Source organism: Podarcis cretensis, assembly GCF_951804945.1.
Source record: "Podarcis cretensis genome assembly, chromosome: 14".
NCBI classification, from domain to species: Eukaryota; Metazoa; Chordata; class Lepidosauria; order Squamata; family Lacertidae; genus Podarcis; species Podarcis cretensis.
The window spans coordinates 11,821,066-11,889,253 of record NC_137183.1 but is presented as its reverse complement, the minus strand read 5'-3'; the positions used below and the strand labels follow the sequence as shown (position 1 = coordinate 11,889,253).

Below are 68,188 nucleotides of genomic sequence, written 5' to 3'. Positions count from 1 at the left end.
AGCCCTCGGATTTTTCCGGTAACAGTTTGGCGACCATGCTCAGGGACACTTGGTTCTCCTGCAAAGGTGAGAGGGGAGATAGAGGGGATCGGGCGCCACTGGGCAACCTTAGCCCAGGGATCCTTCTTCCTCTCCCTGCCTCCTCTTTGCGGGCGGTAATCAATCGTCACCAAAAGCCCAACCGGGGGGAGCAAAGGCAAGGTCAAGCCGGCTAAAAAGAAAAGGATCCCGGGATCCGCGGGGGACATCTTCAAACGTGAGTATGGTTTGAAGTAAATACATTGGGAGGGGGGTGGAGAAGCAGCGTCCCCACGACAGCCAGACTTTCCTTCTTTCATTTCTGACGTTCCCTCCCGGGGTCGTCCAGGAACGTCTTAAACTCTCCCCTTTTCTCCCCCGATCCTCCCCTTTCGGAAAGTGGCCAGGGAGGTCGCGGAACTTTACTGTCTGACGTTCCCTCTCGGGGTCGTCCAGGAACGCCAAAACCTTTCCCTTTCTCTCCCCCCAATTTCTTACGCGGAACGTGTCCGGGGAAATTGTGGTACTTTTACTGTTTTCCGATGTTCCCTCTCGGGGTCGTCCAGGAACGTCTTAATCTCTCTATCCCTTTTCTCCCCCGTTTTCCGTCTTGGAATTGAGTCCGGGAAAGCGTGGCTCTTTACTGTTTTTCTCTGATGTCCCTCTCTCGGAGTCGTCCAGAGGCATCCTTCAAAGCACTCTCTCTCTCTCTCTCTCTCTCTCTCTCTCTCTCTCTCTCTCCTCTAATTATGCAAACAAAGCTGGCGCAGCGTCCCCACGACAGCCAGACTTTCCTTCTTTCATTTCTGACGTTCCCTCCCGGGGTCGTCCAGGAACGTCTCTTAAACTCTCCCCTTTTCTCCCCCGATCCTCCCCTTTCGGAAAGTGGCCAGGGAGGTCGCGGAACTTTACTGTCTGACGTTCCCTCTCGGGGTCGTCCAGGAACGCCAAAACCTTTCCCTTTCTCTCCCCCCAATTTCTTACGCGGAACGTGTCCGGGGAAATTGTGGTACTTTTACTGTTTTCCGATGTTCCCTCTCGGGGTCGTCCAGGAACGTCTTAATCTCTCTATCCCTTTTCTCCCCCGTTTTCCGTCTTGGAATTGGGTCCGGGAAAGCGTGGCTCTTTACTGTTTTTCTCTGATGTCCCTCTCTCGGAGTCGTCCAGAGGCATCCTTCAAAGCACTCTCTCTCTCTCTCTCTCTCTCCTCTAATTATGCAAACAAAGCTGCCCCTCCTGCCTGGCGACCTTTGTTAGGGATGACCCGGGTACGTGAGAACGCAAGGTTGTTTGTTTCCTTTCCAAACCTTCATTTTCTCGGGCCTTAATCTGGCATTGCACTGCGCAAGCGTCCAGTAGGGGTTCCGAACTTAGTCTCAAAGGCTAGGCAGGAGGCTGTCGTGGAGGGTAGAGGGGGAAATTGTCTTGTAAACAGCGCTGAGGTAAGGAATTCCGGGCAGAGAGACCCGTGGTTTAGTTTCCGGGCAGAGACCCGTGGTTTGAGTTTCCGGGCAGAGAGAGACCCGTGGTTTGAGTTTCAGGTTCAGGTTTGAGATTTCCAGAAATTAATTCGTGGTTTATAGATAAGTAGGAATTGTGTTAGTCAAGGGTACTTTGAGTACTGAAAGGATCTTTTATCTGTCCCCCCTTTCTTTCCCATTGCCCCTCTTCCCTTGTGTGTGTGCGTCCACTCTTTCTGTCTTTAGCGTACTTCGTTAACGAAAAAAAAGAAGAAAAAAGCCTAATAATAACATATGAGAGAATGGGAGCTCACTAAACACCCTAACTGGACTCCTCCTGGCAACAAAGCTTCCTTGAAGCCTTTTTGCCCCAGAGAGGATTCTAATATGCCCCTCCAGCTTGTCATCTCCAATTGGGAAAAATAAAATAAAAAAAATAAAGGGGCAAAATGGTCTTTCCAAGTACAAAGTACGAGACCATTGTAACTTTTAGTGGGTGGCTTAGGCCCACCACCTGGAACCCAGGGCACAGCGGCCACCCCAGGGATCCTTTAACAAAATCAGGGTTTGAACCCTTAGGGAGAGCTGAACACATCAAATTTGGGTTGTTAAACTAGAACCTAAAGCTAGAACATGAAACCGTAAATTTAATGGTGCTCAGAAGGCAGTAGATATAATAGCCCAGCCTGGGAGCCCATGCATTTGAGATCTTAGTTTCTAAAAAAAAAAAAGAAAAAAAAAAAAGATAAGAGATGTACTCAAAGATTTAGAAATATTTAAAGGGTTTGTGTTTACATTGGCTCCGGCATCCACAGACTGTTCTTAAATGCACATAGTTTTTAAATTGCAAGCATGCTTCGAAATTTTAAATCTAAGGAAGCCATGTTGGGCCTCATCAGTCTTAAACAGGACCAATAAATAAATAAATAAATCATTAGAATGAAGTGTGCAAATGTTTGTTCTTTGAGAGAGGCTCCAAGGAGTCTTCCTCCGAGTAGCTTGAGTGAGGAGTATGATTTTAAGTTGATGGTAGATAATGTTATGTTGCAACGTTTGAGTTTATGAGTTTATATCCGTGTTCCAGTATTTCTTTCCAGTATTTTGAAATGTGCTGTGAAAAAACTAATGTTTCTGCTGCAAAAGCCTAGTAGAGCCAACTGCTCTCTCAAGCTAAAATGCAGTGTATGTATTTCATTAAGCATCTGCCTATGAAAATGTGTTCTTTCTAAGAAAAAATTGGTATTAAAAAATTGGTTTTAAATGTAGAGGCTTCCATAGCCAGCAAAATTGTCTATCTGAGTCCAGTCCTGATATCAGTCTCTATAAGACTTCCTGGCCTCTTTTCTTAGAAAATGCCCACCTTGTTTCATTCTGTCTCTTTCATGTTTTCCCCCCCACTTCTCCTTCTTACTTCTGTGCTAGGTAAATTTACTCCCAAGTAAGCTTCCTTTAAAGGAAACTGCAAGGGGGGGGCATAGATTAGGCTTACTATTCCTCTGCAAGTTCAGGAAAAACTGTCACTTTTGTATTCCTTTTAAATCAAATCTATGGCTGTTTTAACTATGTTTTATAAGAGATCCTCTCCCTCTTAGGAAAAATGTTCACTTCAATCTTCCTTTAAAGATAATTTCTCTAGGAACTTGAAGGAAGCAAACTCACTCAAACTATCTCAAGATCTGCTAAAACGGCTCTGTGTAAAGTTGGCTACTTTTCTTTTTCTCTTCCTTAGTACATGATACGAGCATAGATGTTTCCTTTCCCAGTTAAAAATCTGTACTTAAATGTATATGTCCTTTTGGTACTGCAAATCTTGCTTTGAAATCTTGCTATGAACACTGTATTTAGGGTTGGACTAGATGACCCAAGGCTCCCTTTCAGCTCTCCCAATTTGTGGCTGTGTGGAGGGCCATGTGTCTGCAAGCATGTGATGAGTTGAAATTCAGCCCAACTTTGCTCTTTGTTTTTTCTTTAAAAAAGGTGAGAGGTAAAAATCCGTGATGTTTTGAAGCAGAACTGGTAATTTCAAGCATTTGAGTGATTACAGTGTTTATCATTTTCTCTACTATTAAAAAATAAATAAATCAAACTTCTAAGTCAATTCAAAGTTTAAGCACATAAAATACATACGAGTCTTGACCATTTATCCTGTAAATAAAGGGCAGCAAAATTTGTCTGCAAATGGTAAGGCTGAAATGACTGAGAATGTTAAAAAAAAAAAAAAAAAAAATCTATAAATTCTGACTCTCTGGCCATTTTTTCCCATATATAAGGGCGTGGCATTGTTCCGCGAATTGCCAGAGGGATATTAGCCCTTTCCTGTACATAAAGGAAGCAATCCCTTTTGCTTGGGCTGCAATTGCTAGCTCTTGTGAATACTTAAATTGCTGAGTTTCTCTTTTTTGTTTTAAAATCTAACCCTATTTTTAAAATCTACTCCTTACCCTTCATTCCCTTTATTCAAATGGTAATTTAGCCAAAGGTTTCAACATTTTCAATAGTATAAAAGAGACATGAACTCTGCACATGCACAGAGGCTAGATCAGCAAAGAAGGGGGAACTGTAGGGAGTGAGAGGAGCTTGGGCTGAAGGGGGAAATTTATCCAAATTTCCTTATGTAAAACTTGGAGCCACTGAGGGAAATCACCCTTAATGTGTCCTTTCCTCCAGGGGCTTCGTAAGACAAAAGGATTAAAAAAAAAAAAAAAAAAAAAAAAACTAGCCCATCAAAAGTCAAGAGTCTTCCAGGTTCCAAATCTTAACATGACAAATTCTTTTCACAGGTAAATATCAAAGCGCTCCCACTGTGAGTTCCACTCTTGAATAGTCCTTCCCCCCAATGAGATTTAACTTTTATAACAGGCTTTGTGTGCATTTTAGGAACAGCATTTCCTGACAGGCCTCTCGCATGAAATAATTTTTCCCTTTTAACAGGATATGTGAACCCCGATAACAAAGTGTTTGTCCCTTTTTCCTCCCACAACAACTTTCTTTCTGTTCTGTGAAATCCCTGCTGTAGTAGTGACTTCCATCTCTTTGTGGCTTTGACACTTTTAAAGTTACAAATAATCTCCTTTCATTTATTTAATCAGTTTTTTCATGAAATTAATCGAAGCACAACCAAGCATTGTTTGTGGAATGGTATTTGTTTACCTTTTGCCTGAGCATTTCTTATTAATTCTGTCATTTTGGCTAGTTCAAGGTACTTGCACAACTTTAAATTGCCATTCATTTTTTTCTTGGTATTAAGTCATTTCCCAGTATTTTGCTATTAACATTCTAGCCAATGTTGTCACATCAAGAAACACTCTTTTATTTTCATTGTTACTTCAGATTTCTTGAAATTGTGTGTCTTAGCATTTATTTATTTTTTGTTCCTCATAGGTCATTGTGTGTGCGTGTGTGTGTTTTATTATTATTTTAACCTTGTATTTTTTACAGTTCTCTTTCTCTCCAAAGTGAAGGAAAGCAAACCAACTTAGCAGATAATAACAGTAATTATATGGAAATGTGATAATAATATTGGAATGAATGAAATGCTTAATCCGCTAAGATTTTTATTATTTGCAGCTTCCCACGTAAATTGAAGGACATCCTTTTTCCCTTTTGCCCCTTCCCCTTACTAACTCCTATCTTTTTAAGTCTCCAAAACCCTGCCCCTTACAGGATGTCACTTCTACAGATGTGTTACTACAGACCTATGATGAAAAAGCTTCGCCACCACCTGCAGCAACAGACACCAAAGTTTTCAAAGTGGCCACAGCTATCTCTTTCAAAGGATATAGACCGCCGGGGGAGTGGGGCTGACAAAGGGGGGAGGAGTTGAATTGCAAGGACATTTTCTCACTTTTGAACCTCAAGATACATGCGTAAAAATATCACAATTGTCTCAAGATATGCAACTGATACTATTAGTTTGTTTTGTATTATGTGTTATTATGTAGGAATGTTGAAATGTGTCTGACAGTGTGTTATTTCCACAAATGGGGGGAATTGGGGCTATTTTTGTGGCTATTTTTGTGTGTAATTGTTTTTATGTTTAATGTCTTATTCCTTACACCCCAGTGGAGGATTCTCATACATTTTATGCTTTTTTTACAGATCAGGCTATTATGTAGTCCAATGTTTAGAATTAGATAAATTTATAACCACATTTAGTTGTTTCACCTGGCACTCTGCCAACTTTACCAAGGAGAAGCTTCAGGAAGGTGTGTATGCTTTGGTTTAGCCGGAATAATCCCTTATAGAGTTAAATTGACTTATTTGGACAAGTGCCCTTTTTAGAATGGGTTTCTTTTAACAGATTGGTTTGAAAAGTTGAACCATGGGGCAAGATAAATTCAAATTGGACTCAGTTTGAATTGGGCAAGTGTATCCAGGCTGCAATTAGCTTTTTGGTCCTTAATGTGCAAGTGAGCAACTTCCCATGACTGCAAGACCAGAGCCTATAATAATAAAACCCCATAGAAAGGCCACGGTAAAGACATTTCTCTCAGGACGTGTCCAAACCTGTGCCAGCTGTGGTGAGTGCCAGGCAACATGGTTAATATGAAAGCCCTAAGTGGATTCACCAGGGATTGCTACTACTGTGACACGATGCCGATGTGAGACCACAGAAGAGCTACTTTGACACCTGAGAACACAAAAATGGCGGGGGACAAAGCAAACTGCATTTTTCAGTCATTGGTGGACCTTCCTGCTAAATGTAAAGCATACGCCACTATTGAGAAAATATTTATTCCAAGGTGCTAAAATACCACAAGTAACTGAGCAACAAAATATTAATTTTACGTGATATCCTATGTCTAACTATGAGCACTGTTACACTGTTACATTTCTATGCAAATATCCTTGAGAAATGTGACATCCAAGTCCTTTTCAGGTTCACATGGACACACGCATCTGGGAGGGAGAATAGCAGGTTAATATTTACCACTTTAAATTGTGCGGAGAAAAGGATTGCAAAGTAGCCACCTTTGCAATCTTATCTCCGAAGGGGGGAACTGTTGCAGGAACCCCCCCACCCCAATCATTCTGTTTGTATAAACTTCACACACACACACACACACACGCCACATTTCTGTTATAAATTCATAGAAAAATAGAAAATCAATCATACATTGGATTTGCACTGTTCCACTTTTATTTTACTCCATGAAGGAAGGACTACAAAATGGGGCAGGTTTGATACAGGGCAGCCATAATCCCTTCAGCATCCCAGCACATACACAGGTGCCCTGCCCAGTTGCTATGCCAACCCTGATGGTCCCAGACAGAAGACAATCAAGATCACAAAGAACCTGCATATGGGAGTGGATTCAACATGGACTGAAACAAAGGACACTGATCAGATCTTCCCTCAGGGGGCAGGAAACTGCAAACTCCCCTTTGTCTCCTGGAAATTCCTGGAAGTGACTCAGGGGGAGGGGGGAAAGGAGGAACCAGCCAGGTGACAAGACACTCAAGTTACCACCAACTCCTCCCTCAACCCCTCCTTTCTGTAATGTATGCATGATGTTTCTGGGGGTGGGCTAGACCTAGAGGAGGGGAATTTCAAAAGTTTTTATAAGACTTTGCACACTATTCTTCTGGGTCTTTCCTCTCTCCTGCACGTGAGGGGAATACCCTGTTGCAACAGTTTAATAAAGGCCAAGCCTACAGGCTGCTGTTTTGCTCCAAGTTATCCTGGTTGGTGTCTTTGTTTTGTCCAAGGGAGCCCTCGGATTTTTCCGGTAACATGACTAAGCCGCTTCTGGCGAACCAGAGCAGCGCACGGAAACGCCGTTTACCTTCCCGCCGGAGCGGTACTGAAATATACTCAGAGTTGAGAGTGGATTTCATGCTCTTTATTCAGCTCATAGTGGTGGGGAGGAATGGAAGTTCCCCCACAATATCTGCTTTATATACATTATTTACACAATGGGCTGCACTTGATTGGCTAATTCCGGGATTCTCCTGTAGGCCAATCAGGTTGTGGATTCACTTCCACCTGGAGCTGGATTGGGTGGCTCCTGCGGACCAAGCATACTGCTCCATTGTTCTAGGACCAATTAGACTGCTGTATTCTGAATCTATTGTTCTAGGACCAATCAGACTGCTGCATTTTGGATCCTATTGTTCTAGGACCAATCAGACTGCTGCATTTTGGATCCTATTCAACTCAGTACATAACAGGTACCTATTTATCTACTTGCACTTTGACGTTGGCAGGAGCAGGGACCGAGCAACGGGAGCTCACCCCGTTGCGGGGATTTGAACCGCCGACCTTCTGATCAGCAAGTCCTAGGCTCTGGTTTAACCCACAGCGCCGTAAATCCAGCACTGCCTAAGGGTCATATAGTCCAATCCCCTGCAATGCAGGAATCTTGCCCACAGCCATTCCTGGGTAGGCTCGAACCACCAGCCTTCTGGTTGACAGCCAGATGCCCTGACCCATTGCAGCACATAAGGATTTTTTATCTCTATATAGATGACTCTACTATTTTCTATCTCTATGCGAAGCACTACGGCCCGCCCATGCGGACACTTCCGGTTTAACGCAAGTGGATATAGGTTTTCCTCTTAAACCGGAAGTGCAGGCCCTGCACCGCTCTATATTCTATCTGTCATCTTCTATTGTAAATCTAGGCACGACTCCTCCCCCCTCAGTCGCAGCTGTTTTACGTCACGAGAAGGCGCCCTCTTCCGCTAGCCCTGCCGCCGGGTCCGCTGAGGTGGCCTGAGGAAATTGGGCTCCCCCTCGCCATGGCGGACATGGAGGAGCTGTTCGGCAGCGATGCTGACACCGAGCCGGAGCAAAAAGGTAACGGGGGGGGGGGGGGAGACACGGACGCCGGGGGGGGGGCATATCACATTGTGTCACGCATGCGCGGAAGGAGGCCTTGGCTCTTAACCTCCCCCCCACCCGGCCGCCTTTTGATTCCTTGGAAATTCTCTCCTCGCTTTCTTGTTCGCGGCCGGAGCTCAGCCCCAAGCCTCGTTTTGGTACCAGAGTGCACGAGAGGCGGCCATAGAGAAAAAGAGTGCCTCTGAGCATGAGCAAAGTGCCATGCAGAAAAAGAGTTCCTCTGAGCATGAGCCAAGTGCCATGCAGAAAAGAGTTCCTCTGAGCATGAACAAAGTGCCATGCAGAGAAAAGAGTTCCTCTGAGCACGAGCAAAGTGCCATGCAGAAAAAGAGTTCCTCTGAGCATGAGCAAAGTGCCATGCAGGAAAAGAGTTCCTCTGAGCATGAGCCAAGTGCCATGCAGGAAAAGAGTTCCTCTGAGCATGAGCAAAGTGCCATGCAGAAAAAGAGTTCCTCTGAGCATGAGCCAAGTGCCATGCAGAAAAAGAGTTCCTCTGAGCATGAACAAAGTGCCATGCAGAGAAAAGAGTTCCTCTGAGCATGAGCAAAGTGCCATATTCACAACGCAGCTGGGATGAGGCGGGAGAAGGGGACTGGATGCTTCCAAGTTGCTCAGGGCGGTGTGTTGCGGTTTGTTCCCCGCACCTGCCCCGTTTTTTATTCTTGCAACCCTGTGAGGGAGGCTAGGCTGACAGTGAGCGATGGGTTGATTCCCACCTGAGTGGCTCTCCCCAGATCCAACTCTGAGCACTGATTTACCTGCAATTAGATTTCAGTTGTTTCCCCCCCTTCCCAGTTTCATCTTTTCATCCTTCTGGAAGTTGGGGCTTGTGAGACTGCTTCCAGGCACCACTGGGTTTGAAACATCAAAACTCGTAATATGTGAATGGGGCAAGTGCAAAGGAAGGCACGGTTTTTGTACCTTTTAACAGTTGCGTGACAACAAGGGGGAACTTTTCTCATGCTTTTGCCACAAGCAATGGTTACTATAATCCAGTGTTTTTCAAACTTGGGTCCCCAACTGTTGAGCTACAACTCCCATCATGCCTAGCTAGCAGGACCAAGGGTCAGGCATGATGGTATTTGCAGTCCAACAGCTGGGGACTGAAGTTTGAGAAATACTGCAATCCTTATGTACCACTGTTAAAGGTACAATACAGTCGTACTTTGGAAGTTGAATCCATTCGACTTCCAAAACAGAAGCCAAAGCAAGGCTTCTGATTGGCTGCAGGAAGCTCCTGCAGCCAATCGGAAGCCATGGAAGCCACTTTGGACATTAGGGTTCCAAAGACCGTTTGCAAACCGGAACACTCACTTCTGGGTTTGCGGCATTCGGGAGCCAAAACATCTGAGTACCAAGGCCTTCAGGATCCAAGGTACGACTGTAATTTCCTTTTCATCTAGTCACAATGTTGTGGTCTCTGTCTGTTCATTCGTCTCCATGCCCCTTCTCACCCATGCACATCTGTTCTGAAATTCTTCCTCATTTTAGGTACCCTGCAAGAACATCTTAAACAATGCTTCTAGCGTGTATTGTTTTACATAGTGGTTTGCTGTGGGGTTTTTTTTCTCAGATCACAGGAGACTGGTGTACTCCATGACACACTTGTGGACCTTGAATCAGATTTCTCAGAAACAGATATGTGTGTTTTCCTACTCTTTGGGCAGACCCACCATTTATTAAACAAGAGGCCGCTATCAAACAAGGGATTTTTATTGTGGTGATCTTCAAGCTGTTCAGTACCTGGTTCTGTGCACTGGATCCAATGTCTTGGTGTCTTTTTAAAAAGAAAGAAAGAAAAAGAAAACAGGCAAGGGAGACCTTTTGTTAGACAGGCTGTTTAGGGTTTGATGTGTGATGGTTGTCATATTGGCAAGCAGAGTGGTGTAGTGCAAGATAAAAAATATAATCTCTGCCCAAATACAAATATCATTAAGTCACCTGTCCTCAGACTGATTCCCTACAGGTGTTTTGTACTACAACTATTGCCAGCCCTAGCCAGCACCAAAATGCTGTGACCGTGTTGGTTGTTGTCAAGTCAGTCAATAGAATCCTCATAAATAAACCCACAAAAGTTACTTTCCAATAACAGTAATTGCCAGTTTACCTATTCTTCACATTCTGATGGCAGCTATATGTGGCTTAAAAGCTGGGGGTAAGACAGCTTGGATAATATTTTTCTTATGTGGTCACCTGGTGGTGATTCTTCCTTTGCACAGATGACCAGGAGAGCTGCTATTTATGGGCCAGTTTATAGCAGTGTTTCTGAAACAATGGCATAATGGGACTAAATAGCAGTGCCTTAAATATTGTTTTCTTTATTTATAAAAATATTTATACACTATACAGTAAAAAGAAAAATACCCAAGTAGTTTACAGCAATAATACATACAACATACAATAAAAATCATATTAAAAAAGTTAAAATGGACATTAATTAACCATTGTGGAAAAATGCAGTCTTAACTGCCTGTATAGACAATTTAAAGTTGACAATTTAAAAGTGACGCTCCTGCAGGTGATCTCAGTGATCAAGCTGGGATATAATGGTTCAGGCTAACCTGTTTTTACTTCAGTCTCCCAGGATATTCTATACAAGATCTTAAAGTAGCTGCCTTACTGCAAAAGAATTTTAGAGATACACTTGAAAGAGAAGTTGCTAAATTACAACTTATTACCAAACTAAAAACTATGGAGAGACCTGGTCTGAATAGAGATATTGGATTCATGTCCCATTATACATACTAAAGCTAATTTTGGTCATCTATCACTTTAAAAATCCCTTGTCCTTCCCTATGGAACCAACTGGCGTAACAGCCATCAGCAGTTATAAGGTTGAAGCGACCTCTGCTTCAGAGTATCTGACAAAGTGTGTATTACACACAAAAGCTCATACCTTGAAAGCTTATATTTAGTTGATCTTAAAGGTGCCACTGGAATTATTAAAAAAGATTTTTTCATCTTTCATCTTGTTATTTATTATGACTATGACAGATCAATACGGCTATCCACCTGAACCTGTTTTTATTGTTTTGCCCATTTTCAGTCAACATTTGCTTTACTTCTGTATAGTACTTCAGTCAGGATTGTTGCTGGACTACTACTTAATTATGATTTTTCACTGCTGTCAGTGTTTTCAGCAAAGTGACTAGTTCTTCAAATTGCATATAGCTGATGGATTTGCTTCCTTCTGACTAGGTGAACAGTGGTACCTCTGGTTATGTACTTAATTCGTTCCGGAGATCCGTTCTTAACCTGAAACTGTTCTTAACCTGAAGCACCACTTTAGCTAATGGGGCCTCCCGCTGCTGCTGCACTGCCGCCGCGCGATTTCTGTTCTCATCCTGAAGCAAAGTTTTTAACCTGAGGTACTATTTCTGGGTTACCGGAGTCTGTAACCTGAAGCGTATGTAACCCGAGGTACCACTGTAAAATGGTATTGGTCAGTTGATTTTTATATATGTTATCTGACTCTTTTCCTCTTGCTAACGTTGTCCTTTTATGCTTGTTTGGTTTTCACAGATTCTGATTCTGGGTCAGATTCAGACTCTGACCAGGAGCCTGTTGGCTCCATCAGTAATATTTCTGGTAGCGAGAGCGACAGAGATGACGACCGAGAGGCTTTGAAACCAAGTAACAAAGAATTGTTTGGTGACGACAGCGAGGATGATGGCGCCTCTCACCATAGTGGCAGCGATAACCGGTCTGAGCGATCCTACAATCGCTCGGAAGGCTCGGGGCATTCTGAACATGAGGATAATGACCAGTCAGATATGGACCAGCACAGTGGTTCTGAAGCTGCTCACGAGGAGGACGAGGATGAAGAGGATCACAGGTCAGATGAAGGCAGCCACCACTCTGAGGCAGAAGGCTCTGACAAAGCACACTCTGAGGATGAAAAATGGGAAAGGGAAGACAGAAGTGATCAGTCAGACGATGAGGAGAAGCTCCAGAACTCGGATGACGAAGAAAGGCCACAGCACTTGGATGATGATGAGAAGAACTCGGAGGACGAGGAGAGACCTCTGGCTTCTGATGACAAAGAGAGGCTGCAGAACTCCGACGATGAGAAAATGCACAACTCGGATGATGACGAAGAGAGGCTGCAGGTTTCTGATGAAGAGGAAAGACCCCAAAACTCTGATGAGGAGAATATGCAGAACTCGGATGATGACTATGAAAGGCTGCAACATTCAGACGAGGAAAAGATGCAGAACTCTGATGAAGAGAGGCCCCAGCATTCCGATGATGAAGAGCGAAGGCTCTCGGAGGATGAGGAAGAGCATGAGCATAAGTCGGGTATGGAGAATTGAGGGTGCAAATGTCTAGTCGCAGGACTAGGGAAACCTTAGGTCTGGAGGGCTCTTGGGCAAGATTCTTTCCCAGCCTTCTACAGTCATACCTCGGGTTGAAGTAGCTTCGGGATGAATATTTTTGGGTTGCGCTCCACGGCGACCCGGAAGTAACGGAGCGCGTTACTTGCGGGTTTCGCCACTCGCACATGTGCAGATGCTCAAAATGACGTCACGTGCATGTGCGGAAGCGGCGAAACGCAACCCGCGCAAATGCGCAGTCATGTGTTACGTTCACTTCAGGATGCGAATGGGGCTCCGGAACGGATCCCGTTCGCATCTAGAGGTACCACTGTATATGCATAGCATGTGCTTAACCACTGAGCTTTGGCGTAGTAGACATATCTTGAAGGCTACGATTACTCTTTTTCATCCACCCCAAATCAACAAGTCTAGCACAATCCATCTTTAGTTTTCAGAGCAGTTGTCCCTTTAGATAATCTCTTGGAATTTGGGTTTAATAGTTGCTCACACTTTTTTCCACTTACCTTTTTATAAAAAATTTAAACTCCCCCAAAATTTCAGGACGGGTTGTAATGTTTTGGGGGTTTGTTTGTTTTTCACTATTAACCTTTGATATCAGTAAGGCTGAAAAATTTGCTGAATGCCTACCCAGGGAGCGTCAAGGCCAAGTAGGGATTTAAGTATCTTCCTTTTATATATGCCCACTGCATTGCTTGGCCATTTTTATTTTAGTACCCATGTGGTTTCATCAACAATACTTTTGGAAGTCCACTGGTATGAATGCCATTCTTCAAAGTGACATTGCTCTGCTGTGTTTTATTCAGGGTGTCTGGATTGTGTAATATATAATAATATATTAATGGAAATATATTAATAGAAATATATACAGTATAATAATAGAAAGTGATGAGGGGGCTTCAAGATTGATATTTGCTTTTGCAGAATCGGTAAGAGGCAGTGACAGTGATGAAGAAGTCATGCAAACGAAGCGTAAGAAACAAATTGCGTCGGATTCCGAAATGGACAGTGATGTGGAAGGACAAAAAGGTAAGCAGCCCCTCTTCCTGTCATTTGGGATTAAAAAAAACAAAAACTCATCTGAGGTTGGGTTTGCAGTGCCAAGCTCCTCTTCACCTCCTCCACTGCAGTAGATCAAAAGTTGTTTCCACAACAGTTTATTTAAACAACTGTTTAACAACAAATCTACATGTTTGATTATTTTCATGGTAGCTCTGACTTCAGTATTTTGGGTCATCTCTTGTCACTTGCTTTAGAGCAGGGATGTAGAACCTGTAGACCTCCAATACTGTTGGACTCCCATAACCCCCCAGCCAGCAGGCCAGTGGCCAGGGATTAAGGGTCCCAACAGCAGCTGGAAGTCCACATTTCCTCTGCCCCTGTTTTATAGGGTTCAAAGGAGGTCAAGTGCTTCAGTGGGAAAGTTCCTATAAACTAGGATTGGCTCCATGTTGCTCCATGGACTGGATCTGACACCTGAGACAATTTCATCTGGTCTAGAGCTACCTAATACTTACTTATTTCCACCCCAAATACTATTATTTATGGATTTTTTTCACCCTTCATCATAAGGTCCCAGGGTGGGTTACAACAAAATAAATGTACGTTGTTAGAATGAGTTAAAACAATTTACACTGGCTTTCATTACATTTGCAAGTTATAACACTACAGAAATACAAAATTGAAATTGGGTATAAAAATTTAGAATTACAATATTAAAATCAAGTTGAACAATTTGCAATAATCCAACCCCAGGTACCTAGTGTTAACAATGTTTGGCTCCCTCTCCTGGAAACCAATTTTAGTATCTGTGCTGCTGAAGCGAGTACCCTCTCCTGGTATCCTTCTGTGGTGCATATAATTTTCTAGATCTCATTGTAAGAGCCGTTTCGGAGATAAGGTCAATTTTTGCCAGACCAGTTCATTGGCACCACTTCCTGATTTCCCACATGGTTAGAATGGACCACCCTTAAGTTTCAAAAGAAAACCCCCAGTAGAAAGACATCTGAAGCACGCCACTAAATACCTGGGTTTACTTTATTGATAAGCCAAATGGGCAAGGTTTTTTTAAGAAATAAAACAAGGGCAAGGCATACAGAGCAAAGTTTCAAAACCAAAAGAAACATACCTGCTACTATTCTTGTGGCACCTTAAAGACTAAGAACTAAGAAACTTGCTTTCAGTCCAGCTACACGTTCCTTATCACCAAAATGATTTAAAGCAATGTTCTTCAACCTTGGGTCCCCATTTGACTACAACTCCCATCATGCCCTCTCCATTGACCACACTGGCTGGTAACGATGGGTCTTGCACAGCAACAGGTGGGGACCCCCAAGGTGGAAGAACTCTCATTTAAAGGATAGGACATCTTTATGACCGGGTGGGCAGGCTTAGATGAGATCACCTAGTTTCTCACTCACTCCCTCTCTGACACTCTCTCGGTTTCTGTGACTCTTTGCCCCGGAGATCTAACTGTCTTCTCCCAACTGACAAAGTTCCAACTGCCAGAGAACTGACTTCTTTAAATGCACAGCTCCTCAGGTCCATCTTCCAGGTCTACCTGATAACTTCGTTACACCTTCCTACAGGCCAGTTGTTGGAAGAAGGTTTCTGTGTAGGGCAAAGGAGTCCAGCTGGAGCAGGAGGCTCTGAGGAAATCTTTGCCTGCCTCTCTCTCTCTCCAGGAATGCTGGAGGGCAAACTTGGTAGTTAGTTTTTTGTTTTTGTTTTAAATGCTTTGTTTGTAAGGAAGGGATAAACAAGGATGTAAGTCACTTTGGGCCACCTTGTAAGAAAAGTGACTTTAACACATATGATAAAGAAATAACAATTTAATAATAAATGGTTTACATGAAATAATATAAAACTTTACATGAAATAATATAAAATACTCATAAGAAAATGCCAATAAAACCAACAGATTTTAAAAACAAGTCAATGTAATAAAATTATCAAAATATTAAGATTAAAAAGAGGGGAATGCTTGATTTCCCTGCCCTTTTAAATAAATCCTCACAACAGCCCTGTCTGAGAGGAGAAAAGAATCAATCAGAAGAATATTTGCATCAGCCACTAGCCATAGCAATAAAGTAAAATGTACAGAAGACAGAGGTAAAAGCTTAACTATAGAAAATACATTTTGGGGGTTTATATCAATAATCAAATAATAGATCTTTTCTAATTGCCCCCGCTAAAAACCTTGCACTTTTTGCTGTCACCTGATCATCTTGATCTGCTAAAAGAAAGGACACAGTAGGAATGGTTGAGCTACCCAGCAAGGTCAATAATAAAGGGGTAATAACCTCACTCCTCAAACCTTAATAAAGAGTGCAAGACAGAAGCACATGAGCCACTGACTCAATACTGCCATCTCCACAGGGACATAACCATTTTTCCAGTGGGGTTTTTTGAAATCGACCCTCAAGTACAGCCGAAGGCAGTAAACTCAATCTTGCAAAAGTGAAAGCTCGTCTGTATTTTGGAATTGTCACATTTTGCAAATAGGGTGTGCCAAAGTGTCAAAATGACTAGGTGGAAAATAATCATACCAAGCCTCATAAGCTTTATGGCTGGCTGGGAGTTCGAATGTCATTCTCCGCCCGCCAGCCCCTCGGGCCACATCCTGAGCCATCCATTTAAAGCACTATTGCGCCACTTTAACCGTCATGACTTCCCACAAAGTATCCCGGGAACTGCAGATTGTCAAAGGTGCTGAGAGTTGTCAAGAGACCCCCATTCCCCTCACTAAGCTGCAATTTCCAGAGTGGTTTAACAACCATTCTCTCGTCATGGGGAACGCCAGGTATAAACTAGCCCCCTACATTCAAACCCAAGTCTTTGTGGCTCATAACAGCTCACACACCAAACTCCTACATGTCGCTGAGGTTTTTCCTTCCCAAAATCCTCTGAGATTGATCTTGAAATACTTTCCTAGACCTACAAGGAATATTTCAACTAAAAGAGCTTTTCAAACACTGTGGATCCTTGGACGTTTATTGGGGCAGGTTAGCTGTTTCCTCAGTGACAAAAATCAGTTGTGACTTTTTTGACAACTATGTAAGTGAGACCAGGACAGGAGTTGTGAGAGAGGGAGAGATTTTTTAAATAATATTTTTATTAATTTTTACAGTAACAAAGCATCGCATTAAAAAGAAAAACCATACATCAAAGCCTTAAAATAATTATATATAAAATCCACATTTACTCCATAACCTGGGACTACTAGAGTCCCCTGACTTCCCTCCTCCCCCCACATGGCTCCCTTGTTTTATGTTATTCATATATGACCATCAATTTTTTACCTCATTTTACATTCCAGTTTTGTGCTTTACCTATAATATTACAAAAATAACTTTTATTGTACATCAATTTACATTAATTTACCTATAACTTATAACATTTAACTTGGTTTACTCGTCAGATCATATAAATCTTTTGCCTTTTATCTATAATATTACAAGTATTTCTAAAATCCTGCAAATGTATTAACTTGTATACACTGCTTTTGTATATATGCAATAAAGGTTTCCCAGCCTTTTAAAAATTTGTTAACCTCTTGATTTCTAATTTTCCCAGTCACTTTAGCCATTTCCACATATTCCATTAATTTACTTTGCCAGTCTTCTTTCGCAGGGACTTATCATCTTTCCATTGTTATGCTAATAATATCCGAGCAGCCGTTGTTGCGTACATAAACAAATTCTTTTTTCCTTTTTTCTTTTTTGGTAAATCCAGTCCTGTAATACCTAATAGGAAGGCTTCTGTTTTTTTAACAAAGGTTATTTTAAACATTTATTTCAATTTGTTGTAAATCATTTCCCAAAACCATTTTATAACTTTACATTGCCACTACATATGATTAAAAGTGCCCTCCATTTCTTTACATTTCCAACACTTATTATCTCTTGTTTTATACATTTTGACCAGAGCTAGGTACCATCTATATAGCATTTTCGTATAATTTCATGAAGGTATGAGCTTTCATGTGCATGCACACTTCTTCAGATTCTTCGTGCGTGCACACGAAAGCTCATACCAAGAACAAACTTAGTTGGTCTCTAAGGTGCTACTGGACAATTTTATTTTATTTTTAATACAGTTGTACCTTGAGTTAAGAACTTAATTTGTTCTGGAGGTCCATTCTTAACCAGAAACTGTTCTTAAGCACCACTGAAGCACCACTTTAGCTAATGGGGCCTCTCGCTGCTGCTGCGCTGCTGGAGCACGATTTCTGTTCTCATCCTGAAGCAAAGTTCTTAACCCGAGGTACTATTACTGAGTTAGCGGAGTCTGTAACCTGAAGCGTCTGTAACCTGAAGTGTTTGTAACCTGAGGTACCACTGTTTATATTTTTATGCCCCTTGCAGAGTATATTTTTTATAAATAAGGTGTCTTTCAAAAACAAACAGTCCTTCCCCACCGCCAGTTTCCAACCTTCTGAGTATGATTTCTGTTTCTTATTTTCTGGGCAAGGTAATAAAGATGCAATGGATCTGTTTGGAGGAGCAGATGACATATCTTCGGGGAGCGATGGGGAAGACAAGCCCCCAACTCCAGGGCAACCTATTGTAAGTACCTTTGTTGGTCGGTGAGGTCAGAGGGTGGCGCATGTCACCCGGTTCTGCTTTTGGATCAGTGTTGGATTTAACCTGACAACTTGAGAAATTATATTTTAATGCTTACATGTATGTTAAGATTTGTATTCTCAAATTGCATTAGGAAAAAGTGGGATAATGATTTGTGATCCTTTTAGAAGGGGTTGCAGATAAGTGTATTCCATTCGGGACTTTTGAAAGTTGAAGGTCTCTTTCCCCCTCTCTCCTGATGCCAGGATTGGGGAACTTTGGTTCCTCCAGAAGGTGCTGAACTACAACTCCCATCAGCCCCAGCTAGCAAGGCCAACAGCTGGATATGATGGGAGTTGTGGTTCAGCAACATCTGGAGGGCCAAAAGTTCCCCACACTTGCCTTATGCTGATGTCCTGAGCAGGCATAATGTTGATAAAGTGTATGTTCTCTGTATGGTCAAATCACACATATGCATAAATGGAAGAGATGGAATTATATTTAAAAGCAATAATTTCCCACGTGATTTTCTCTCCCCTCCCCACTGAATAGGACGAGAATGGATTGAACGAGGATCAACAGGAGGAGGAACCTATTCCTGAAACGCGGATAGAAGTTGAAATTCCTAAAGTCAACACAGACTTGGGAAATGACTTATATTTTGTGAAGCTTCCCAACTTCCTCAGTGTGGAGCCCAGGTAAAAGTCACAGGCTCAGTCTGGGAAACAAGTTTTCCAGGGTCTTAAAAAACAAAAACAGAAAACCAATCTGTAGTTCTATCCACAGATGAGTTGCAACTATCTAAAAAAATACAAGTCCCCCACCCCACCTTTAGTTATGAAACATTTGTAAATAGGTTTTTTACAAAAAAAAAAAGAGCTAATGCTAACAAGTTAATTCTGTGTTTGGTTTTATTACAAACCATCTTTATTATAAGGAAGAAAGGGAGAATATAAGCATTTTAAGTAAACAGAATTGTAGTAGGGAAACTTAGGTATGACTTTGAAACCCTCTGTCTTGGTAGAAGATAATAAGTGAGGGTTGTATCTAATGTAGTGCGAAGTGAAAGTCACCTAGCAGTGCACTTGTTCCACTGGCGAAATGTTTTGCACCAGAAGAAGGTTGTTGCACAATAGAATGCACAAGCAAGCTGCTTGTGATGTTGTTGCACAACGTGCAAACCTTAGGGACATAGGAAGCTGCCTTATACTGAATCACACCTTGGTCCACCTAGATCAGTACTGTTTACACTGGCTGGAAGTGGCTCTCCAGGGTGTCCCGCAGGTGTTGCTGCCAACCCTACTTGGATATGCCAGGGATTGAATTTGAAACCTTCTGCATGCAAGGCAGATGTTCTACAGCCCTTCTCCAATAATCATTCGCCTTCTCTGTTCTCTCTCCCACCTCCTACCATGTGTACAAAGGAACTGCGGCCACAAACCCATAATTGGGTTTTTGTGTGAGAATTCCAGTCCTGGTACGAAATTGTTTTGCAAGGAAAGGATGGCATCCATGGTGACCCACATTCCGCTTTATTGCAGGCCTTTTGATCCACAGTATTATGAGGATGAATTTGAAGATGAGGAGATGCTGGATGAAGAAGGTAGAACAAGGTTAAAGCTGAAGGTACCGTATACCTTAAATTCTGCCTCCACGCAACATGCAAACTTGACATCTTTCCGCAGGGCCTGCAAGACGGAGCTGTTCCGCCTGGCCTTTGGTTTGGACTCAGTCTGACCCTTATGTCTCCCTCCCCTTATGGTCTTGATTTATCGGCTACTTTTAAAATGAGGCTGTGTTTTAAATTGCATTTTAACCTGTATTTTAAATTGGTTCCCCCCCACATTATGTTTTTACTGTGATTTTATTGGTGTTAGCTGTCCTGAGCCCTTGCAAAATTTATTATTATTATTATTAAACACTCCTTGCTATGTCTTGGAACACAATCCTGTCAAGCCTCATGCTTTGGATCAGGGCTGGGGAACCAGCCGTTGTTGGACTCTTGAAGCCCAGTCTGCATGGCCACTGGTCAGGGATGGTGAGCGCTGTGGTCCAGCTGAATTGGGAGGGCCAGCGTTTCCCCATTCCTTCTTTAAACATTGAGAGCTTGTGTAGCATAGTTCTGAGAGATGGAGCAATGCACCCTGAAGTCCCCAGCTCAGATCCACTGATGCGGTGAAGTCCCATCAAATCCTAAAGTTGGAAGGGGAAGCTTTTAGGTAATCTATTCCAAACCCTGCTCAATGCAGGAAACCCACTACTTGAGCTTTTCCAACAGGCAGCCGCCCAGACTCTTCTCGAAGACTCGGAGAGGCGGGGCAATTGGTTTCATGGTCCAACTGCTGTTTCCATCAAGACGTTTCTCATAACATTCAGCTGAAAGGTACCCTACTGTAACTGATGCCCATTAGATTAAATGGCCTTAAGTTACAGGAGGGTTCAGATGAAGCTGAGCATTGCAAAAAACTTCTTCCCTGGAAGAGCAGCGAGTAGGTGGCCCTAAGCAAGCCTTCTCCACCCACCCCAGCCAATTGTGGGTCCCCATCTGCACAAGGGCGACAGGAATACTGCCCCACCTTACAACGCCATTGTTAGGAAAACATCCGTCACTCTGGGAAGTGATTTGTAAATGAAATAAATAAATAAATGATGATGACCACGATAACTTATGTGAAGTTCTTGAGAGTGTTCAAATTACTATTTAAACACAAAATATGACATTCTATGGAACATCAATAGTATATGCACGATAACATTCTCTGTGCCACTTAGAGCACCTGGGGTTTCTTCCTTGGTTTTTATTTATTTATATCTCCGTCAATGTACAATGGTACCTTGGTTCCCGAACGGCTTAGTTGTTGAACAAATCGGCTCCCGAACACAACAAACCCAGCAGTAAGTGTTCCAGTTTGCAAACATTTTTCGGAAGCTGAACATCCAACACGGCTTCCATGGCTTCCAGTTGAGTGCACAAAGCTCCTGCAGCCAATCAGAAGCCGCGTCTTGGTTTTCGAACTGTGTTGGGAGTCCCAGAACGGATTAAGTTCGGGAACCAAGGTACCAGTGTACATGGATTATTACTTTTCAGCATAACAGGGAGGGAGATAGGTTCCTTCCTGAAGAGGCTTACTTTCTGAAATGGGGCACATGGGAAGCAACAGTGGGAATGGAGAGGAATGGAGAGGAGAGTTATGCTAAAGTTTTAGCAGAAAAGGTCTGAGCTTGCAGTGCTGGCCTCTCCTCCCCGCCCCCCCTGCTGAATCCCTCATGGTACACTGAGCTGCCTTGCTGCTCCTTGATTCACAACACTAATGCGTTAAACAAGTTAATATTTTAAACATGAATTCAGCAATTCAGAATACCAGTGTATGACATTCCCACCAGCATTATTCCCCCCATTCCCCACACTCTATTTCTTGCAAGCGTTGTGACATTTCTCTCAAGAAATACCTCCTGCAACTTTGTGTCCCCACAGGTGGAGAACACGATACGCTGGCGAACTCGCCGAGATGAAGAAGGGAGCGAGGTTCGAGAAAGCAATGCGCGGATAGTCAAATGGTCTGATGGGAGGTCAGTTTGTGCCTGATCCTGCTTGACCCATGCTTCTGAACTGTAGAAAGAAACATGCTGTGTAGCATAGAGTTCTATCTTGGGTCTCGTTCATCCAGTTGTTATTATTATTGTTCTGTTTTCTGAGTTGAGTGAAAGAGCTGAGTCTTTTAAGCTTTTAAGCAGTTCAGTGCCTTACCTGGGACAGAGCTCTGCCCTACCACTTCATTCAGCCTCATTGCATCTCACCTTTCTGGACGCCTTTCATTTTATTTATTTAAATATCTATATACCGCTGTTCGTATTGCAGCTGCTTTTGTTGCTGTGATCCAGGCGGAATGAGCTGCCCCACTAAAGGTCAGAAAAAGCTACCAAGGTAGCTCAAAATACAGTGGTGCCTCGCAAGACGAAATTAATCAGTTCCGTGAGGCTCTTCGTATAGCGCTTTTTTCGTCTTCCGAAGCAAGCCCATTGACAGCTTAGCGGATTAGCGCTATTAGCGGTTTAGCGGCTTTTAGCGATCAGCTGAGAAGCGGCTTATCAGCGAATCAGCTGATAAGCGGCTTAGCGGTTTAGGAAAAGGGGGGGAAAAGGGGAAAAAACCCGCAGGAACTCGCAAGACATTTTCGTCTTGCGAAGCAAACCCATAGGGAAATTCGTTTTGCGAAGCGCCTCCAAAACGGAAAACCCTTTCGTCTAGCGGGTTTTCCGTCTTGCGAGGCGTTCGTCTTGCGGGGCGCCACTGTAACTAATGCTTTCCACCCACTTTGGAACAGAGAAGGCTCCAGTGGTAGACACCTTGGTGGAAGTGCTGCTCGATGGCTGATGTCGCTACCTGTATGAAAATCCACAGGGAGAGGAAAGTGCAAGGTGCTGTCAGTGAAGCTTAAGAAGCCCCATATCCCTCTCCTTTGCTATTTCCAATTTTGTTAGGGCATCCGTGTTATGGCAGGAGGGCCTGGAGGCAGTAGGCAAGAATACATAGAAAAACATATCCATACAGCACGTTAAAGAAAGCTGACAATAAACACGATAAAAGACAGGCTAGGAAGAGAACCAAGGAGAGCATAATTATAGATTGGGAGAATTAGCAAGTTTCACACAGGCACTGCCAAATTCTGTAATACCTGTAAAAAAATAATAATTCATGATGTAAGGAGTCGTCAGAATTTTGTGGGATAACTCTGTCTTCACTGCTCTGTAAACAGGTAATAACATCCTATATCTCGTTCACTTGTATCAACTGGGCTTAATGTACTTGTATATACAAAAGCAAATAAGGCTCTTGGCTTGTGTGCTAATCAAAGCAATCCTCCTTCCTTTTGAAGCATGTCACTACATTTGGGGAATGAAGTGTTCGATGTGTACAAAGCACCATTGCAGGGGGATCACAACCATCTCTTCATCAGGCAAGGAACAGGTCTTCAGGGGCAAGCTGTGTTCAAAACAAAACTAACCTTCAGGTAAGCACGTGGATCCCATTGAGCTGAAAATATTTACAAGTAATAGCATCACAGTGAATGTGAAAGAAGATACAAGGTGGCTTGCCTAATTATTTCCAAGGAGGGTAGCCATGTTGAAGCAAGAACATAGAAGCTTGCCTCATCTACAGGCATTAATTAACTGACCAGCATCAGGATGTTTAGATTATTGTCATCAGTGCTGCTGTTGTCACTGACGATTTTACATACCTTTTAAACTTTAACATAATGCTCAGAATCTGCTTCTATGCCCTCTTAATTTCACTTCTTACAATTCCCACCCACCCTCAACCCTATCTGTCTATCTATCTATCTCTCTATCTCTCTATCTCTCTATCTCTCTATCTCTCTATCTCTCTATCTCTCTATCTCTCTTTATTTCTCTCTGTCTCTCTGTCTCTCTGTCTCTCTCCCTTCCATTTCGGGAAAATATGTAATGCATCTGATGATGTGGACTCTAGTCTACAGAAGCTTATGTTATACTAAATATGTTAGTCTTTAATGTGCCACAAAACTCTTGAATCATTTTATTATGGTCACTGTTGTCTATGGCCTATAGCAGGTAGCAGCATTTGGAATTAGCCAGGCACATTTTGCACCTGGCTATCAGCCACTTGCAACCAAGTGAAGATGCCTGGGCGCCAGGATGGCACCTGACATCACCATCTGACTGGCTAGCGGACAGCAGCATTTGTTGGTTTTTTCTTACCATGCTGTGGCGCAAGTCAGATTTTCACTGGAGCTGAGAATATACACAATTCATTTTCAGCTTTGTGATCTTGTTTTAAAAAATATATGCATCCAAACATTCTGTTAGTGTGCCTGTAACCTAGCTTTAAGGGGCTATATGCCGAATAGCTTTTATATCTCAGTTTCTAACAGTGTCAGGTAGGGAACCTCATGCCCAGGAGCCAAATCAGCTGAAGGCCTGGCAGTCAGCTGGAATCAGTTGTGCTAGGAGGTCCCCTTTAGGAAGTACCTGATGCAACCACTTTCTCAAGAGAGAGAGAAAATTGCTGAAATTTAAAATGGAGATTTTGTTCTTTCCAGGGATACGAAGTGCTTTCTCTGCAGAGGGAGAAATGTTCTACTTTTAGGAGCGTTTCCCCCTCTGCAGAGATTTCAAAGGGGCTCCCTGTAACTGACAATCAGCTGGTCATTGCTCACAGCGAGCCTCTTTAAAGGCAACCTCCTAGTGCCCGTGGCACTGAAAAGGCTTCTTCAAAGGAGGTTGCTGCAACCGATGATCAACCCACAAGATGGTCTTGGCTACAGGTTGACATAGTGTGTTGTGTGAATCAGCTCAGTCACATGCAATTGTTTTCTCAAACCTGCAGTTCCCTGAAAGAAGTGCTTTTTAACCTAGTAACAATTTTACCACAGGCCTCACTCAACAGACAGTGCCACACACAGAAAGATGACTCTCTCGCTCGCAGACAGATGTTCCAAGACACAAAAAATTCGTATTTTGCCCATGGCTGGCCGTGATCCAGAGTCCCAACGAACAGAAATGATTAAGGTATAGATTTGGGGTGGGGTAGCTGGAATCAAAATTTGCCTTCTAAGCCATTATTAAATTTGTCCCTTATATGCAAATCTTAAAATATTGTTTGTATGCATGACTCAGCAGCATCTTTAGACTTACTGCCCTCAATGCAGCTAAGCTCTTGCTCGGCAGGAGTCTGAATTGCCATAGAAAACAACCTTACCTACCTTGGCATCTCTGCAAACAGTTGAAAAGGGGGAGAAGAACGGAACAAGAAGGGATGAGCAGAAGAGATAAGAGTAACTTCATATTTGCTATACAGTATCCTACAAAACTTGGGTGGGACGCGGGTGGCGCTGTGGGTTAAACCACAGAGCCTAGGAATTGCCAATCAGAAGGTCAGCGGTTCGAATCCCCGTGACGGGGTGAGCTCCTGTTGCTCGGTCCCTGCTCCTGCCAACCTAGCAGTTCGAAAGCACGTCAAAGTGCAAGTAGATAAATAGGTACTGCTCCGGCGGGAAGGTAAACGGCGTTTCTGTGTGCTGCTCTGGTTCTCCAGAAGCAGCTTAGTCATGCTGGCCACATGACCCGGAAGCTGTACGCCGGCTCCCTCGGCCAATAAAGCGAGATGAGCACCGCAACCCCAGAGTCGGCTATGACTGGACCTAATGGTCAAGGGTCCCTTTACCTTTACCTTTACAAAACTCTGTATCGGAATCTGGCAATCAGTCTTTATAAACTATTTTATGGTATCACCAGCACTGCTAGGTAAGAATGGGCAGTGCCTTGCTACTATGTTGCCAGTGGACTAAAACACATTTCCCCCCTATTTGGTGAAATGGTGGAGCTGGGTTGGGAGCCAATTTAATTTAGTCTGAAGCAAAACAAAAATCCTTAATGGATCCTTCTTCCTCCCTCTCTAACCTATTGATCAAGCTCTGTAATCCAGGCCAGAGCAAGTCATGAAACAGAGCACGTGAAACCTGTGCCACATTGCTCTCAGTTGCAGCACGTAGCAGAAAAAGAACCTGGAATAAAAGTAGAACGAGACTTAACTGCTGCAAGAATGCCAAAGCCTCATCTGCATTGGCATTTCACCGGCTTCTGAAGATGCACCTGTTTACACAGGCACCCCTACGTTCTTGACCTGTTTTAATGTTTTGTTTAATAGGATTGTTTTATTGGGTGTTTCAATTATGGATGCTTCTATTCTAATATTCGTGTAACTGGTGTACCTTGAAAACCACTTTGAATTCTGCTTGGGCAATAAGAGGGGTGTAAATTAGTGATGGGTGATGTGCAGGGCAGTGCACAGTCTGAGCCCTGTTTTGAGAAATCCTTGGCACACCCCTATGTTGTTGCCATTTCCCCCTGCAGAAAGAGGAGGAGAGGCTGCGAGCTTCCATCCGCAGGGAGTCCCAGCAGAGGAGAATGCGAGAGAAGCAGCACCAGCGGGGACTGAGCGCCAGCTACTTGGAGCCTGACCGCTATGATGAAGAGGACGAAGGAGAAGAAGCCATCAGCCTGGCAGCAATTAAAAACAGATACAAAGGCGGAATAAGAGGTATGGTCGGCTTAGCGCGGAGTCTTGGATTTATCTGGTTTTAAGTCCAGGCTGCTGCTTTGGGCTTATTACACAAAGGAAAAGTGGAGCATTAATACCTAAGAGGAGGATGGCGGGAAATCCTTTTGGAAATAATATATGCTTATTTTCGTTTTGCAATGGTTGCTTGTGATAACAAGCAAATAAAGAATGCCCATAGTGCTCCGTGGCACGTTTCCCATGGAGGGGAAGGATTGTCACTTCTAAGCAGCCAGTTTCTAAGTTACGGTCAGTTTTTGTAGATCAGCTCTTGGAGAGAAATGCATATATATTTCCCTTTCAGAGGAGCGCGCTAGGATTTATTCTTCAGACAGCGATGAGGGCTCAGATGAAGATAAAACGCAGAGATTACTGAAAGCAAAGAAACTCAACAGTGACGAGGTGAGAGAAATGGTGAAGGGGTCTATTTTGAGTGGCTCAGGTGTTTATAACAACAACAACAACAACAACAACAACTATTATTATTATTATTATTATTATTATTATTATTATTTATTAATTATTTATATCCCACCCATCTGGCGGGTTTCCCCAGCCACTCTGGGCGGCTTCCAACAGAACACTAAAATAAAAGAACCTATTAAACATTAAAAGCTTCCCTAAACAGGGCTGCCTTCAGATGTCTTCTAAAAGTTTGGTAATTATTTTTCTCTTTGACATCTGGTGGGAGGGCGTTCTACAGGGCGGGTGCCACTACCAAGAAGGCCCTCTGCCTGGTTCCCTGTAATTTGGCTTCTCGCAGCGTCGGAACAGCCAAAAGGCCCTCGGCGTTGGACCTCAGTGTCCGGGCAGAACAATGGAGGTGGAGACGCTCCTTCAGGTATACTGGACTGAGGCCGTTTAGGGTTTTAAAGATCAGCACCAACACTTTGAATTGTTCTCGGAAACGTACTGGGAGCCAGTACGTCTTTCAAGACCGATGTTATATGGTCTCGGCGGTGCTCCCCGTCACCAGTCTAGCTGCCGCATTCTGGATCAGTTGTAGTTTCCAGGTCACCTTCAAAGGTAGCCCTACATAGAGTGCATTGCAGTAGTCCAAGCGGGAGATAACCAGAGCATGCGCCACTCTGGTGAGACAGTCTGCGGGCAGGTAGGGTTTCAGCCTGCGTACCAGATGGAGCTGATAAACAGCTGCCCTGGACACAGAATTGACCTGCGCCTCCATGGACAGCTGTGAGTCCAGAATGACTCCCAGGCTTGCTATAATTGGTTTGAAGTATAGACCACTCTGTACCTTGGGGTGGAAAACCAAGGGCCCTCGAGAGGTTGTTAGACTTCAGCTCCCAGAATCCCCGGCCATCGAGACCAAAAGTCAGGGATGGTGATATCCTACAACATCTGTCTCTGCTGTACATGTTAGTTTGAAATGCCAAAGACTAGTCAAGCTCTCTTACCTTGGACTTCTTCTATGACCTGATGTTTCCTGAGACTTGCCATACTCCTTTTTCTTTTCTTTTTACTGTTTCACCCAGAATACTCTGGCTTTAATGTAATTTTAAAACCAGTGTAGCACAGTGGTTTAGAGTGTTGGACTGGAACTTGGGAGTCAGGGCTAACTTCTTGAGGGTAATGTACTGAGATAAAAAGTTGCACCACAAAGCCTGCTAGCATCCTTCAGGCTCACACAGATTCTAGTCTGAAAACATTGTTGTCTCTTAAGATCGTAGCTGGAAAGCATCTGTTTAATGCTGTGATTTTAGATGCCTGCATGTTTTTACTTAAGTGGCTGAGTATCCCGCATGGCCAAAGAGGCTTTGGTCTTGTGTTTCAAAAGTGGTTGGTGACATGGCACTGAAGAAGGGAGCCCCAGTCAAAGAAAAGCCTTCTCCAATCAAAGGGCTTCTACAAGCAGATTTCTGTCTGGTGCCACAAATTTCTCATTTCTATGTGGGTGAAAGACAACGAAACCATGGCTTCTGTTTACTCTCTCCCCCACCTTCCATTTTAAATGCAATTTAGTTTGCTAACGTTCAACTTCACCACATGGTGGCGCTTAAGCATTAGAAAAAATAGTTAAGGGAGTAGCACATCTGCATGGACCACAAATTATGGGCTGCACAGACTTGTACTTTGGTATGCATCTCATTGCAACCATTTTTCTACCCTTACTCTCCAAAAATGATCCACAGGACCGCTCTCTTTGCGCTAGTGATGTTGGAGTTCAGCAGAACTCAGAAAGAGGTGGAGAAGTGAATTAGGGTAGAAGTCCAAAAGAAGAATTCTGTACTACATTGAGATCAGTTGACGTGCATAGTGGGTGGGGGAAAAAACCTTGGCTGAATTCAATCTGTTCATCATTATTTAGGAGGTCAGGCTTATTAAAGTCAGCATTTAATTTGTGCCTAGACCAGAGGTGGGAACTTTTGTGAGCCTGCAGGCCGCAATTCTCTTCTGGACCACCTTCTGAGGGCCACATGCTGGTGGTGGGTGGAGCCAGAGGCAAAAGTGGGAGGGGCAATGCATGGAAAGTTTATCTTGAATGGTAGGTTAGTTTCTGCACGCACTCTCACACCCTGCACCTGAGATTCCTCATCCCTGCCCCAGACCAAACAGCCCTACAGGCAAGGAAGCATTTTCGGCATCCCCTCAATTTGTTCCCCTCTTAAATGCCTTCTTTTTTATTGTGGTCATATCATTTTACGACATGGATGCTCAGTTTGCATGCATGAATTCAACTTTTGTCCATGCCTTATGAACTGTTTGCACTTGTCGTTTCAGCTTCTGAGTAGATGGTTGAATCAACCCAGGAGCCACTCCTGCTCACCCCCCCCCAAAAAAAAATAATTCTAGCACCCCAGGCACTTCCATGAATCTGGACCCACATTGAATGGGTGTCCCAGGTTCCGTTATGTTAAGCTTTATAGTGAAAAATGAATCAAGTAATTGGGTTCATTAATAAAAAAGCAAGTAATTTTCCAGTTGGTAGAAAGCTGTTGAAATTCTACTTCACTGCGAGAGACACACACATTATGGATTACTTCATTAAAATAACTACCAGCCTCTTTTGAAGCATGTGTTGCAGAGGCTGACTTTGAAATTCTCAAGGACTTCATTTTGATCTTTCATTTGCACAAAACCTGGATGTGTGTTAATAGTCAGGGAGTAGGGGATGGCAATTAGCTTTCACCCAAAGTCCCAAATCACCCAGTAGCACTTCTGGCTTCTTATAGCTGAAGGAAAAATATTAAACTTGAATGCATTTGGGTCGGTTTTGTTTTTTTGCAGGTAGGTTTGCTGAAGTATTTTGTACTAGGATACAAGATCTTCTCTGGGGGAAAAAGAAGAAATCTTTAAGCTCATCACTGTTAATGCATTCTGTCTTAAAATGGGAAGTGGTTTCATTGTAAATTAGAACAGGATACTTACCTGAAAATTAAGAGCAAATTATAATTATCACATTGTTTGCTTTTCCCCCAGATTTTGCACACAGTCTATGTTTTGGCAAAACAAACAAGATGCATTACCTTTTGCTAACAACAAGCAATTAGCTGAGATCTAGGCTGAAATCATAACTACTGTAATTTGCCCATCAGGCAAGGCAAGAGTCTCTGGGCGATGTAAGGCTGCCACTGAAAAGGGCATCGCTGTGTTGAGTTCACACCTTCTGTGATGTGTAGTGACACTCATGTCTTGACATCATGAAACCATGTGAATTCCCACAACAATGAACAGTGTCTAGTTTGGGGGACTTGCAGTAGATTTTATGCAGGAAGCATTCGGATACTTGCTTCCTGTCCCTTCTTTGGAAGCCCCAACGAAGCTGCAATCCTAAACACATTAGGTGGCATCTGGTGCTGCTGTACTATTCACACAACAGACTTTGCTTGTGCAGTTGATCTGCAGATTCCTGGGCACACTGAAAGTCTGCTCCAGAGGGTTGGGAAACCCTCCAAAGCAAATTTTTGGGGAACACAGATGTCAACAACAAATGTGTTGGTGCTGACCTTTAAAGCCCTAAACGGCCTCGGTCCAGTATAGCTGAAGGAGCGTCTCCTCCCCCATCGTTCTGCCCGGATGCTGAGGTCCAGCGCCGAGGGCCTTCTGGCGGTTCCCTCATTGCGAGAAGCAAAGCTACAGGGAACCAGGCAGAGGGCCTTCTCGGTAGTGGCGCACGCCCTGTGGAACGCCCTCCCACGAGATGTCAAAGCGATAAACAACTACCTGACATTCAGAAGACATCTTAAGGCAGCCCTGTTCAGGGAAGTTTTTAATGTGTGATATTTTATTGTATTTTTGGTTTCCATGGAAGCCGCCCAGAGTGGCTGGGGAGGCCCAGCCAGATGGGCGGGGTATAAATAATAAATTATTATTATTATTATTATTATTATTATTATTATTATTATTATTATTATAAATGGCTTGTATCCATCTGTCTTGAGAGGCAATGGAAGAGTGTGCCATGGCGGGGCAGGGGGTGTCAAGCCGCTGGAAGGTTACAGTGCCTGCTGTGAGTTTAGAGTTGGGAGAGGCATGTTTTACTGCAGATGGCGATGTCCTGCTTCATTGGGACAGGTGGACCATGGCATTTCTTCTCTCTGCGCTCCTCCCAGCCGTCATTTTTCCTCTGGTCACCACTATGGATTCATGACCTGACTGTCTCCAGGCGCCTGCAAGGAATTCCCACACAGCAGGGTTGATTTTGCCAGCCTTCGTGTCATGTTTGCAGACATTTTTGTAACGCAGAGTTGGTCTGCCAGTGGGCCTGTTCCTGAAGCCAGCTCCCCGTAGAGCGCATCCTTGGGGATCCTGCCATCTTCCATTCTGTGCACATGACCAAGCCAGCGTAGACGTCTCTGAGACAAGTGTGTGAACATGCTGGGAATGTGGGCTTGTTTGAGACTCGGTCGCTGTGTTATGCCCAAAATCTTCCTAGCACAGCGCATATGGAAGGCCTTGAGATGTCACTCCTGGTGGGTTTAGCTCTGGGAAATTTAACTTTTGAGTAAACGTGATTCGGGTACTGTTGATGTGGCTGTTTTTTTTCAGCTGTCCTCTGTCCTGTTTGCATCTTTAGATAGCCAAGCGTAAACAGTTGCAAGATTCGTTCTTCCTTAGCCCAACCTCTGTTTCCATAGGCTCTTTTCCCTCTAAATTATATTTCAATCAATTGTTTTTATACCTGGTGTTAGCCTCCCTGATCCCATCTTGGCTGGGGAGGGCAGGGTATAAATAAAATTTATTATTATTATTATTAAATGTTGCCTCTATTAACCAAGGAGGGAGCATCATTTACTTTGGGAACATTATATACCTGTTTCTTAATGCGTAGATGATCCAAATTGCAGTTTTAGTCACTTACACCTAGAGAAATGCTCATTTTGGCTTAAAATCGATCTGCTTTCCTGTAGGAGGGTGAGCCATCTGGTAAAAGAAAAGCAGAAGACGATGAGAAGGCAAGCAAGAAGCACAAGAAGTATGTGATCAGTGATGAGGAAGACGAGGACGAGGATGCATAATGCAAGCCTGAAAGTCTACAAGATTTGTGTAAATATATATAATGACTGCACTGTTCTTTTTGCAGCCAGGATGTAAGTAAACCTAATGAGGATTTTTATTTTATTTTTACAAAAGAAACTTGCATTCAGATCTGTAGTCTTAAAATGAATAAAGATTTTTGTTGGACCCTTTTAAATTCCTTTTCTTTTAAAAGGTGATTGCTTTGGTTCCGCTGGAATATGTTGTGGCAGATTTGTTTTAGATCTGTACCCATCTCATCGTCAAACACTGTGCTCTGCAAATGCTAGGTTGTTGCTGGATCGTTGACTTTTATGAAGCCAGAATGAAATGTTACGGGTAACATCTTGCCACCAAAAGAAGCAGTGATCCAGCATCTCTTCTTCCCCCTTGTAACGTTCAGTAGGGTAAAGTGTGTGGCACGATGCCATCGCGCTGTAAGATTCCCTGCCCCTTCCTTAATCTGCTGGCTGCTGCTCGTAGGGACAGGAAAACTTGCAACTTGATGCTGCTGTATCATATGTTTTGCATATCTACAGTGGAGAAGAAGTGGAGGTAGAGATGCGAGGCTGCTGATTTGGGTGGCAGGCATAACATGTACCACCCTTGGTGCAGATAAGACAGACACATGTGCAAGCATGTGCACACATGCACACAAACGTATATACAAGCGCATACATACACACACACAAATCTGAATTAAATAAGTCACAAGCTACTATGCCTACAGGGTATGTGGGTGGCTTATAGATTCTGCTTCCTTATGCCAGGCCCCTGTCCCTGGTGAAGAAGTGATTAAAGGTTTAGCACTTTAAAAAATAGCTACATTAATCAAATGGCTGGATCCTGTATTACACACACACACTCACACGAGTGGGTGTTGTGTAGTGGTCAGCTGTGTCTTACTAGACCTGGGGAGACCAGGGTTCTTCTTCCTGTTTAGCCACGAAGACATTTTGTTGCTGATCACCACTGGTCTAGATATATAAACAGACCAAAATAAGATAGAATTTGTTCAAAAGTAGGACACATGTTGGGTTTAAATGTGAGTTCTGGTCTGGAAGGATGAAAGGTTGCTGCCTTAAGCTATGAAGAAAACTTTGCTTGGTCTTACAGGCAAAAGAACCTCAATCCACGTTAACACCATACAGCACAGTCATGGCTTCCCCCAGACAATTATGGGAGCTGTAGTTTGTTAAAAGTGCTAAGAGTTGTTGGGAGACCCCTATTCCCCTCAGAGAGCTAGAATTTCCAGAGTTTCTGGTGAAGTGGGATTTATTGTTAAACCACTGGGAATTGTAGCTCTGTAAGGGGACCACGGGTCTTGTAACGACTCCCAGTACACTTAAACTACAGCTCCCAGAATTCTTTGCGGGGAAGGCCATGAATCTGTAAAGTGGTATCGTCATGTTGTACATAATTGGCGAGGATGTGGTCTCAGCCTACCACCGAGATTCCCATTTAAGGCCCATCCCTCTCTGTCTATACAAAAATTTCCAGCTCCTTCAACTTCATCATCTCTAGGCCATGTCATTGTCACCTCCATGACTTTTCTTGAGATTTTCACCATCCCATGTAAGCCTCCCGAAATCTTTCTTTCCATCTGTTGCCTGTTTTTCCTTTATTCCACACACCACCACCCCGCTGCATCAAAGCTGGGTGGTTCCACATACCTTATTTCCTTTAGTTTTGGGGGGGGGGAATATATGCCAACCTAGCAGTCCGAAAGCACGTCAAAGTGCAAGTAGATAAATAGGTACCGCTGCAGCGGGAAGGTAAACAGCATTTCCGTGCGCTGCTCTGGTTCGCCAGAAGTGGCTTAGTCATGCTGGCCACATGACCCGGAAACCGTACGCCGGCTCCCTTGGCCAATAAAGCGAGATGAGCGCCGCAACCCCAGAGTCGGCCACGACTGGACCTAATGGTCAGGGGTCCCTTTACCTATATTGTTAATTTACCCTAAACTTGTGATCAGTTGACACCTGAGAAGCTCTCCTTATGACGTTCTTCTGTGTAATTGTAACACCGTCTAATAAAATTCACATGTTTTCCACTAGGGTTTTATTCCCCCCTCCCTCAAAAATAATGCTGCTTTATAACTTGCTGGAATTTTGACCTGTTAATCTTCTTAGCAGTGTGACATCAGCAGAGGCATTGATCCCCTTAGTGAGGTTACTTAGGTATTACTTTGGTCTTTTCACATAACAGAAGCCACCTCAGAAGAGGCTGATGCTTCATTATGTAATATAGATTTAATGTAGCCTTTTTGCTTTGTCGTAGAGCAACCCCAGCGCATATCCGTGTTGAAATTCTGCTGGGAGTGTGGAGGGGAAGCGCTTGACCTCAGTGGAATATTACAGTTGCTCTGTGCACTTGAATGGCCTGCAGAGTGCTTCAGTTTTTCCTATGATCTCTCAGGATTTTAACTTTGAATAACGTTTTCTTGTACGTTTTGTTTGTGTATGTTCACAGGACACTGTTCAACCTATGCAAGACAATTGGAAATTTTCGGTTTCTCAAACCCTTGAACTCTGACTACTGTGATTGCAGTAGACATTTCCCACACACTTTTAGGATGATGAGGACTAGAAACTTCTCTCTCTCCCATTTTTGTTTACACTCTGACTGTTACGACAGGGCGTACTGTGCCTAACAGCAAAACTCTATACTTATTTTAGATTCATAGAATACACTCTTAATTTTTCTCCCTAGAGCCATCAGTTCTAGACTACTGCCACTAGAGGAAAAAAACAAATTTCAGTCGTACCTTGGATCCCAAACACCTTGCGATATGAACATTTTGGCTCCCGAACGCTGCAAAGTGAGGGTTCCGGTTTGCAAACGTTCTTTGGAACTCAAATGTCCACCGCGGGTTCCGCAGCTTCCGATTGGCTGCACGAGCTTTCTGCAGCCAATCGGAAGCCGTGCCTTGGTTTCTGAATGTTTTGGAAGTCGAAAGGGCTTCCAGAACGGATTCCGTTTGACTTAAGGGGTACGACTGTACTGTAAGTTTTAAAAAATCCTTTGTCCTCTTTAACACCTCCCAACCGCCATTTCTAAATTGAGATTGTCAATACTTCGGGGGCAGAGATACACTTTTTCTACACAGTGCTCCGTAAAGCAGTGCACACACGGAGGGGGCTGTAACCATAATAACAGAAGATGGTGGTAACAGCAGCACCCAAAGGACCCAAAGTCACACACACGTGTCTTCTTTTTATTTGCATCTGTCCATGTATTCCAATGTTTGCCAACTGTGACTCAGAAGAAAAAGAAAACAGAAGCAGCTCTTGCCTAATCACCTGGATGCAATACTTACAACAGGTGAAGCTATATTAATATGGCACAACATATCAAAGTGATGCTGAATCTGCTACTTACTCTCTGTTTCTGGTATACAGGTAAGCCCCCAAGTGCATTAGAAGCCAGACACTCTCTAGCTCCAATGAATCAATGGGCTCCCCTTTTACTTTTCTCAAATTCAAGTGCCCCACTTTCTTCTCTCTGCTTTCCTCTTGTTTTTCTCAGGGCATCTTGTCACTGCAGACATATTGGTTTAATAGCCATTATTTTGCCCTTAAAAGGATCACTGACAATTGTACAGACCGTGTGTGGTATGTAGTTGTAGGGATCTTCCAAAGCAGGGTTTTCCACACCTACGCTAAACTTATTGACCGATTCATCGCAAGTCCTGGCAGTTATAATAATAATAATAATTTATTATTTATACCCCGCCCATCTGGCTGGGCCTCCCCAGCCACTCTGGGCGGCTTCCAAAAATACAGTAAAATATCACACGTTAAAAACTTCCCTGAACAGGGCTGCCTTAAGATGTCTTCTGAATGTCAGGTAGTTGTTTATCGCTTTGACATCTGCTGGAAGGGCGTTCCACAGGGCGGGCGCCACTACCGAGAAGGCCCTCTGCCTGGTTCCCTGTAGCTTTGCTTCTCGCAATGAGGGAACCACCAGAAGGCCCTCGGCGCTGGACCTCAGTGTCCAGGCAGAATGATGGGGGTGGAGACGCTCCTTCAGGTGTACTGGACTGAGGCCGTTGACTTAGGACTCAGCTACATTAGTAAAAAAAACAGTGTTTTGAATGCGTTATAAACATGCAACATCAGATATGCACTGCGATTTTCCATAGCATTTTTTTTCTTTTGTTAGAACAATTTAAGTTGACTTACTTATTTCATTTCCCCCCCATGTGCAGATCTACCCGTAGCAAACCATTATAACATTGCAGTGTTCCTTCCTTCCCCAAATCTTTCTCCTTTCTCTCTCTCTCTCCTTAAAAATAAAACAAAATAGACAAATCTGCCAGTGGTGTGTTTCCATCAGTTGAAAACCGCAGTGTTACATTGTTTAGCTTTTCTTTAAAAAAATAAAATACAATTGTTAATAAAAATATACGAAGATGACTTACAGTTGCTTACACAAAACACATCGGTAAATCAGTGAATCTGAGGTTCTTTTCAAGTGCAGCAAATTAGGAATGCAAAGGTTCTGATTATTACAGATTTAATCCTGCTCCAATTTTAAGCTTCACAGTAAATTGAATCGACTGCTGCATGCACAATTGAACACAAAAGTGCCACCCTGTGTCTCGCAATTGCGTAGGCCCTGATTTTACACTTTGATGATGATAATAAAATAATAATAGTAATAGTAATAGTAAATGTATACTAGTATATGTAAAATATGGACAAGTTGGGGGGGCATCCCTATGTTTGCATAAAGATGGATCATAGTGATACCTTCCAGTCATGTGTCCTTTTGGTGGTGGCAAGCCTGGGTTTTTGCCATTTCTCTAATTTCATAAATTTCACACACTACTTGTTGAGGGGGGCACTCAAAGCAGTTTACAAAAAGGATAAAACAATACAGTGGTGCCCCGCAAGACGAATGCCTCGCAAGACGGAAAACCCACTAGACGAAAGGGTTTTCCGTTTTGGAGGTGCTTCGCAAAACGAATTTCCTATGGGCTTGCTTAGCAAGACAAAAATGTCTTGCAAGTTCCTGCGGGTTCCCCCCCCCCTTTTTCTAAGCTGCTAAGCCGCTTATCAGCTGATCCGCTAAGCCGCTTATCAGCTGATCCGCTAAGCCGCTTAACAGCTGATCCGCTAAGCCGCTTATCAGCTGGTCCGCTAAGCCGCTTATCAGCTGGTCCGCTAAGCCCCTAAACTGCTAGTAGCGCTAATCCGCTAAGCTGCTAATGGGCTTGCTTCGCAAGACGAAAAAACTGCAAGATGAAGAGACTCGCGGAACGGATTCTTTTCGTCTTGTGAGGCACCACTGTACAATTATCAATAAGAATTAGGGACAATAATTTCATAGAATGGGAAGAGACCCTGAGGGTTATCCAGTCCCACCCCCTGTGATGCAGGAATCTCAGCATCTATGACAGATGGCCAATCAAACTCTGCTTAGAAACCTCCAAGGAAAGAGAGTCCACCCCTTAACTTTTGAAAAGCTAAAATAACAATAAACTCAAAACAGATTAAAACTCGCATCTACTTTCTGTGAAGGGGCCTTGCCCTGACATCAATCAGCGGGGAGTTCCGCAGTTTAGGTGCTAACTACACTAAAAAGATTGAGTTCTAGCAAATGCAAAATTGGTGATGTGTGGCACCTGTGTCTAGGTAAAGGGAAAGGGACCCCTGACCATTAGGTCCAGTCATGACCGACTCTGGGGTTGCGGCACTCATCTCGCTTTACTGGCTGAGGGAGCCGGTGTACAGCTTCCGGGTCATGTGGCCAGCATGACTAAGCCGCTTCTGGCGAACCAGAGCAGCGCACGGAAACACCGTTTACCTTCCTGCCGGAGTGGTACCTATTTATCTACTTGCATTTTGAAGTGCTTTCAAACTGCTAGGTTGGCAGGAGCAGGGACCGAGCAACGGGAGCTCACCCCATCACGGGGATTCGAACCACCAACCTTCTGATCGGCAAGTCCTAGGCTCTGTGGTTTAACCCACAGCGCCACCCGCGTCCCTGGTGTCTAGATAATGTGTCTTTAAAATAAAGTTGCCTAGCCACAGCCGAAGAAATAAACAGTGGAATAATCTGGAGAGTTTAAAAGAGGCTCTGGCTGCTGCCACCGCTGTTGCTTGGCAGAGAACTTACTCTAAGACTCGATCAATCATTTTTCCATCTCTTTCTCTTGCCTCGAATGGCAGGAGCGTCTGACTGTTGCTTTCCTTCCCTAATCCCTGGCGGAAGGGCCAAGGAACATGTTTTCCTAGTTTATTCCAGGCTACATTTCTTCACACTTGCCCGAACATGAAAAGCTTACAGAAAGCTGCAGACCAGTCTTGGTCAGTAGGGTAGCAATCGCTTGCGTTTGCCAACACTTGGGCGTTCTGAACACTTATGTAAGCTGAGCTGGTGTGGGGGTAGAAAGTCCCTTTTCTCTCACTCCTCAAAGTATTTGGCTTGCCTGGTTTATAGCAGGTAATCGTTTTATAGCTTCAGCGGATGCTTCCTTGCGATGGAACCCTGCGCATTGCAGGTGATTCTGGTGCGCACTGTAGGGTGCCCAGTCAGTTCGTTCATGGCACTCGGTTGTAGCCCATGAAACTGTCCCATCTGTGCAAAGGCTTCTGCCTGTAAAATCAAACTTCTCCTCCCTCTGAGCACCACCTAGATCTGTTCTGAGAGTTCCCCCAACCTTCTGGAGCAGATTTGGGGTGCAGGGGGAAGAGAAGGGGAAGCTCAGGTAGAAGTTGTGGTGTAAACGGGATGTCTTTGTTGAATGCGACCCAATGGACTAAGCGTCTAATGCGTATTCTTTTCAGCGGATCTTCTTTGAGCAGGAATTCTCTCTCTCCTTTCCCTTTCCCTGTTTCTTTTGATAAAGTTTTATTAACACTTTTCAGAATACAAAAGGACCCACCCTACCTATGGGGCCCACGGACCTACGGGACCGCCTCTCCTGGTATGCTCCACGGAGGACCTTAAGGTCCACAAATAACAACACTTTGGAGGTCCCGAGCCTCAAGGTGGTTAGATTGATCTCAACTAGGGCCAGGGCCTTTTCAGCACTGGCCCCGACATGGTGGAATGCTCTGTCACAAGAGACCAGGCCCTGCAGGATTTGACATCTTTCCGCAGGGCCTGCAAGACAGAGCTGTTCCGCCTGGCCTTTGGTTTGGACTCAGTCTGACCCTTATGTTTCCTTCCCCTTATAATCTTGATTTATCAGCTACCTTAAAATGAGGCTGCATTTTAAATTGCATTTTAACCTGTATTTTAAATTGTTGTTTTTTTCCTCCTCTCTTTTTCCCCTATTATGTTTTTACTGTGATTTTATTGGTGTAAGCCGCCCTGAGCCCAGCTCTGGCTGGGGAGGGTGGGGTATAAATACATTATTTATTATTATTATTATTATTATTATTATTATTATTATTATTATTAAAGACAGGCTAATTGACACAAAGAATCATAAAAAAGAAAAGGAAAAAGATAGAAGAATCCAGGGATCGTCTCTAACAAATAAATCTTAACTTTTGTCCCATACAGAGTGTCTTCCCAGCTCTCACCTGGGAGCCTCTCTCTCATCTCCCAGCCTCCTGCACTGAGAGATCTCCCCTTCCCTGTCTCACACAGGGTCTGTACATCCGCTTCATCTGCTTGCAATTCTTACCCAAATACAGTAAGATAAAATGGTAATAGAAATGGTAATAGAATACCAAGGTTAGGAAGATAAGAATAATAACAAAACAGAGAGAGAGAGAGAGAGAGAGAGAGAGAGAGAGAGAGAGAGATAGCAGTGACTTCCAACTATCCATCCATTCTCTGAGCAGGAGTTAACATTGGAGGCAACCCACTATTCAGCCTTTGAATGAGCTGGGGGAGTGACACTGCACATTGGGTAGAGGAAAAACATTTAAGGTAGGGTTTGATGGGTTTCCACATGTGTTTATAAGTCCAGCCCACTTCATGCATACGTCCATCTCAAGGGTATGTGCATATTTTTTAAAAAATAAGAAAATTTGCATTATTTATTAATGCTTTTCATTCTGAAATACACACCTTCTTATGCATTTTTTCCTAGAGCATGCATTTTTGGTACACGTTTTGGTATGCATTTTGGAGCCAACGGTGATATTGTGAAATTTGGAGGACTGAAGGATAACAACTGCATTCCAATCCATGCATTTGTTCGGGAAGTTTGCTTTAAAAATACAGACGGAACAAAATCCTTGGGCATCCCTAGGTGGAGTACATGTTTTGCATGCAAACGAGTGCCCTCGTTCAGTCGCTATCTGTTAAGGATGAATGAAGGGCGAGGAGCTTGGGTTGTATGCCAATAAGTCCTGGGCAGTGTCGACCAAGTGAAATTAAAATCTAGGTTGGTCGAGTCTTTAATTTAAGTGGGTCTAATCTAAGTAGGACACGGGTGGCGCTGTGGGTTAAACCACAGAGCCTAGGACTTGCCGATCAGGTGGTCAGTGGTTCGAATCCCCGCAACGGGGTGAGCTCCCGTTGCTCGGTCCCAGCTCCTGCCAACCTAGCAGTTCGAAAGCACGTCAAAGTGCAAGTAGATAAATAGGTACTGCTCCAGCGGGAAGGTAAACGGTGTTTCCGTGCGCTGCTCTGGTTCGCCAGAAGTGGCTTAGTCATGCTGGCCACATGACCCGGAAGCTGTACGCCGGGTCCCTCGGCCAATAAAGTGAGATGAGTGCCACAACCCCAAAGTCGGCCACGACTGGACCTAATGGTCAGGGGTCCCTTTCCCTTTCCCTAGACACAGGTGCCACACATCACCAATTTACCGTTAATCTAAGTAGGTGGAGCAGGAACCAGCAAGCCACTCCAGTATCCTTGCCAAGAAAACTCCATGGACAAAGACAACAGGAGCCAGTGTGGTGTAGTGGTTAAGAGCGGTGGACTCGTAATCTGGTGAACTGGGTTCGCTTCCCTGCTCCTCCACATGCAGCTGCTGGGTGACCTTGGGCCAGTCACACTTCTCTGAAGTCTCTCAGCCCCACTCACCTCACAGAGTGTTTGTTGTGGGGGAGGAAGGGAAAGGAGAATGTTAGCCGCTTTGAGACTCCTTAGGGTAGTGATAAAGCGGGATATCAAATCCAAACTCCTCCTCCAACAGGCATATAAAAGTGCCTGGCGTGCTCTGGTCCATGGGGTTACGAAGAGTCGGACACGACTAAACGACTAAACAACAACAATCTAAGTAGGACTAACAGAGGATTAGGACTAACAGAGGATTAGGGATGAAAGAGTTGCAAGGGACCATGAGGATCATCTAGTCCAGCCTTTCTCAACCTGTGGGTCCCCAGATGTTGTTGAACTACAACTCCTATCACCCCTAGCTAGCAAGGCCAAAGCTCAGGGATGATGGGAGTTGTAGTCCAACAACATCTGGGGACCCACAGGTTGAGAAAGGCTGATCTAGTCTAATGCAGGAATATGCAGCTGTCCCGTACAGGGATTAAACCTACAACCTTGGCATTATCAGCACCATACTCTAACCAACTGAACTATCCAGGTGGATGGATTAGTTCACATTTAAAAGTAAATCTATCAGTTCTGCACTTTCGGACATGAGAACTGAAGCATAGCCACTCTTCAAAATTCACAGTCACCCAACTTTAGCGATCTGGTTCTCCAACCAACCATTGTTTACAAAAAAATGCATGTATTAGGGGAAAGGGTGCATGGAAATGAATGTAGTAGTGAAAATAACATACCAAAAAATGCATCGCATTAATTAAGAAAATTGCTTGCAAAAATGTGTACGTTAGTCAAAACTGCATTAAAAAATGTGTTTATTTGCGGAAATTTCAGCAAAACACTGATGAGTTTCCACGAGGATGTAAATAATAATAATAATAATAATAATAATAATAATAATAATAAATTAATTGTGAATTGCTGCAGAAATCCTGGACAACTGAAATCATGACTAGAAAAATGAGAAACTGAGAAAACCAAAACTGATGGATCTTTCCATCCTTTTATTGGACACAATCCCCTAATGCAGGATTTTGAAGTGGACAAGAAACCAGTGTAGGGGTTCACTCAAGATGTGCATTTGCCCAGAAGGCCTGCCAGGTGATTGTACAAAGGTGATGCACCCTGATGGGACAGAGGATGGCCGGTGGGTATCATATCAGAAGTTCCAACAGCATTGTTTTCGATAAGAAAAATCAAGGTAACTTCCTTAAGGTGAAGAAATCTGCACTTTGTCCAAGGCATTTGGATGGCAGCACATCCTATCTAAATTAAAGCATAATGATTAGCCATCTATGATGCTTTCTGCAGTGATAAGATAAAAAGTCTCCAGGAAGCTTATTTGCTTAAGGCTGCTGGAGTATTTAATCTCTGAGTCCCACTGAATCGGGTTGAATTTCAGAGCCAGACAAGTTCAACGCTCCCTCTGTCTTGGCACCTTGGTCCCAACCGTGCGATGCTTGCCAGTAAGAAGTGTACAAAGGTGCCATTTTCCTCCCTATATTGTTCAGATTCTGATGGGTCATGTTGCATTTTGAATGAGGAGTTGTGCGTCTTTGGAGAAAGAAATGAGATGACAAGCCAAACTATGGCAATTCTCTCCGCCTCCCCCTGCCCTGTTCCCCTCCCCCTTTGTATGATGGCTTGGGGTGGGAGAAAAAGAGCAAAAAGCAAAACTTACTCTGGGCAGTTCAGCTGCAGGAATTCCAGGTTGTCAACCCAATAAGGATGTTTTCCAGTTCCACACAAGCAAGTGGGCCTTTTGTAGAGTTGGAAAAGACACTAGCGGTGGCACGAATCTTTCAACTCACAGGATCTCTGTACTGATGTGAGCAGTTGGGGAAAGATTGGACGACATGTTCTAACACACTGGTTTTCCTTTTTTAAAAAAACATAATTTTTATTCAGTTTTCCATATTTCATTACATTTTCATTACACAAATGCATAACTTAAAGCATTGCTCAAACAAAGCATCAACCTTCCCTCCCTCTTTCTGACTTCCAAACATCTTTTACAAATTCTTCACATTTCTATAGCCACTTTTTTACCTAATAGCTTCTTTTGACATTCACCTCCTTATATGTAAATCAGCTCCTTATTTTGACATTACCAAACATTTCAACTCAAACTTACAAACGTTTTCAGATGTTTACAGTTTTCTTTCATATAAAATATAAATTTGCTCCAGTCCTTTTGAAACAGTTCGTCACGCCGATTCCGGATCTTCTAACACACTGGTTTTCCAACTGTATGTGGTTTTCTTTAAATGAGCAAACCTGGTGTTCCTCAGAAGCCTACTGGAGTTGGAGAACAGCCTTTACCAAAGGTGTCATGGGCTTTGAAGACGCTCAAACTCAGGACACAAGGGAAAAACGTGCTAAGAGGAAGGCACGCTTGGCAAATCCACACCGTGATCAACTCCCGATGGGTTTATGAAACAATTCTATATTCTCCCACCACGCTGACAAAGTTGTTCCGTTTATCAGTCACAACCAAACAACGGTTCTCGGGGAATCATGCAAAACACATAATCTGGCCTCTGGAAGGTTTTGTGTTCGTATTAAAGCATAATAATAATAATAATAATAATAATAATAATAATAATAATACATAATAATAATTTATTATTTATACCCCACTCATCTGGCTGGGTTTCCCCAGCCACTCTGGGCAGCTTCCAACAGAACACTAAAATACAATAACCTATTAAACATTAAAAGCTTCCCTAAACAGGGCTGCCTTCAGATGTCTTCTAAAAGTTTGGTAGTTACTTTTCTCTTTGATATCTGGTGGGAGGGCATTCCACAGGGTGGGTTCCACTACGGAGAAGGCCCTCTGTCTGGTTCCCTGTAACTTGGCTTCTCGCAGGGAGGGAACTGCCAGAAGGCCCTCGGCACTGGACCTCAGTGTCCGGGCAGAATGATGGAAGTGGAGATGCTCCTTCAGGTATACTGGGCCAATTTTTATAGGACAACAGAAGTCAGTGTGGATGAGACTGTGTTCTACCTTCACTGTCTGAGACAGCACTGTGCCTTTGAATACTAGTTGCAGGTGAAGAAAGTGCATTTAGTGCTGAGGCTCTGCTTTTGAGCTGCCCATAGCCATCTGTTTGGCTACAGTGAGAACAGGATTGTGGACTTGATGGGTCTCTGGTTCTGATCCAGCAGGGCTCCTCTTATGACAGTACTGAGCTACTGATGTGATATAAAACAGCTTTCCATGTTTTGAAGTGTTTCTGTTCTTAATTGATATTGGCACATAATGACGCTCATTTCCAACCTGGGGGCTTTTGTAAAAGCACCTTTTGGCAGATCATAATTTTAAGTCTCTCCCCACGCCCCGCCCCTGCACTGGAAATAGGACCAAATGTTTCCTTGAAAACATACAACTGAATGTTGAGAGAGCTTAAGCAGACCTGATCTCATGAGATTCCTAAAGCGTTCATGACTTTTTTCTTTTCTTTTTGTCATTCAGAAGGTGTGCGTTCTTGGGAAACCGCTGAGGCTGTTTTCAAAATAGGCTTTAATTGAACCCATTTCCCTTTTTTCTCTCCTGTAACTGGGCCACAGATAACTCTGCATTACCGGGAGAATGTAGAAAGTTAATTGCACAGCAATTTCAGGTTATGCATACTTTCCAAGGGCTTTAATTTAATTGTTGCAAATTAGACTTCGAAGCCACATGAGGCATTGCTCAATTTCAGGTTTGAGATTAAGCCTCCATGAAAATAGCATTTGGGGAGGGGGAAGGTCAGTCTAGACATACATAAATCCTGCAGCATGATTCACTAAAAATGTAAACCCTTGTAAGCATATCAACAGTCAAGTGGGGTGTACATGACTGGGCAGAGGGGCAATAAACACATTTTCAGCCAGCGAAAAAGAGCAATGAAAATGACAGTATCCCTGTTCTCCGGCTTTCAAAATAAAAAGACACAGCACAAAAGGAAAAGGGGATGGGGAGGGAAGAGGAAAGAAAGCAAACTAGGGTATCAATCCTTAATGTTTCAAGGTTCTTATAACAACTCGATTAGATGGAAATGGACTGCTCCTTATTAAACAATAACAAAGACAGGTGTGGGTGGGTTCCTGAGAAATATGCCTTTCTGGAAGTGATTGCAATGCACCTGGAAATTGTGAATCTTACAGGGTGAGTCTTTGGCTTCTTGCCACTCCAATTGCAGCAGGTGGAGTTGATACCACCAATCCCAGATGGTCCTCCTGCTCTGTCTTGCACTGCAGGTGGAGCTGACAGCCTCTGTAAGGGAAAAGAGGGTCTCAGGCCGGCTGTTGGGAAGTTAGAAAGCTTGCTTCTGTCTCACATGATTACAAATCGGCTTGGCCTTGCTCCACATGGGAAAGGTTTGTTCTGAACAGCGAGAGAGGGGAGCTTGTTTAAAATGGCCCAGATAGGGTTTAACTTGCTCATATCTGATCTAACAATAGAACATTATGTTCAGAGTACAGAGAGAAAGCATGCAGGGACTCTCAGTGTATCGTAATGGGTGACAGAAGCAGGGAAGCTTCCTGCAGCAAACACACAGAACCTTTTGGGTCTGCTTTTTGTTTTTAAGCAGTACTGGCAAACCAAAAATCCATTAAATTCTCTTCTCCAAATAGGAACTTCTGGCAATGGGTCGCTTTTCTGCCCCAGCTGCTTAGACTTGCCACCGTGGCAGGATATCCTTGAGGCATCTTAACTGCAACATCTCAGCCGTGATCAAGACCTGATGTTTGCTAGAGCTTTTCATTGCTGTCATGTCCCAAAGCATCAGAAAACGAAAATGGAAATGTACAGCCAGGATTTTGCAGAGTGGGGTGGTGCAGTTATTGCTGCATTCTGAATTTCGGGAGGAGGGATCATGTACTATTCCATATGAAAACAAACATATAGGTTCTAGATTAGGTGTTTCACTTATAGGCAAAGGTTTGTAGGTGCAGAGAGTGTTTTGTTTGAAATGAAGAGCATTTTGACACCCAGTTCCCCAAAATCCTCTGCTTGCTGCTTTTGATGCCCCAGTTTTCAGCTCAAGATGCTGAAGTCAGGGATCTTGAACTAGAGAACATCTCCTTTATTCAGGTACAGCTGCTCAAAGCTGACCTAGCCATTTTGCAGCTAATAATAATAATAATAATAATTTAGAAAATAACCCCAGCTGCTGGAAGTGGTGGATTTTTATTTTATTTTTTTGTTTCAACTCAAGTGCCCTTGTCTTCGATCCCTGAATGACAAAAAGGCTTGAGCCCAGGAAATATTGGAATCCTCAATGACTGGGGTTTTGCTTCAGTTTGTTTGTCTGTTCCATCAAATACCCTTAATTCCCCCTCTCACCGGGTTGGATGGAAGAAAAACGTTTTATGCAATCAGTTATTCAAGCTTTAAAATGTAAGCCTTTGCTGAGCACAGGGCTAATCCTTTGGCCAATATATACATAGTTTGGCTTGGCTGCTTTCATACAGGATTTTCTCAGGCTCCATTTATGTAACAGTTGGAAAAGCTGAATGAAAATAACAAGGGTTATGTAGTAATCTTAGTGAAAGCAAAGGCTAAGCCAGACAAATTAAAAGGGATTTTTATTTTATTTTTATTGAACAAAATATATTCGGGTTTTAAAAGGATGCTTTCTTGTCTTGTGAATGAATTGGTGTTTGGTTGACCATCCTTGTCTGACCTCTCTTTTAATACCGACCTGACATTACAGGGAAAGAAACAGACAAATGATACACACCCTAATTCTATTTGGGCCAATCCCAGAGTCCAATCTTTTGATGGCTAAGCTTCATTTGCTTGAATAATAGAGGCCACATCTGCACCATACATTTAAAGCAGTATTATATCACATGAACAGTCGAAACATCTTGGGAACTGTTGCTTGTTAAGGGAGCTGAGAGTTGTTAAGAGACCGCTGTTTTCCTCCTGGAGCTACAATATCCGAGTTCCCCAGGAAGAGGTATTGATTTACTCTCAAAACCCTTAAACCACAGTTCCATGATTCTTTGGGCGAAGCCATGACTGTTCGGAGCATAATGCTTCAAATGCCTAGTGCAGATGGTGTCAAAGAGTCAACCCATTTGCTCTACCCACCCGGGAAGAATGGCAGACGAAGGTGATGGACTACATGGAACTGGCTGAGATGACTGGCAGAATCCGAGACCAAGGAGAAGAGTCGGTGGAAGAAGATTGGAAAAAATTTAAAGTTTATCTTCAGAAATATTGTAAAATTAAGGAATGTTAGAAAGATGTTGGAATAGAAATATGTGGTTTTAGCAGGAAAGATATAAAGGATTAAGTAAAAATGAATTGGTGAAAGAAGAGAATGCAAAATCACAATATATTAAGATAAATTATTAAGATAAAAACAAAGCTGGAAAGGATTTGCTGAAATATCTAATTGAATTAGAATACAAAAATGGGAGGTGTGAGGAAGTCAAGGAAGTAAGTGAATGAAAGCAAGTGATGTAAAGGTTTGATCTGTTTTTTTTTCAATTGTTTGTATTTTTTCTGTCTTTTTTATTTTTATTTTTTTATTTTTTTATTTTTTCTTTCTGTAATCTTTAAAATTTGAATAAATATTATATATAAAAAAAGAGTCAACCCATTACAAGGGAGGAGGGGAAGAAAACCAGAGCAAATTGGCTGCACCCATGTGACCTCCTTGGTCCCACCCATGTGACCTTACTGGGAAAGCTCAGAGGGAGAAGATCTTGTGGGAAACTGGCTGCACCCCAGAGGAGGGAATGAGCTGGGAGGTTCTGGAGGCTGGGAGCATGATGAATGATGAAGAGGAAGAAACAGACACAGAGCGCAGAGCAGAGACAGGAATCCACAGGAACTCCTTGGCTGCAGGCCACCCCCACTAGGTTCAGGCATTACTAATCATCATTGGTGTTATGTACTGAAGTTCTCACCCTGGGCCAGCAGGGGGATACTGTAGATAGTTATGCAAATAAGGGATCGAAAGTGACGTTCAGTGATTGGATAGTTTTAGAAAATTGTTACAGTTACGTTGTACTGGAGCTCTATATAAGCAGGCTGACTGAACCCTTCAGTTCAGTTCTGTTCTGGCCTGTAAATAAACAAGAGCTGTTTGAAGAATCGCTGTGTCGTCTGATATGTTCACCCACAACTTAACAATTGGCCTCCACCCTAGGGAGAAACACAGAAAAAGACTTCTCTTGATCTTAGGGAGCAGGCAGAATGGAATCCTTCAGGTACCCTGAAACCAAGCTATTGGGGTCTTTAAAGGTATTCACTGATATTTTGAATAATGCCAGTATCAGAGAAGGCACTCATGGAAGACTGCCAGGGAATACTTTTCTGAGCAGGAAGCACTGGAAGCCAATATATATCTCTATTCTGCACTGAGATTTTCTTGTCCCCTCTGTCGCAGATGAATAGAGTCTTGGAAAGAGAACGATGGCCCCCTGTTGCGGAACAGGCTTCCTGGTGAAACTTGCATAACACCTGTCATGCTGCGAGGTTATTTCAGTACCAAGGGCTGCTTTTGTTCTCCTCAGACATTTTAACTGTGAGGCTTTTTAAAGTCTCTGTTGATTGGTATTTAAGATGCTCTGCTTTCGTTACAGATCTTGTTTAGCTGCATGGATTTTATTATCTTTGTTTTGTTTCGTTGTGTCTCTATTTTTATTGTGAAGGAGATCTGGGGAAGCTTGTTTTATGGGTGGGGTAGAAATAACTGAAAAATAAGGGAACGAAAAGCTCCGCTCAGAGAAGTAGCCACTGTAATTCTCTAAAGTCACGCTGCTCGTTTAGGCAAATGTGTGAGCAGATCACTCTTGTGATCCAAGTATTGCCCATATGCTTCTCTGAATTCTGCAAGGAAGTTCTCCGGCAAAGCAATGTGTAGAAAAATACATACGGTATATGGGTGAAAGCAGCATGCAAAAATCCATTATAGGAGAGGGGTTTTTTTGTAAAAATTCTGTATACCTCAGGTTAAGTAGAGCCAGTGTGGTGTAGTGGTTAAGAGCGGTAGACTCGTAATCTGGTGAACCGGGTTCGCTTCTCCGCTCCTCCACATGCAGCTGCTGGGTGACCTTGGGCCAGTCACACTTCTCTGAAGTCTCTCAGCCACACTCACCTCACAGAGTGTTTGTTGTGGGGGAGGAAAAGGAGAATGTTAGCCGCTTTGAGACTCCTTTGGGTAGTGATAAAGCGGGATATCAAATCCAAACTCTTCTTCTTCTTCTTAAGTACTTAATTCTGTACTTAACCTGAGGTATACAGGATTTTAAGTACAGGTCTGTACTTAACCTGAAACTGTTCTTAACCTGAAGCACCACTTTAGCTAATGGGGCTTCCTGCTGCTGCCGCGCTGCTGGAGCACGATTTCTGTTCTCATCCTGAAGCAAAGTGCTTAACCTGAAGCACAATTTCTGGGTTAGCAGAGTCTGTAACCTGAAGCGTATGTAACCTGAAGCGTATGTAACCCGAGGTACCACTGTACTGGGCAATGTTGCACACAAAATGTGTATATGAGGAGATGCTGGTTTTCATGAGGACATTAAAAAAAACCAAATCACAAACTGATGTTGAAATGTGAAGAACAGAACTTAATATTGGAAAAATGAGATTCCCTGCCTTTGAATTGTGCTCCTGCTGTCTTGTGGGCTATCTTTAAGAGAAGAGAAGGCTAAGAAGGATTTGCTGAAATATCTAATTGAATTAGAATACAAAAAAGGGAGGTGTGAGGAGGTCAAGGAAATAAGCAAAGGAAAGAAAGTTATGTAAAGGATGGATTTGTTTTTCCCCCCCTTTAATTTTCTGCATCTTTTTTTCTGTTTTTTCCTTTGTTTTTGTATTGTTCTGTATTTTTATTTTTTTTCTCTGTTTAAATATGTTCTTCATTTTTTCTTTTTGTAACCTTTAAAATCTCAATAAAAATCTATTGGAAAAAAAAAGAGAAGAGAAGGCTAAGGTCAAAACCCTGCACAAATCTGGAATAGATTTCCTAAGATGTTTGGGTGGCGTCTGGTGCGCCTCTTTCTGGCAACTCCTGCAGCCAAGCTGGTGCCAAATGTATTGCTCTGCTTTCCTTTGGACCACATCAGCAAAGCCGAGAGGGGGGCTTTGTTGTCTGGGCAACCCAGGACCTCTGGACACACTGCCCAGGTTTGTGCCCCAAGGAGGTCACTTCAGTGCAGCTAATGCAGCAGTTTGACTTCACCCTCGGAGGTGCACTCCATTGTCTCTCGAGACAGATGGATGCCAACAACCGTTGAGTCACTTGGGGATGCTGGTTGGCTGGTTAAGCCTCTATGACTACTCCCATTCTTCTTGAATCCGTTCCGATTTCCCAACTTCGAAGCCTGGGCAGCTCCCTTTGGAACGCAACCGAAATGCAAATCTAACCCACTTGGAAATGCACACCTTGCTTAGTAGGTCAGTCCTTTGAAGCGTGTTTCCTTAGCTGCTTCCACCGGCCCAATTCTGCGAGTCATCATTCTGAGGCCACAGTATTGGTTGGATGGGGCCAACTCTACCTCTAGCCTCCATCCCTGAGAATGTGTTTGTTTTCCACCATGGGTGGAATCCCTGCCAACTCTCTGAATATTGTTTTCCAATCCTTAATCTGTTTTTCCCCGTAGGCGAAACTGACTTGTTTTCCTCTCTCCCCAGGACTTCTTGATTGCTCAGCATTTGATCTCCTCTTTCCCTGCCCTCAGATTCACTCCAAGTTCTCTTCTTAGATCATAAAACAAATATGTCAAGATAACTGGGGCAGTGTCACATACAACTGCAGCAGCAAGAATTTGGGGCTGGGGACAAGGGGAGTGGTGTTTTTTTAAGCAGATAACTATCTTGTGATATTGACTGCACTGGTTTCTGATGTTTTCAGGCCCTCTTTGAGGTGATAGTTACAGGTTGGCCACATAGGCCAGGCATCCCCAACCTTCGGCCCTCCAGATGTTTTGGACTACAGTTCCCATCATCCTTGACCACTGGTCCTGTTAGCTAGGGATCATGGGAGTTAGAGGCCAAAACATATTGAGGGCACAGGTTGGGGATGCCAGCATGACTAAACCACTTCTGGCACAATGGAACACCGTGACAGAAAACAAAGCGCATGGAAATGCGTTTACCTTCCCGCCACAGCAGTACCTATTTATTTACTTGCCCTGGTATGCTTTTGAACTGCTAGGTTGGCAGAAGCTGGGGATCCGAACCTCTGACCTTCCAATCAGCAAGCCCAAGAGGCTCCGTGGTTTAGACCACAGCACCACCCACATATCCTGAATAGAAGCACTCCACAAAGTGACCTTTCATTGCAGGTACCACTTGAGTATCTCAAAAGATCTGTGTTATCCCTGATTTTCTTTTATCTATTCATATCCTGCTCTGCTCCCAAGAAGCTCAGCACATGGTAGATGGATTTACCCAATTCTATCCTAGCAACCTTGGGAGTTTAGCTGGGGTGAGATTTAGTGAGGAAGAAAGGTCATAGCTCTGTAGAACATCTGCCTTGCAAGCAGAAGTTCCTAATGTCAATCCGCAGCATCTCCGGGTAGGGCTGGGGGAGAACCCTGTCTGAAAACCTGCATTGCTGCTGCCAGTCAGTGGAGACAGTACTGATCTAGATGGACCAATTACCGTATTTTTCGCTCTATAGGACGCACTTTAAAGAGTGCGCGCTCTTGGGGGCTTTTTCCCGAGGAGGGAAGGGACTGACTGGCCGAGTCAGTCCCTTCTCCCTCCTGTGGGCTTTTGCGGGCGATGGGGGAATTCCCTCACCTCCCACAATAGCAGGGAGAAGGTCTGGGAGAAGGGAATCATATTTTTTTCCTTGATTTCCTCCTCTGAAAACTAGGTGCGCCCTATAGTCAGGTGCACCCTATAGAGCGAAAAATATGGTAGTCTGACTCAGTATAAGGCAGCTTCCTGCATTATGTCGGCTCCAAGTAAACTCCAAGTTGTGGGAATTTTAACCACTGCTGCACACTCTTAGTTGCCAGCATCCTTGATTCATCTCTCCACATTTCCTGGAACTTGTATTTTAATTTTCAGCTCTTTGTCACACAGATGGGCTAATATAGATTCCTAACCAGCCTTTGAACTTGCAGTGTTCTTTAATAAAAAAAAACCCAGAGGCCTATCTCCTGGGAGTTACAGATTTGGATATTCCGCAAAAAATGAAGGGTATCTTTTTATACGCCACGGCGGCAGCGAGAGTTCTTATCGCGGCAAAATGGAAGAGTATTGAAATTCCCTCTATACATGAATGGATCCAAAAGCTGACTGAATTAGATGGTCTATCAGAAAAAATAAAGAATAAATCAAAAACAGGAATTTGTCTGAAAATGGGAGGTTTTCAAAGAATATTTGAAATATAAATATAGTAGTTTAAACTCTGTTACAGCATTCGAGGAACTTCAGTAATAGCTGCAAGTTAGACATAAGAGTTAAGATATATTAAGAAAAAGTTAAATTATGATAAAAGTGTGTGTTGGCATTAAGTAATATGAAATTGAAATAAGGAATGGACGGGAGGTCGGGTCTATAGTGTTAAGACCAACTTATGTTTTATAGTTTAAGAAACTTTTGTGTTTATTGTTATTCCTGTGTGTAATTCTGTATCTGTGTTTTCTCTTTTTTCCTTCTCGCTATATCAATAATAATAAAAAAGAACTTGCAGTGTTCAGTTGTATAGTGGAAAAGAAACAGGTGAGTGGGTCAGGTGAGTAATGACATCATTTTGCAGAATTCCACGGTGATTGATGGCTCCTCCTTGAACTGTCAAATGAATGTGATGATAATGAGGCTTTCAAGTCTGTTTGTGGCAAATTAGCATAGTAGAGGTCGGAGAACGAGAGAAACAATCAAAAAGGCAGGGAAATTTTTTCATTTTCTTTGATGGGTGTCTGACTTCACGGAACGTTTATATGCAAGGTCTTTTGCATTTCTAAAGTCTGTATTTCAGCTGGCTGAAAATCTTTTCCTAAAGCTCGGTGTGTTTTGCAAGTGGAACTTCTCCAGCCAGAACAGAAGAAAGTGCCACAGAGGTTGACGGAGTCTACTCCCAGGAAACTAGGCATGAGATTGTGGTCATTCTTATCCTAACACACCGGGTATTATGATATGTATTACTTCTCTTTTGCAGGGTGTATATGTATAATGACGGAGAGTCAGAGATGGATGAACATAGCTGCCTGCATTTATAGATTCTCCTTGGGGACATGACAACAGGAGCTGTCATGGTGAGCTCCTGCGTTTCAACATTTGCCACGACACCTCTGGCAGCGTTCCTCTCTGCGTCTAAACTGGGACCTTTGAATCAGTTGATGTCAGCAGCTGGAGTTATGCCTTGTTGCACATGAGAAGGAGGGAAGGCAGCCAGTAGCTTCTGAGAGGTGAAGGCAGCTTCCATCTGCATGAGCAACCTGGCATCGCCCCAGATCAGTATCTGTCAAGGGCAGGTTTCGTAGTCTTTGCTGAGGCTGAGGAAAAACTTGGGTGGAGGGAAGAGAGATGGAGAGTTCCATATAAACCATTTTAAACAAAAGACCAACGTTCCCCTGCTATGGCGGGGATAGAGAACTGGACACAAGACTCTAAAGGTTTCAAAAAGACAAAGAACATTCTGCCTTCCCTAATCTCATAATCAGGGCCGGCCCACCCATGAGGTAAGGTGAGAAGACCGCCTCGGGTGGCAGAATCCACAGGGGCAGCAGATCCAACCTCCAAGGAATGCATTTCCCACTGATGTTGCCGCTGCCGCGATGACAGTGACGGCTGTGGTGTGCTCCTTGGAGGACAGATCTGTCTGCTGCTCAGCAGCTCCTTCTGGGGTCTCCTGGGGTCCAGGGGCTGAGGAAGGGGGCGGTGGGGGTGTTCTGCCCCAGATGTCATTGAAGGGGTGACATTCGGCGTCCTGCCTGCCCACAACTCCCAAGCCTACCCCGAGCCATCGGGGGAAGTGACGGAGCTGTGCTGCCTTGCCCCCTTCCCCCTTCATTTTGACAGCTCAGGGGAGGCTTGGGAGTTGTGGGCGGGGGGTGTGCCATTGCCCCCCGCTCCTGGGCTGCTTCCTGCTGTCAAAAGGAAGAGGGAAGGGAGGAAGGCTGCTGGCAAAGTGGCGCGGCTCTCACCCCCTGCCCAGGAAGCAGCATGCCATGGGCAGCTCGCTCCACACCCCATGGGCGTCTCACCCCCTGGGAAACTTGCCACGGTGCCCCCCGGGACGCTCGTCCCGTCCCCATGGCCCTGCCCCTGGGTGCACAGTATGTGCACCGCTCTGGGTGCCAAAGGAGCTAGCTCTGCTTCTGCTGGGGTGTACACCTTCCCGGCATAATTCAGAGTGGATCCCTTCCCACTCCCACTGCAGTGGCCTTTTATTCCCATTTCAGCCGCCTGGTGCGGTTGATCTGATTCCGTTCCTTGTTCCCGGTGTAGATCTTCACTCTTCCTTCCCTAGTGGTGGAGATGGATGCCATTTTGTGGATCGTCTGAGGTGCCAAAATGTCTTGGGCCAGCCCTGCTCATAATGCTGGATGTCCAAAGATGTTGAATGATGGGAGGTTCGGGATGGACAGAATACTAAAGAGGCATCCACCCTATTCTTGTGACTCATTTGTTTTCACTGCTTTTAATACTGAACCTTAAATTATGTTAGCCTGCTCTGGAATCTGCTGGTAATGGGTGGGTAATAACTTAGACAGCAACGTTCTGCCTTGTTTCTTTCTGAATCCCTAAAAAAACAAGATAGATGGTGTTTTGAACTGGCGGATACCAGCCCAGAGTAGTAGCTCTCAGGTGGCTTTATTTATTCATACTTAAGCACTGCTGCTAGTGGATGTCATTAACCCAGATGAGGTCAATTGACAGAAATGTCACATTTCCCACTGCAGCTGATCTTGTTTTCCTATCTACACCTCTCCACCCCAATCTTGCATACACCAGTAACAAAGGTCATGCTGTGACTGAATGAGGTAAATAGGCGTCCTATTTTCTGAACTCAACCCCTCGCTAAAAAATAGGGAAAGACCTTGGGTGACTGGTCAGGCATGAGCTTGGAATACAGACAGGGATCTTGCTATATACTTAAAAGTCTCAGGGCAGACTGTTGAAAGAACAGCAGCAGGGATCATTCAGTTAATATCCTAAGGGTTAATTCTGTTGACAGCCAACCAAGGAGCTGTGGCCTAGCAACTAGTCAGAATGCCATGAGCCTTGCGGTGGTAACTCTGATTGGCTGTGCACATGTCAGTGGTGGGTGGAGCCAGGAGCAAAAGTGGGTGGAGCAACACATGTAAATTTTACCTCGGTATAGCAGGCTGGTTTCTACACAGACTTTCATACCCTCTCCATCTCGGCAAGTAGGAGGCAATATCAGGGTGTAAGGACACATTCCAGCTAGGCCAAAACCCTCAAGGTAGTTGTGGGGCTGGGCCAATGTGGAGACGGGATGTGGTCTGGGGAGAGTCCCAATGGCCAGATAGGTGTGGAGGACAGCCTCAGATCTCGGGTTCACCTGAGGTAGGCTTTGGTCTCATTCAGCTTGTGCTCAAAGCTTTCTCTTTTTTCCAATGGATAAAGAACTGAAGATGGACCGACAGTTTCTCCAAACAACTGCTTTCGGGATTTGAGAGAGGGAAAGGATAATTGCCACACCTAGTCTCCAGAAATATGCCAAGAATAATGAAGTCACAGAAACAAACGAATGCCTTAAAGCAAACTGCACGGGAAAATAACTTTCCAGGCAAAAACTCAGATGCTCAGTGCAACAGAAAGTTGTCATGCGGCTTGCCGCTGCCTCACCGGAAAGCAATCGGGCACGTTAGTGTAGATGCACATGGGGACAAAACCTGTGGTCTTTGCTAGGAGTGGTGTCTGGGCAATGACTAAGAGTTACCCCATCAGCTATTCCTCCGCCCCCTGCAGATTAAGTTTTCATTTGTTGTTGTTTTCAATCTGCAAGGGATAAATGAATTTAGCAGGGTGTGTGCCCTTTAAATATCAAGTGGAGTTGAAAGGTTTGTTTGCATGCAAGAGGGATGAACTTTTGACATTAAGGAAGCTTTGTGTGGTAATGGCCAGGTGAATCGCTTTGAGGTACCAGCTGCTCCCTCCAAGCTTTCCAGAGTGCAGCTTTTGAAACTGATCAACAGTCCATTGAATGAATGGAGACTGAAAGAGAGAGAGAGAGAGAATCCTCTAGTTGAAGGGGCCTCAAAGGCTACCTAGTCATTTGTGCTTATATCTTCATTTTTATGCATAAAGGTAAATGCAAAGGGTCCCCTGACCATTAGGTCTAGTTGTGGCTGACTCTGGGGTTGCGGCGCTCATCTCGCTTTACTGGCCGAGGGAGCCAGTGTACAGCTTCCGGGTCATGTGGCCAGCATGACTGAGCCGCTTCTGGCGAACCAGAGCAGCACACGGAAACGCCGTTTACCTTCCCACCGGAGTGGTACCTATTTATCTACTTGCACTTTGACGTGCTTTCGAACTGCTAGGTTGGCAGGAGCAGGGAACGAAGAACGGGAAATCACCCTGTCGCAGGGATTTGAACTGCCAACCTTCTGATTGGCAAGTCCTAGGCTCTGTGGTTTAACCCACAGCGTCACCTGTGTCCCTTTTTTTTAAAAAAAAAATGCATGCTTCCCCCTAATACATGCTTTTTTGTAAACATGGGGTAGGGGGAGAACCACCCTGCAAAATTCAGTAAGTGTGACTTTTGAAGGATGGTTCTGTGTCGGATCTCATATTGTTTCTGAAAGTGTGGATTAGATAGCCACCTTTAAAGGTCTACTGAATCAACCCCTCGGATCCTTAAATGTGACCATTCACTCATTCATTTTAGTAACTAGTTTGGCTCTCACACCAACCCCTGTTGGACTTCTGACTCTTCTCTCCTGTTTCTTTGAGAATGTCTTTCTTGATCCATCTTTGCAGTATCAACGGACTTGCTTCCTGCCACTTCATTTCCTGACTACTTCGACTAATGTACTCACCCGCAGCATGGTTTTGGAAACGGACCAGCTGGCTTAATTTTAGAACTTCTTCAGTGGGTAAAGTAAAGCTGACGCTTTGATTAGCTGAGAACGGTTTGCATGTCCACATCTCACACCCACTATTGTGTTCACAAAAAGGCAACGTTAAGTCCAGCCACTGAAGTCAATTAGGGAGCATTTCCCCAAGCCTTCCGGCTTCTATTTGTGTGTATCCCTGAGAACCCTTGCAATTTCTCTTTTTCTCAGGAATGGGTGGCTTTCTCAGCTTTGGTTCCTTGCAGTTTCTTTTTTTTTCCCAGTCTTAAAATAGGTGCTTCGTGCTTCCTCATCGGCCTGCATTCCTAAAAATTCATTAACATTTTAGTGAAAATTTATCCTAACCCAGTGGCATAGCATGGGTTACAAGAGCCCAGGGCCGTGCGGAGGGGTGGGTGTGAGGGAGGGAGGGAAAAGGACAGAATGCACAAGCACATTCAACTGCCTAATGGCTTCAGTGTCACCCAGGAGATAGCAGCCACAGAGATAAGAAAATAAGAGTGGTTCTGTTGTGTGGAGAGGTCACTTCCTGGTTCAAATGGAGAAGCTGTTTTCAATGAAGCCCAACGATGGAAATGTATTGAGGTAGCACCAGATGTTGAAATCTGGGCCCCTAACAATTTTGCACTCATAGCAGCCACCCTTGTGCCCCCACATGCTATGCTATTGTTCTAACATACACATTAGCAATTTTGTATGATATACTCATATTTTACAAAGCAATTTTGCCTAATATAACACCTTTTATGTATTTTACACATCGTTCTAAAAAATATATATTATGCATTTTAATGCACGCTTTACCTTAGCAGATGCATTTTTGTACATATTGCTTGGTTGGAGAACTGTATTGCAAAATTCGGTGACATGCGACTTTTGAAGGGTTGGCTGTGTTTCAGTTTTGGGATGTGCGATTCAGGTGGGTTCACCTTGACATGGAAACGGAATAGCATTTCTCTGCCTTCCCACCCCCTGCTCCTGCACTTCTCTTTCCTGTGAACATGCTCTTCGTGTAATTAGTGGTTCTCAAACTTTTTGCTGCCTGCGCTGCTTGAAACTGCTGAGGGTCTTGGGGGACAACTTAATCATTTTTTATGCCTCGCAGTAATTGTAATATGTGGTGCTAAATTCTGTATGATTTTTAATTGTGTTTTTGCAGACACACCACGGGCCTCCCCTCCTCCCTTTTCCCCCAACCTCAAGATGCCTATGACAAAAGTATCTCTCACTAAATGTAAACAAAGTGTGAAAAAGACTCTATACAGTGGTGCCCCGCAAGACGAATGCCTCACAAGACGGAAAACCCGCTAGACAAAAGGGTTTTCCGTTTTGGAGGTGCTTCGCAAAACGAATTTCCTATGGGCTTGCTTCGCAAGACGAGAATGTCTTGCAAGTTCCTGCGGGTTTTTTTTCCTCCCCCCCCCTTTTTCTAAGCCGCTAAGCCGCTTATCAGCTGATCTGCTAAGCCGATAAGCCGCTAAAAGCCGCTAAAAGCTGCTAATAGCCGCTAATAGCCGCTAATAGCGCTAATAGCGCTAATCCGCTAAGCCGTCAATGGGCTTGCTTCGCAAGACGAAAAAACCGCTAGACGAAGAGACTCGCGGAACTGATTAATTTTCGTCTTGCGAGGCACCACCGTAACTAAAAGTAGAGATGATAGATATACCTTTCCCTGTTTATCTGTTTGTTATGTAACACAAAAAAACCTTTAATAAAAACTTTTTTTCCTAAGTGCAATAATAATAATAATAATAATAATAATAATAATAATAATAATAATATTCTATTCTATTCTAACCTATGGTTGGCGACCAGGTATGCTGTGGTACATGCTCAGTATGAGCCTGTGTTGCCTAGCAACAGGTTCACCTACAGAGGCTTCCTGTTTAGAGTAATAAATAAGGCCTCTGTGAGGGAAATGAGGCGTGGTTAGTAGTTCCATGGGTTAGAGCATGAGCCCAAAGCCACAGTTCCAATTCTTGTATGGGCCAAGAGGGTCCCCTTTTTCTTTGTCACCTCATTCATCCCCACCAACTTTAAAAAAAATAATGGGGGGGACACAAATAAAGGGCAATTTTTACAAAGGTGATTTTGAAAATCCCTTGAGCGAATGCACAATTAACCAAAGACCCATCGGCACCATACATTTAAAGCAGTATCATGCTGCCTTAAGCGGCTACAGCTTCCTCCAAAGAATCAAATAGCTACAATTCTCAGAAAGTCATAGGTTCTCCCTAAAATGAGAGGAACTGTAGTTTGTTAAGGGTGCTGAGAGTTGTTAGGAAACCCCATGTCCTCACAATTCCCAGAGTTCTCTGGAAGGGGGGATTTGGCACTTTGCGAGGGGAACATGGCTCTCCCAGCAACTCTGCACAGGAGGGTACTCAACATCAGATGCTGCTTTAACAGCACTTTCTATGTGATTTCTCTCATCGGTGGCGCGAATTGCTGCAACAAGGGGATTTACTTCCTAGTGTTCCCCGTATGTCAAGGTGGGCAGGAGCCCCCAGTGCCTTGTTCACAGTCATGTTGAGAAGGGGGGGGGGGGTTGGCAGGCACCGTTTGTCACGGAGACTTGAGAAATGCAGCATCTGCTGGAATTTTCTCCTCTGCGCAACTGTGAAAGCAGTAATTCCCAAAGTTGTGCCGGAAGACAGCTAGGGTAGCAGTGAAGAAACAAGTCGCAGCGTGGAGCGCTTCTGACAGGATGCCAGTTAGCCTATTTCCAGGATACTCCATTCCCAAGGGTGCCATTTCTCTCTCTAGCGCAGGGGTCTGCAAACCTTTTCAGCAGGGGGCCGGTCCACTGTCCCTCAGACCTTGTGGGGGGCCGGACTATATTTTGATTAAAAAAATGAACAAATTCCCACAAGTAACCCAGAGATGCATTTTAAATAAAAGGACACATTCTACTTAGGTAACTTGTCTATACACCCATCCTGTATTTTTATAGTAGTGTCCAAAAAAATGTATTTCTTGCATAGATTGGTTCATTGTTAGGTTGATGGTATCTGAAGAAGTGTGCATGCACACGAAAGCTCATACCAAAAACAAACTTAGTCGGTCTCTAAGGTGTTGCGGGTGGTGCTGTGGGTTAAACCACTGAGACTAGGGCTTGCCGATCAGAAGGTCAGCGGTTCGAATCCCCGTGACGGGGTGAGCTCCCATTGCTCGGTCCCTGCTCCTGCCAACCTAGCAGTTTGAAAGCACGTCAAAGTGCAAGTAGATAAATAGGTATCACTCCGGCGGGAAGGTAAACGGCGTTTCTGTGCGCTGCTCTGGTTCTCCAGAAGAGGCTCAGTCATGCTGGCCACATGACCTGGAAGTTGTATGCCGGCTCCCTCGGCCAGTAAAGCGAGATGAGCACCACAACCCCAGGGTCTGCCACAACTGGACCTAATGGTCGGGTCCCTTTACCTTTACCTTTAAGGTGCTACTGGAAGGAATTTTTGTTTGTTTGTTTGTTTGTTTCAACTACGGCTGACCAACGCTGCTACCTACCTGTACTTAGGTAAGCCACCCCACCCCACGACTGTCCCCTCCCTTCTCCACAGCACGAGACGAGCCCTGGTGGCTGCTTACCTGTGTCTTGCAAGTGGCAAGGGCTGGTGGCGGGGGGACAATGAGCGGCACGTGAAAGGGCTCCGGAGAGGGGCTGGCAGCAACAAGCCTGAATTGAGCCTGCTTAAAATGGCGACCACTCGAGCGATAATGCTGCTGCTGCTGCTGGCACCAACAGAGCCCAGCCCCCTTCTCTCGGCTCTATGCAAGGTGGGGAGAAGCCAGAGGAGGTGCTGCCGAACGTGCACACTGATGCAGCCCGAATGATCAGATCCACGAGGAGATTCCCAGACTGTCTGCGGGCTGGATCCAGAAGGCAACTGGGCCAGATCCGGCCCCCGGGCCTTAGTTTGCCTACCCATGCTCTAGCACAGGGGTCAGCAAACTTTTTCAGCAGGGGGCCGGTCCACTATCCCTCAGACCTTGTGGTGGGCCGGACTATATTTTGAAAAAAATAATGAACAAATTCCTATGCCCCACAAATAACCCAGAGATACATTTTAAATAAAAGCACACATTCTACTCATGTAAAAACACCAGGCAACCCCCCACAAATAACCCAGAGGTGCATTTTAAATAAAAGGACACATTCTACTCATGTAAAAACACGCTGATTCTCAGGCCTTCCGCGGGCCAGATTTAGAAGGTGATTGGGCCAGATCCGGCCCCCAGACCTTAGTTTGCCTACCCATGCTCTAGTGTGTGTGTGTGTGTGTGTGTGTGTGTGTATCTCCCTGCCTCACATGCCAGTCACTCTCCAACAGTCAGTATTCTGCACCCCGTGAGCATACTCGGTTTTCAACTTGCTGGCCCGCTCATGAGGCAGGACCCTGCTGATGAGCACCATGCGCCTTGCCGTCTGGCACTGGTGCTCTGGGCTTGTCAGAGGTTGTGACAGAGTGCTGGGCCTTCGGTGGACATGTGGCAATGCGTGTCACGTGCGCGACTGGAGGAGATCAACGGTTGGAAAGACCAACCATTGGGAGCCTGCTCTGTTGCAGAGCTATCTGGTAGTCCATTCTGGAAAACAGGGTGCTGGCCTTTGGTCTAATCCTGTGGGAATTTTCTTCTTTCATGTTCACCTTGGAGCACTTAAAAGAGTTTCCAGATCAAAAGGGTGCTGTTTGAAGACAGCCTTGATCCTGGATAACTTTTTTCTGCCTGTTCCCACCTCAAAGTAATCCCAGATACAGTGATACCTCGGGTTACATACGCTTCAGGTTTCAGACTCTGCTAACCCAGAAATAGTGCTTCAGGTTAAGAACTTTGCTTCAGGATGAGAACAGAAATCGTGCTCCGGCAGCGCGGCAGCAGCAGGAGGCCCCATTAGCTAAAGTGGTGCTTCAGGTTAAGAACAGTTTCAGGTTAGGTACAGACCTCCGGAATGAATTAAGTACTTAACCCAAGGTACCACTGTAATAATAACAGTGGGCTGAAATGTGAGTTGCCGTCTCTAGAAAACACCGTGGGAGAAGAAGCCATTCATTGTTCTAATAGAAGACAGGAAGTGCTTCATCACATGTATAATTTATGCTTGAATATGTTAGACACCAAGTATCCGTTATACCAGGCGGAGTAATTTCCTGTTTGTTTCTCCCTATGATCAATTATCTTCAGCCAACCTTCCAGTCACAACGGGGGAGTATTATTAATTTATTTAAGAGAATTTTGACATTGTGGGAAGCTTTATTTCCTCACCTGCCATTAATGCCAATGATGACTGGAGGGATTCATTTGAGCTGGCTAAAATAATAATAATAATTGTTAAGTTGTGGGCGAACATATCAGACGACACAGCGATTCTTCAACAGCTCTTCTTTATTCAGAGGCCAGAACAGAACTGAACTGAAGAGCTCAGTCAGCCTGCTTATATAGAGCTCCAGAACAGCGTAACTGTTGCAACTTTCTAAAACTATCCAATCACTGAACGTCACTTTCGATCCTTCATTTGCATACAAACTATCCAATCACTGAACGTTACTTTCGATCCTTCATTTGCATAACTATCTACAGCATCCCCCTGCTGGCCCAGGGTGAGAACTTCAGTACATAACAACAACAACAACAACAACAACAACAACAACAACAACAACAACAAATTTTATTATTTATATCTCGCCCATCTGACTGGGTTTCCCCAGCCACTCTGGGCGACTTACAGCATATATAAAAACAGAGTAAAACATCAAACATCCAGGGTTGACTTCAGATGTCTTCTAAAAGTTGTGTAGTTCTTTTTCTCGTTGACATCTGAAGGCATTCCACAAGGCAGGTGCCACTCCCAAGAAGGCCCTCTGCCTGGTTCCCTGTAACTTCGCTTTTTGCAGGGAGGGAACCAGCAGAAGACCCTTGGAGGAGGACCTCAGTGTCCGGACTGAAGGATGGGGGCAGAGATGCTCCTTCAGGTCTACTGGGCCAAGGCCGTTTATGGCTTTAAAGGTCAGCAAAAGCACTTTGAATTGTGCTCGGAGAAGTACTGGGAGCCAGCCAAGATCCTTTAGCACCAGTGTTATATGGTTCCTTTGGGGGGGGGGCAAAAGAGTGGGGCCCTAAGCTATAGCTTGTTTAGCTTATACGTAAATCCGGCACTGGGTATGCATTTCTCATTTTGAATGCCACCCTTTAAAAAATTGTGAAAGTGCCTTGAGGACTTGGGGAGAAAAGCAGTATAGAAATATAGGGCCTAAATAGTAAAATTAATGATGTGCATGATTCCTGGTGCCAGGTTTTCACAAGGTCATGTCTGTTCCTATTGGACAGGGAAGAAGGCGGCCTGGGCAGGCAAGACGCCAGCAAGTCAGCTAGCAGCATGTTCTCTGCCCAGTCACATGTCCAAACCTACCCTGGACTCTTCCTTTTTAATTCAGTAACAGCAAACACTGTCTGTTGCAATGCCTGGTGCCTCATAAATAGCTCACTCTAATGTGCAGGCAGAAGAGCAAAAAGAAAACACAGAAAGCCACACATATGTCGTCACTGCCTGGGAGCGACACACGTCAGCGTGTTTGAACAAATATATCACTCGCATCTGACCGAAAGGCCAACAATTGAGTGTGACTCTTTTCATCCTGCTTCGCTTGGTTTCCAGGCAGATGGCAAAGATGGATGGCTGCAGGTTTTGTAGAATTTGTAGCAGGGGTAGCCAGTGATGTTCTCCACATGTTGGACTCCAGCTCTAGGGATGAGTGAATCTATCAGTTTCTGCTTGTCTGCCTTTCTCATTTTTTTCCAGTATTAAGTTCAGTTCTGCACATTACTATATCAGTTTGCATTAAAAAAAAAAAAAATCCTCATGAAAATTCTTCGGGATTTTAGTGTAATCTCAATGTGCCCATGCAATTTTGCCTAATGTGCAGATTTCTGCAGTCATTTTCTTTAATATAATGCATTTATTTATATTATTTTCACAAACATATGCATTTATATGCACACTTTATCCTAGTATATACATTTATGTACATGTTACTTGACCAGGGAACTCGACTGCCTTATTTGGAGAAGTGTGAATTTTGTTTTTTTTTTAAATAATATTTATTAAAGTTTTGAAAGTTACAGAAAAAAAAGAAAAAGAATTAAAGATAACAAAACCACACAATACAATACAAAGACAAAAATACTACATATACATAACAAAAATAAAACAAAAACAATTAAAAAACAACACATCCAATACTTTCAATGTTATTAACTTTCTTTTACTTGTTTCAGCGACCTCCTCAGACCTCCCTTTTTTTGTATTCCACTTCAATTAATTGTTTCAGCAAATCCTTTCCATCTTCCTCAATTTTCTGTCCTATCATTTACCTTGACAAATTCTAACATTATTTTTTCCTTTAATCCATTTACAATCTATTGTACTTAATTCTTTATAACATTTCTGCTAAAGCCATGTAACTTCATTCCAACATCTTTCCAACATTCCTTAATTTTACAATATTTCTGTAGATAATCTTTAAATTTCTTTCAATCTTCTTCCACCATCTCTTCTCCCTGGTCTCAGATTCTGCCAGTCATTTCCGCCAATTCCATGTAGTCCATCCACTTCAACTGCCACTCTTCCCGGGTGGGTAAATCTTGAGTCTTCCAATACTTTGCGATGAGTATTCTTGCTGCCGTTGTGGCATACATAAAAAATGTTCTATCCTTCTTTGGCACCAATTGGCCGACCATGCCCAGGAGAAAGGCCTCTGGTTTCTTCAGGAAGGTATATTTAAATACCTTTTTCATTTCATTATAAATCATCTCCCAGAATGTCTTAATCCTTGGGCGTGTTCACCAAAGGTGAAAGAATGTACCTTCAGTCTCATTACATTTCCAACATTTGTTTTCGGGTAAATGATAAATTTTTGCAAGCTTGACTGGTGTCATGTACCACCTGTAAATCATTTTCATTAAATTCTCTCTTAAGGCATTACATGCCATAAATTTCATACCTGTGGTCCATAACTGTTCCCAGTCAGCCATCATAATGTTATGTCCAACATCTTGTGCCCATTTAATCATAGCAGATTTCACCATTTCATCCTGAGTGTTCCATTTCAACAGCAAGTTATACATTCTTGACAAGTTCTTAGTTTTGGGATCTAACAATTCTGTTTCCAATTTTGATTTTTCCACCTGGAAGCCCAGTTTTTTATCTGTGTTATATACCTCCATTATTTGGTAGTAATGGAGCCAATCTCGCACTCTATTTTTTAATTTTTCAAAACTCTGCAATTTTATTCTGTCTTCATCTTGTTCCAAAATTTCCCAATATTTCGGCCATTTGGTCTCCATATTGAGTTTTTTCTGAGCCTTCGCTTCCATTGGTGACAACCATCTTGGGGTTTTACTTTCTAACAGATCCCTGTATCTCATCCAAACATTAAACAGTGCTTTTCTAACAATATGGTTTTTAAATGCTTTGTGTGCTTTGACCTTGTCGTACCACAGATATGCATGCCAACCAAATATATTGTTAAAACCTTCTAGATCCAGCACATCAGTGTTTTCAAGAAGCAGCCATTCTTTCAGCCAGCATGAAGAAGTGTGAATTTTGAAGGTTGGCTGTTGTTTCAGTTCACCTAATGTTTCGGAAAGTGCTTCTGAATAGGAATTTATTCAGATTTCACTCCCATTACTATGTAGGGATCTAAGTTTTTTGTCAGTTTTGTCACAATGTGTTAAGGAAAAGTCTTTCTACCAGTACATTGTTCTTGCATTTCTCATAACAAATCACAATCCAATCCATGTTGTCCCCCCACACACACCAATGACAGGTTTTTACATTAATAATGTTATCATGTTTTCTGCTTTGGGCCTGTTGGAGGAATGTTGGAGGGTATAAAGTAAGTGTCATTGAATTCAAGGTAAGTAAGTATAGGATTCCCAAAGATTTATAGGCTTTCTCTCTAGATTTTCTGTAAGAGTGTGTGAACCAGTGACTTTCAAGTAAACAGACTAAGGCTGCATTCCTAACCTACTTACCTGGGAGGAAAGGTAAAGGTAAAGGGACCCCTGACCATTAGGTCCAGTCGTGACCAACTCTGGGGTTGCGGCGCTCATCTTGCTTTATTGGCCGAGGGAGCCAGCATACAGCTTCCGGGTACAGCTTCCATGTGGCCAGCATGACTAAGCCGCTTCTGGCGAACCAGAGAAGCGCACGGAAACGCCGTTTACCTTCCCGCCAGAGCAGTACCTCTTTATCTACTTGTGCTGGTGTGCTTTCGAACTGCTAGGTTGGCAGGAGCAGGGACCGAGCAACGGGAGCTCACCCCGTCGTGGGGATTCGAACCACCAACCTTCTGATCTGTAAGTTCTAGGCTCTGTGGTTTAACCCACAGCACCACCCGCATTCCTGGGAGTAAGTTACCTGGGAGTAAGTGCCATCAAATTCAATGGCACTTACTTCTGAGTAGACACATTTAGGAACCTGTCCCACTAAGACTCTCTCTTCAAAGTTTTGGCCCTACAGTGGGGTGTATTTATGAAATCTGGGCTCCACTTCAGGCAACAACATGTCTTGGGCTGATTAGTCACAATAGCTAAACAAAGCCTTCATTTTCAACCCTACTACATCTCCAAACACAAGATGTTGGGGGGACAATGGTAAAAGGGGACTATTTCTTCATTCCCTGGTCTGAACCAGCTAGATTTTTGTCCACTACACAGCTGTTAAGAGCTTCCATCAAGAAAAGATATGGCAGCCCTATATTGCAAATGCCATTGATTATTTTATTTTTTGTCTCATATTGACTGTGTTCCAACCAGCTCGACTTTAGGCAACCTTGAAATGTCCCTTCCTTGGCACAGAAGGTTTGCTCTGTTTCCAGCTTCTCAGGCAGTTTGAATTAAAAACAACAAAAGGACCCTGAGTGTGAAAAAGAAAAAGAAATACATGCACTTCAAGTGAATTCAGGGCTCTCTGATGAATTGCTGCAGGAAGAGGCAAAGGACATGTGTGCCAGAGCTGTTCCATAAGGAGAAAGAGGGAATATGACTCAAGAACAGCCACTCCTTGACTTCCTCTACTTGATTGAGTGAATCCGTTTAATCAGCACAAATAAAGGCTTTGGGGGAAAGAATGACGCAAAGTTAGCAACCAACAATACTTGAAACTAGGTGCTTCAAATTCATAATAATTACCGTACTTTTCCGTGTATAAGACTAGGTGTTGTTTTTTTTACTCTAAAATAATGCTCAAAATCGTGGCTCGTCTTATACATGGAGCCATCTCCCCCCTTTTCTTAAATTGGAGTCCCCCAAATAGGGGGCATCTTATAGATGGAAAAATATGGTATGGGGGGGGGGGAGATTTCCTGCAACAGAAAGAACCACTGCTTTTTGAAGCCCCTCTGCAGCTCCAGTGTTTTGTTTTGTATTTTTTTGTCACTCATTATTTGCTGAAATGAGAAAGTAAATAGGTCTCTGTTATTTGCAAGAGTCTTTTCTCATCCTCTGGCCTTTAGAGTATCCTTCCAGGCAGTCGATCAGTTTCTTGTGCAGTAGTTTCCAAACTGTTTGGCTGAGGCACATTAATGGGCCACAAAGGAACTGCCAGCGTGAGAGCGCTGCTTGGCCTTAATTAATTTAAGTCTCCTGGGAGCCCACAGCAACTTTATGCAGAAGTGGCTACCTGCTACTGTCTCTGTTCCCCTCCCCTTCTACACAACCACACACATGCACATCCACAGGTGTATATGCCTGATCTCACACACAATTAGCCCTGCAGATATTCTATCATTGATTCCTAATTCAGACAGGCCTACAAACTACTGTCTAGGCACATCAAGGAAGCGTTTCACTTAAACGCGTTGCAAACTTTGTGGTGGAATCTACACACATATTAAAAAGACCATTCTGAAAATGCTTTTCTTAAAAGCATTTTTTAAAATACATTGAATTTTCCATAAGGCTCAACCATCGCCATCTAGTGTCACATTGTATATTGCACTTAAAACCCCCTTCAAACGTTTTATTTGCAGCTGGTGTCACAGTGTTAGAATGCGTAAACAATGCATATAAAGCGATTTTTCTTTGCCAGTGTAGCTGAGTCCCTGCTGTGCAATACATTAACAAACTGTATTGAACGTTAATATTTTGCTGTTATACTTTTGCTATGCCTGTTCCTTGGGAGAAAGGCGATGGCAAACCTGGACAGCATCTTAAAAAGCAGAGACATCACCTTGCCGACAAAGGGCCGTATAGTTAAAGCCATGGTTTTCCCAGTAGTGATGTATGGAAGTGAGAGCCGGACCATAAAGAAGGCTGATCGCCGAAGAATTGATGCTTTTGAATTATGGTGCTGGAGGAGACTCTTGAGAGTCCCATGGACTGCAAGAAGATCAAACGTATCCATTCTTAAGGAAATCAGCCCTGAG

The 68,188-nt window shown here is 43.7% G+C and overlaps 1 protein-coding gene across 1 annotated transcript; it reads left to right on the top strand.

The window, feature by feature from the left end:
• Nucleotides 1–8,118: 8,118 nt before the first annotated feature.
• Nucleotides 8,119–31,971, top strand: LEO1 (LEO1 homolog, Paf1/RNA polymerase II complex component). Its single transcript, XM_079953283.1, has 12 exons — nucleotides 8,119–8,277; nucleotides 11,845–12,621; nucleotides 13,581–13,685; nucleotides 18,129–18,223; nucleotides 18,773–18,918; nucleotides 19,762–19,846; nucleotides 21,696–21,790; nucleotides 23,098–23,232; nucleotides 24,634–24,769; nucleotides 26,114–26,300; nucleotides 26,623–26,720; nucleotides 31,688–31,971. The coding sequence occupies exons 1-12, from the start codon at nucleotides 8,220–8,222 to the stop codon at nucleotides 31,793–31,795; spliced, it is 2,025 nt and encodes a 674-aa protein (XP_079809409.1). The 5' UTR covers nucleotides 8,119–8,219; the 3' UTR covers nucleotides 31,796–31,971.
• Nucleotides 31,972–68,188: the final 36,217 nt, after the last annotated feature.

Bases quoted from the DNA above. Each gene is read 5' to 3' on its own strand.
- LEO1 (XM_079953283.1), top strand. From the start codon at position 8,220: ATGGCGGACATGGAGGAGCTGTTCGGCAGCGATGCTGACACCGAGCCG. The intron at 8,278-11,844 runs GTAACGGGGGGG...TGGTTTTCACAG, and splicing joins CACCGAGCCGGAGCAAAAAG to ATTCTGATTCTGGGTCAGAT. The intron at 24,770-26,113 runs GTATAGATTTGG...TTCCCCCTGCAG, and splicing joins AACGAACAGAAATGATTAAG to AAAGAGGAGGAGAGGCTGCG.